The sequence below is a fragment of the Lactuca sativa genome, chromosome 3 (genome assembly GCF_002870075.4).
Source record: "Lactuca sativa cultivar Salinas chromosome 3, Lsat_Salinas_v11, whole genome shotgun sequence".
NCBI lineage: Eukaryota > Viridiplantae > Streptophyta > Magnoliopsida > Asterales > Asteraceae > Lactuca > Lactuca sativa.
In genome coordinates this window covers 112,063,790-112,135,878 of record NC_056625.2, presented here as the reverse complement: position 1 = coordinate 112,135,878, position 72,089 = coordinate 112,063,790, and the positions used below count along the sequence as shown (strand labels likewise).

General features: G+C 38.7%; 4 protein-coding genes across 7 annotated transcripts; 3 read left to right on the top strand and 1 right to left on the bottom strand.

Moving 5' to 3' along the window:
* Positions 1–27,672: 27,672 nt before the first annotated feature.
* On the bottom strand, positions 27,673–28,748 carry LOC111885828 (protein RADIALIS-like 3). The gene is made up of 2 exons (XM_023882062.3): positions 28,348–28,748; positions 27,673–28,003 (listed from the first exon to the last, which is right to left on the bottom strand). The coding sequence occupies exon 1, from the start codon at positions 28,609–28,611 to the stop codon at positions 28,372–28,374; it is 240 nt and encodes a 79-aa protein (XP_023737830.1). The 5' UTR covers positions 28,612–28,748; the 3' UTR covers positions 27,673–28,003; positions 28,348–28,371.
* A 2,953-nt stretch (positions 28,749–31,701) lies between these two features.
* Positions 31,702–32,589, top strand: LOC111885813 (uncharacterized mitochondrial protein AtMg00810-like). The gene has a single exon (XM_023882050.1). It carries the CDS (start codon positions 31,702–31,704, stop codon positions 32,587–32,589), a length of 888 nt encoding a protein of 295 aa, XP_023737818.1.
* A 248-nt stretch (positions 32,590–32,837) lies between these two features.
* On the top strand, positions 32,838–43,988 carry LOC122197145 (kinesin-like protein KIN-12F). Of its 3 annotated transcripts, XM_052769383.1 has the most exons (4): positions 42,256–42,539; positions 42,721–43,566; positions 43,651–43,695; positions 43,856–43,988. In XM_052769383.1, the coding sequence occupies exons 2-4, from the start codon at positions 43,375–43,377 to the stop codon at positions 43,868–43,870; spliced, it is 252 nt and encodes an 83-aa protein (XP_052625343.1). In that variant the 5' UTR covers positions 42,256–42,539; positions 42,721–43,374; the 3' UTR covers positions 43,871–43,988. The 3 variants fall into 3 exon arrangements, with proteins under 3 accessions (XP_052625342.1, XP_052625343.1, XP_052625341.1); XM_052769382.1 differs by lacking the exon at positions 42,256–42,539 and adding an exon at positions 32,838–33,115 and having other exon boundaries at positions 43,651–43,978; XM_052769381.1 differs by having other exon boundaries at positions 43,651–43,978.
* Positions 43,989–44,076: 88 nt separating this feature from the next.
* LOC111885808 (uncharacterized) lies at positions 44,077–46,314 on the top strand. 2 transcript variants are annotated; one of them, XM_023882046.3, is made up of 9 exons: positions 44,077–44,350; positions 44,424–44,537; positions 44,622–44,713; positions 44,792–44,949; positions 45,294–45,377; positions 45,626–45,715; positions 45,822–45,867; positions 45,966–46,048; positions 46,137–46,314. In XM_023882046.3, exons 3-8 carry the CDS (start codon positions 44,656–44,658, stop codon positions 46,013–46,015), a joined length of 486 nt encoding a protein of 161 aa, XP_023737814.2. In that variant the 5' UTR covers positions 44,077–44,350; positions 44,424–44,537; positions 44,622–44,655; the 3' UTR covers positions 46,016–46,048; positions 46,137–46,314. The 2 variants fall into 2 exon arrangements, with proteins under 2 accessions (XP_023737814.2, XP_023737812.2); XM_023882044.3 differs by having other exon boundaries at positions 44,424–44,713.
* Positions 46,315–72,089: the final 25,775 nt, after the last annotated feature.

Below are 72,089 nucleotides of genomic sequence, written 5' to 3'. Positions count from 1 at the left end.
TGTCTCAACTAATCAACTTAATACGTGAATTAAAACAATAGCTATCCCATGCTCCAAGCATCCACACTATGTTTACCTATGGTCCTTACTTTGTGAAATAGACTAATTGAAAACATTTCAATGATTCTCATTTCACAATTCCAAAATAGTGTGAGAATACCTAATTCATGACTTTATAAGAGTGTGTTAGATTCTAAACTAGCATGCAATGATTCCTTTTGTAATGTCATGGTACAACAGTCAAAAAGACTTTGCCAATGATATTACAATGTATTCCTTTAGAGATTGTCACAAGAACAATTCCATATAAGTGAAGTCTAAAATTCAAAGTACATTCGTTTGAACATCCTTCTTGCATAAAAGTTTTCTAGCCTACACATAAATTCTTAATATCCAACTCACATTATGTAAATATTTCCATATTTTCTATATGACAACTCGTTATTAATAGAATCATGTCTATTCATAATATTGTCAATACAGTCCATCCATTACTATACGTCCAACTACTAGCGATCAATCATTAGTGAACCTTAGATCGTCCTTGACGGTTGTTTAATAATTTTAGTCATATCTAGTTCTAATCCTTTTCCCATTTAATGCACTAGGTATTTGAAAAAAAACAGAACATGTGAACGTTACAGCATATGCAATCGATCCTGTACCCGAAGCATATGGGATACGATTCATAATGTATTACATAACAACATGATACTTGACAAGTATTTTTCTATAATATTTCCATATATAGAATTTCTAATGTTGAACCACTTCAACATGGTATCCGTATATGCTCATGACTAATCTGAAGTAATACTTCAATCAAAACTTTTAGATTCAAAATAAGTATAAGAATCGTCTCCCTTATTATAGCGAAACAATTTTCAAAATTCAGCAACTTTGCAAAATTCGTTGTTTCCTATAACCAATATTGCTCACTTGCAACACTTCACATAATAATCATGCTCCCACTATCATGATAATTATGTTCTTACCATCATAACACTTATGATCCCACTAGCTTGGACATGTACCCAAAAATCAGATGGACTTCTAGAAATCAATACATATTGACTTTCTTACCAAAGTTCAGATTTCTGATACGAGATGATTCTATAAGCCTTTATCTAAGCTCACACACCATTTATAAGAAAGCATATTTGTGTGTCTAAACTTTTTCAGAACCTACAACAATAAGTTCTGAATGTTCAAACTATTTGCCATTTCTCACAATTCGAACTATGAAGAGGGAAGTCGTAATCATAATCGAATTTGAGAATACAATTAACACAACTGCTATCTCCTCAAAATCTTCATAGTGAAAGTGTTTCATCACAATCATTTTCATGAACTGGAGAGAAAACTTATTCCACTTAAATTTTATGTTGTATGTGTTCCTATCCATTTGAATCTGTCATTATCATAAGATAGGGTCTATGACAAAATCAAACTCATATGGGTTGAACCTATTCAATCTTAATTTCTTGCCACTTGGAAGCACAAGGGCCTACCATGTCCTCCAAGTTGTTGAGCAGCTCACGCATGCTGGTCAATGAACTTTCACTGATCCAGGTGCTTTGCCTTATGCAAACCTCAAGTCGTGTGCTAGTCATAAACGATAAGTTTATTCTTAATTAGTTATTGAAGCTTTTCAAGGTCTTTAAGACTCCCACTGACCTCTTGAGATATAATATTCTCTTCTCAAGAAAACGTTTCTTGACAAACAGATATTCAAGAGTTAGTGCGGATCTTTATCAAGAATAAAACTTCATATAATTGGTCTTAGTTGGTCTTTGTCTTATCTAATACATCACAACTACCAATTTCAAATGATGAGATTAATAAAACAATAACTTTTAATCTATAAAGATCGATTAGATCGTGAACAGGTATATGAATATGAAACTGCAAGAACACAATATAAATAACAAGGTAGAACGCAATAAAAAGAACAAACAGCTTGAATCAAACAGGTTGAATGATTAAACAAAATCCTTAGAAGAGCTCGATTAAGAACATCAACTGTAAAGGATTGGAAGATTACAAGAGAACAAAATCGTTAACTCTGAAACGCTCAAACAGCAATCTTGAATCTTAAATCTTAACCTAATATGCATGCAAGCGATAACTTATATACAATACATAAAAGGCTCTCGGTTGGACAGGCCCACACCGGAGAATACTAGGCTAATCAACGAGCCCAAAAGACGCAATACAAAACAGAACTTCAGCCCAACAATCTCCCCCTTTGCGTCAATTTGGAGCGAGACCATTACTTCGTACTTGGGCCGGCAGCTGAAGCTGGTACCTTCTTCTTCACGGTACTAAACAGACACTTGGTTATGGAAAGGATGGTCTGTCTAAACCGGATGTACCAGTTGATCATATCTTCAAAATATTTGATGTCATCAGCCGAATTGTCCTTACACCGCTTGACGATAGATAGAACGTGTTCCAAGCAGGGAGTGGTGTAGAGGTGCTTGTCAGCTAACGCAAACAGACATTTCTGTCCTTCGGCTCTGGTGAACATCACAGAGTTTCGCCTCGAATCAATCTTGCCCATTTTCATCGTGTTTAGATCACTGGCCGATCCCACAGGCTTGACTTTCGGTTTCTTCTTAAACACTGCGGCAACCTCCTGATCCATTAGGACCACCTCCATGACATAGCATGCCAGCATCCTTTTGACATGGTCTATGATGGGACCATATTCGGCTTCGTTTGTCAGCAAGATGTTGTACAAGACTATCCAATCATGAGGGTTCAGATTGGGCAGATCCGCCAGAGAGATCATGTGAGCAGTTCTTGCAGATCCTCGGATAAGCTTGAACTTGACGTTTGTGAATCTCCCCATAGCAAACGGCTTCATCACCCGAACACTGACAATCTTCTGAGCGCTCCATGTAAGGTATTGAGGGCGAGCGGCCTCCAGATAAAAGTCAATGAGCTCCCTGTCAAGCTCATCGTTCGGATGCGGGACTTCGAAAATGTTGGAGAAGGCGTGGAAGATGAACGCCTTTCGAGTCAGCGGCATATCAAATTGCGAATCGACCGAGTTGATGCAGTCGAACGATATCACCGGCTCGAGCCATAGTATGCTTGGAGTCTCTATGGCCTCCTTTATCAGTCGATCCCTGGTCCAGGCAGGGAAGAGCAGCTTTCGGCTCTCAAGGAGATCGTTGGCTTCTTTTTGTTTACGTTCGGCTTCTTCAGCTTCACGTGCCACACGACTGACATCGTCATCAGTATTGCGACTGTTTTTCCTCTTTAACATGTCCGCAATAGTCTCCTTGTCTTCATCTTCATATTCATCTTCATCTCCTCCCTCTGCAATGTTTTTGCCCTTGTCCTTCACACCCGAACCCGAGGCATGACCAGTTGGGGTTGGTTCGGTTGTGTGAGTTGCTTTTGAGGTAGGAGGTGGTTTCGATCCTTTCTTCTCATCTCCCCCTTGTTTCGGAATGGACACGAAACTGGGTAGGCCTTCAATTTTACTCAAGAGAGCCATGGCCGGAGAGAGTTTCTCAGCGAGGGTACGCCTCACCGAGTGGTTCAGAATGGGGTCGTGTGCTTCCAGGATGTTTGACAGAGCAACGTGGACATCCGAAACACACGTCTTGATTATTTCCCTTTCGGATCGAAGAGCCTCCAATTGTTGTTCGGAGTTGGAAAGTTGGGTGCTCTTGACCTTGAGGGCAGTAGTCTTACTCGCCAGGACGTCCATCAGTTTATTTTCAGCCGCAAGATCGTCTTGTAGCTTTGCCAAGCGGGCTTCAATGGAGGCACGGAGTGCCGAGTTGTCGTCGCTAAGGTTTTGTCTGAGGGTAGCGAACGAGGATAACTCCGTCTTCACAAACTGGGCCAATTGATTAACAAGTGGTTCCAGTGTTGTTTTGGTGGCGTTGGCGCTTTCCTGCATAGACTGCAGCAGGATTGTAGCGTCATGGAATAGTTTATCGACTTTTTCGGTCGCTGCCTCACAAGCTCGGGTGGAAGCGTCTATTGCAGCAGTAGCAGAGGCCACGGAGTCATGTTGAGCCCTAGAGAAGGCATCAACGATCCTCTGAAGGGCAGCTTCAGATAAGGATGACTGCTGATTGGAAGAGGAGGCGAGAAGTTGATCAACCTTCTCGTTCAGCTCGCGGAGATGCTTTTTGGTTACAGGAGCATCATCCTCCTCGTCACTTTGAACTTGAAACGGACTGTAGTAGACCGAATCAAAGTTCAGGTGGTCACCACCAAGATATTGATCACCGCCATCGGAGGCGTCTTCTGGAGATTGAGGTGGTGGTGAAGATGGGGGTGTTATAGGTTTGGTTGGTTCAGGTTGAGTAGGTGGGGGGTTAGTTTCGGGTGGTGGTTGTGTATGGGTTTCGGTTTGTGGAGGTTCGGTTACTGGAGGGGTTTCGGTTACAGGTGGTGTTTCGGTTGAGGTGGTGAATATGGGTGGAGGTATAGGGAATGAGGTTGGTGGGATGGTAGGGGTTATGGTGGGAATGGAAATAGGAATTGTGGGTGGAGGGGAAGGAACTGGAGATTGGTGAAGTTCCATCTCCGGGGTTGGGGACCGAGGGGGTGTGTTGCCTCTTTGTGGAGATTCGTCTCCTTGTGACCCCTCAGAGTCCGAACTCCTACCTTCGGATTCACTGGAGGATAACGAAAGGACGAGTGTCCGTTTCGGTTGGGTCTTCCTCCTTTTCGGTTTTGGAGAGGAAGCAGCCTTCGGTTGTTTGCGTTTCTTGGGAGTGGGTTTTGGGGCTTTTGATGGTTTCTTCCCCTTGTCTGCCTTCTTACCCCTTGCGACCGGTTTGTCAGCATCATGAATTGATCGCAGCATGTCCGGTGTCAGTTCCCTCGGACCAGATGGCCCTAACTCCTTGATTGTCTTGATGAAACTGCTCTCTGATGGCACACTACCATACATCGACTCCGGGATAGAGCCAATGAAGGAGAATTTCGATGCAGCAGATACGATGATCTTGGTGGTGTGGAACGTACCAACCGAAGACATCGGTGCACCGTCAGCAGTTTGGACGTCAAACCTGTCCATGGCCCATCTTGTGATCAAGATCCAGAACCGGGCCAGCGACACTTCAGAGTGTCGAGAAGTGGAAGAAAGGCTCTGAATCAGCTGCTGCCAGAGGACAAACCCGTAGTCCAGATTGAGCCCGTTGTAGACCCCATACATGATTGATAGGAAAAGACGACTGGCCCCGTCTGATCCTGAGCTTCGTTCTGACAGTCCCTTGAAGAGAACTGTGAATAACCCATTCCATTGGGGCGGTAGGCATGACTTCTTGAATCTGGCAACGGAGGTGAGAACTTCCGTGTAGCCCATGTTGTAGAACATGCTGTAGAGCATACCAACCGGAATTGTCTCCGGGTGAACACGTGATGGGTCAGCAGCAAACCCAAGCATAGAGCAGAAGCGGGAACGAGAAATCGACGTCTTGTGTTCCGCCACTTCGAAAAAGATCCTGTCGACGCCCTTGTCGTAGTAGGCCGTCGCATAGACCTGAGAAAGAGCCACCATTGGCACCGTTTCAATCTTGGACAATGCCGGAGCAAGTTGGGAGTACTTGAGGCATTCAATAATCGGCGACATGTAAGGATCATAGGCTAGTGGGTTCAGATCAATGACAAGGCATTGTTGAGGTCTGATAGGGAGAATCTGAGAAGTAGCATGGACGGAAGAGGATTCAGCCATTGTTCCAGGTGTGGAGAAGAAGATGACCGGGAGAGAGTTTGGAAGATTTTTGCTTTGGAAATTATGGGGGCAGTAAAGAGGTAAAAGGTGGTGTCGATGGGTTTTTATAGTAGGTGATAAGAGAGAGAAAAATCGTTTCAAATCTCTTATGGGAATATGGAAGGATATTTGAGTGACTGATTGGTGACAGTTGGGACGTGCGATGATCACGTAGGAGAGAGAGTGTCAGATTCCTAGGATCACGCCGCCCAATAAGCGTCGGTTTTGAGAGATGAACGGTTTCCATTTCCACACGCGCCATTAATGCCTGATGTATGACGCTTCAGAATTGTACAGGCGTCCAATAGTGTCAGAAAAAGCGCGGCCTCTTCAAATTCACGCGCCCGCCTTTTTTACCGTCGTTTGAATTTCTATCCTTTGAACTTCCGTCGCGTCAGCATCTTTTGTCTCTTCCTCTTTTTATCCTGCTGTCTTTTGAATAAAACGCACACGTGGATTATTGGTAACCACAACTTCATTTTGAACCATCCATTAATTATCCAGCCTGTAAAATAATTAGTAACGGAATTTTTGAAAATCTAGGATTTTCGTGCAAAGAGTGTAAAAGATAAGGAAATAAAGCAACTCTTTTTGGAATAATCTGTGATGTCAATTATGACACGAAACTGATGATCCCGGGCACAAATCTCTTCCTTCAAGATCAAGAGAGACCTTAAAGTTTTAGTGTGGAATCCCGTTGAATTACGATCAAACATTTATTAATAAATGTTGAAAGGCTTCTTTTAATAAGATAAAAATAAGGGTGTTTTCGCTTTGATTCGTCAATTCAATTCTTGATATAAGAACGAATGTGAACAAAGTACTTGTGAGACCAGTGTAGTCTGTTGAACAAGTAGGTTGGAGTTGATTTTTAAGTGACTTGGATAAGTATAAAATCTCAGATAAAAAATTAAAATTGGATCCCTTGGGAAGAAATGTTATGGTGTGTAACAATTTCATTGGAACCACGCAAAAAGAAAAGAAACTGAGATTTCATGAAGGTACATTCGTCAATTCATTGGTAAAAACTTGATCAAATAAATTTGTCACCGTCAATTCTCTGGTGTTGAATTTTGGGTTTCACTCAGCTCGTAGTGGCACGAAACTAAGATCATAAACACAGATGTTGCGTAACCATAAACCTCAGTGGTAGTGTCTGAGAGTCTCTAGGGTTACAGTGATGAACTGAATGTTATGGAGAAGTGTAATGGGGATGGTGAAAGAAGACATAGTACCTCTGCTATGAAAGAAAGGACCAAGCCGGAGACTCTTAACTCATGTGAGAAGAGTGTGAGGTAGCTCACGATTAGAATAAATAAGTTAGCCTTATTGGGAAGACAAGGTTTGTGTATACCAAGTCATGAAGGCAATTATTCAAAATCTTATGAGGCTTGGGACACATACAGCAGCATGCTTCTAGGGACACTTAAGTAATTCAGCAAATATATCCCCATAAGTATACGAACATACAAAAAAAAAAATAAAAACATATTTTTGGAGTGTTTGAAATTTATATAAAAAAAATGAAAATAAAATTAAAAAATTAAAAAAAATAAATAAAAAAAAAAGAAAAGATAAAAAAAATAGGACAAAAAAAAAAACTTTTGATTCAAAAAAAATGGAAAACCGAACCCGAACGTTCGGTTGATTTCGGTTGGAAAAAGATGAAAAACCGAACCCGAACCTTCGGTTGGTTTCGGTTCAGGAAATTTTTGAAAAACCGAACCCGAACCTTCGGTTGGTTTCGGTTCAGGAAAATTTTGAAAAACCGAACCCGAACCTTCGGTTGGTTTCGGTTCTTGAAAATTTTGAAAAACCGAACCCAAACCTTCGGTTGGTTTCGGTTCTTGAAAATTTTGAAAAACCGAACCCGAACCTTCGGTTGGTTTCGGTTCTTGAAAATTTTAAGAAACCAAGGAGTTTAGATATGCAATAAAAAAAACTTTTTACATAAAGAAAAACAGATTTTGCACAAGAAATATACAACCTAGAAAAACTACCTTTGAAGTAATGAGCGAGTGAAATGGTTGAACCGAACCCGAACGTTCGGTTGGTTTCGCTTCTTACGTTTGAGATTGAGAGGTAGTGTGAGGTACTGACTCTGATTCCATCATACCTAGGCCTTGCAAAATTTTATTGAATGAGGCTTCTGGAAGAGCTTTGGTGAAGACGTCAGCCAGTTGATCTGTGGTTCTCACGAAGTGAACTTCGACATTTCCATCTTCCACATGATCTTTGATGAAGTGATACCTCAGTGCTATGTGTTTGGTTTTAGAGTGTTGCACCGGATTATGACAGATCCTAATTGCACTTTCAGAGTCGCAATATAGAGGGATCTTCTTCATATTGAGTCCATAGTCTCGAAGTTGACTCTGGATCCAAATCACTTGTGATGTGCAGGATGCAGCGGCAATGTATTCCGCTTCAGCAGTAGACAGCGACACACATGTTTGTTTCTTGGATTGCCAGCTGACCAACTTCCCATCAAGAAATTGACAGCCACCAGTTGTGCTTTTGCGGTCGAGTCCACATCCTCCAAGGTCTGCATCAGAATAGGCTTGAACGAAGAAGCCAGATTTGGATGGATACCATAGACCCAAGGAGGCGGTTCGCTTGAGATAGCGTAGGATGTTCTTCACTGCCAGCATGTGAGGTTCGCGTGGATTAGCCTGAAATCGAGCACAATAACATACTGAAAACATGATATCAGGCCTGCTAGCAGTTAGATACATCAGTGAGCCTATCATTTGACGATAGAGCGTGATGTCGACAGCCGGTTTATCCAGTGAAGGGGTAAGTTTGGTGCCGAATGCCATAGGGACTTTGACTTTTGAGTCTCCCATCATGCCAAACTTTGCTAGGAGAGTCTTCGTGTAAGCTTCCTGATTGATAAAGATGCCTTCGGGTCCCTGTCTTATATTTAAACCAAGGAAAAAATTAATAGGACCCATTGAGCTCATTTCAAACTTAGTCTCCATCAACTTTCTGAATTCAGCTGTTAAGCTGGGATTCGTAGAGCCAAAGATGATGTCATCGACATAAATTTGAACTATCATAAGGTGGTTACCTTCCTTTTTGCGAAAGAAGGTTGGGTCAACCGAACCTTGTTTGAATTTGGACATCTTTAAAAATTTTGTAAGCGTTTCATACCAGGCTCTCGGAGCTTGTTTGAGGCCGTACACAGCTTTATCCAGAATGTAGCAATGATTTGGATATTTTTCATTCACGAACCCAGGAGGTTGCTCCACATACACCGTTTCTTCAAGTTCTCCATTGAGAAATGCGCACTTGACGTCCATTTGGAAGACCTCAAAGTTTTTGTGAGCAGCATAGGCCAGAAATATTCTAACCGATTCTAGCCTAGCTACTGGAGCGAACGTCTCTTCGTAATCTATCCCTTCCTCCTGACAGTATCCCTTGACAACCAGACGAGCCTTGTTCCTTATGACATTACCTTCCTTGTCCATTTTGTTTCTGAAGACCCATTTAAGACCAACAACCGAAGCATCTGGAGGAGTTGGAATGAGGCGCCAGACTTTGTTCCTTTCAAACTCATTCAGTTCGTCTTGCATAGCTTGAACCCAATCAGAGTGATCGAGGGCAGTGTTCACTGTCTTCGGTTCGACTTTTGATACAAATGAGTTAAACATACAAAACTCAACTTTTGAGAATAAGGATGTCTGTTTTGCCTTCAGTTGAGATCGGGTCAGAACCTTTTCCGATACATCACCAACTACTTGAGAGATAGGATGATCTCTGGTCCATTTTGTAAGAGGAGGGTAATTCGGATCAAATGATGGATCTAGTTCAGCGTTGATCATCTCTTCAGGTTCAGATTGGCTATCAAAATTAAGCGTCATATCATCATGCTCCCCCTCAATTGATGAATCTTGACAAACATGAGGTTCAGGGGTTTCTTGTGGTGCTGGATTTTCAGCCATTGAAGCACCTTCGATTGGAGGGGCATCTTCAGTTGGAGAGTTACCTTCACTTGATGAAGGACCTTCGGTTGAAGTAGTAGAGCTTGGCTCCCCCTGGATTTGTGAGCTAGGCTCCCCCTCGACGAGAGAACATGGCTCCCCCTCGACTGAAGCATTGTTGGTTGGAGATTCATCAGTAGGCGATTCTCCTTCATGCATTCTTCTTGCAGCATCTTCGACAATCTGCTTCATATGATCTATTTTGTTGTCGGCTGCCCCTGCTTCTGAGAGGGAAGCTTTTTCCGGTTCATCAAAGAGATCCAGAAAAGTCTCGTACATATTGGCGATTGAGATTGTGACTTGACCAGTTTTAGGGAAGATTTCCCTGGCAGTGTCATCTATGGCCTGTAGCTTCTTGACATAGTTATCGTCGAAGGTCACATAGTATGTTTCTTCAATCCTTCTTGATCGTTTGTTTAGGACCCTGTACGCCTTTGAAGTAAGTGAGTATCCCAGAAAGATTCCCTCGTCGGCTTTGACATCAAACTTGTTGCGGTGTTCTTTAGAGTTAAAGATGAAACACCTTGAGCCAAAAACGTGGAAAAATTTCACATTGGGCTTCCTGTTGTTTAGTATCTCATATGGTGTGAGCGTGAATCGCTTGTTGAGATAGGACCTGTTTTGAGTATAACAAGCAGCAGAAATAGCATCAGCCCAAAAATATAGAGGTAAGGAAGCGAAACTTAACATAGTTCGGGCAGCTTCACACAGAGATCGGTTTCGTCTTTCGACTATTCCATTCTGCTGTGGTGTGTAGGGAGCTGAGAAATTATGGCTAATTCCCTTTTCTGCAAGAAACGCTTCAAACTCTTTGTTCTTGAATTCGAGACCATTGTCGCTCCTGATGTTGCGAACGACCTTCTTGAGCTGGACTTCTATTTGCTTGATAAATACTTTCAGCTTTTGAGTCGCTTCAGATTTGAGCTTTAGAAAGAACACCCATGTAAATCTAGAGAAGTCATCAACGACAACAAGAATGTACTTGCTACCACCGATGCTTTCAATAGATGAAGGACCACATAAATCGATATGAAGCAATTCGAGTGGTTCAACAACTTTTGTGTTAACAATGGATGGGTGACTTTGACGACTCTGCTTTCCCATTTCACATGCAGCACATAAATGCTCTCTGTCAAACTTGAGCAATGGAAGACCCCTAACATGACCTCCAGTGACAAGTCGGTTGATATCTTTGAAATTGAGATGAGAGAGTCTTCTGTGCCACAACCAGCTTTCGTCGGATTGAGCCTTAGATAGCAGACAAATAGCTGGGTTTCCTTTGATGGGTTTCATGTTCAACGGAAACATTTCACCCTTTCGCTTTGACTTCAGAATCACTTTCTTTGTTGTTTTCTCTATGATTTCAGAACCTTCATCATCGAATGAAACTTTGAGACCTGTACCTCCAACAAGCTGAGATACACTGATGAGATTGTGTTGAAGTCCTTCCACATAAGCCACCTTTCTTATGGTAAAATCACCATTCGTTATCATCCCGTATCCCTTTATGGTGCCGAAAGAGTTATTTCCAAACTTAACGTTGCCACCATTTGCAAGAGATCTGTATTCCCTGAGTTCCTCCTTCCTCCCTGTCATGTGACGCGAGCAGCCACTGTCGATGTACCATTCTTCGTCAAACTGCTCGTCACTTATAACCTGCAAAGATTAAGCAGATTTAGGAACCCAAAGTTTCTTGGGTCCATGTGAGGTTTTCATGGGAACAGGAATAGTTAGAGAGATATCAACAAGATATGTTCTTTTAATTAAAGTTGTTTCATCTTTCTTTTTAATGGTGAAAACTTTTATTTTGTTGGGATTGGTTGTGTTCGCTTTAGACTCAGGTTTGATTTCACCGACTTTCTGCTTGTCCTTCTTTTCAGCATATGGACGTGGTTTTTGAGAACCCATGGAATTATAGTTAGAGCAAGAAGGAGATGAACAAGAAGAAGTAGGAAGAGAGGATTTGGATTTGGATGGAGGTGTCTTCCTTGCTGATGACTCTAGGTGACCCTTTTGCTTTTGATCGTTGGTGGGTTCAACTTTTGAGTCTTGTTCTCTTCTGACTTCAGAACCGAACCTCTGAGTTCGGTTGGAGTTGTTCTTGGAACCGAACCTTTGGTTTCGGTTGAAATCCTTTTCAGAACCGAACCTTTGCTTTCGGTTAGAATTTTCTTGCGAACCGAACCTTGGCTTTCGGTTGGTATCATCTTGCGAACCGAACCTTGGCTTTCGGTTGTTGGATTTATCATTATTTTCATACCTCAGATTCTTCTCCTTGTGTGAATAGTATGCATTTTGGGAGTGCCAGAATTGTTTCCTTTCAGAAAGGTTTTTCCTGTATCTTAGGTTCCTTTCTATCTTTTTATCCCTCATCTGTTTAGGTTGATGATGAACGTTCGCTTTTGCTTTTGATGTATCCTTTGCTGATTCCTTTTGAACTTTAGGAGTTTTGCTTTGAAGCGAGGGAGCAGAGGGAATATCTGAAGAAGATTCAGTTTGTCCTGAGGAAGTGGAAGGAGTATCTGATGAAGTTTCACTTCGAGCTGTTGGCGTTGAAGGAATGTCTTCTTTTACTGAATGATCAACCTCTTGCGGAGTGTCTTTTGTACCACTGGTGCTTGGTTCACTGAAATTATCAGGCTTGTTCAAGGGTTCAGGTATGTATCTCCCTTTCTTCATCCAAGAGGTTCTTTCAGATAGGCCAACGGTTTCGTTTCCATTGTCAATAGGAGCTTCCCAGAAGAACTCATCACAGCCATCAGCATTGTCTTCGTTAACAATAGCCGTGAGTTCAGCTGTCTGATGTTCGGTTACTCCTGTCACTTTGTATACCTGATTCGGAGTGGTTCTGACCTTTTGATAGACAACAGCCTTTTCAACTAATTTCGGGGACTTTTGTTGGGACAATCTAGCGAATTCCACAGAATTTTCAGAAATAAGATTTTTGTGGTTTTCAGTTTCGCTTTTCACAAATTCTGAGCAGTCAACCGTATCCTCTACAGAAATTTCACTCATGTTTTCGTCCTCGTTAAGCTCAGATGCATTTTCAACATCAATTTTATTTTCTAAGCTTACTTTGGCATTTAGAGAGTCAAATTTTTGTATGGTTTCGGTTCTCAGTTTAAGTCTATCATTTTCGTCCAACAGATTTTTGAGCATGTCCTTATGATCTTTGGATTTAATGAAGGACTCAATTTTGTCCAGTCCGATTTGATAAGTTGGGTTGACATCATCAGACGAAATCACACTCTCACAATTGTAAGCTTCGGCATCGATTTCATCCTCCTTAAATTCTAGGAATGGTAAAATCATACGGTGAATCTTTTTGCCTATCTCACAGTCCAAATGCAGTTGAGTAATATTGGAATATAAACGTTTAGCTATTAAACAAAAAACATTTCGTTGTTTTAACAATTTCAAATTGTCTCTCTGCAAATAAATGTTTTCGTCTTTGACTTTAATTAATTCCGACTCTTTTAACTCAATCCACATACGCCGCTCCTCACTCTTCGACGCCACCCTGCTTAATTGATCAGTCAGGTTAGAATTGGTGACTCTAGTTTGAGTTAAGCTACTGTCTAAATGAGAAATTCTTATGTTAACGTTTTTTAGTTCTTTCTCATATGAGGATGATGGTACTTTAGATGAAATAAAAACAGATTGTACCTTCTTTATCAGTTCATCAAGCTCATTGAACTGTTGGCTGAGTGGTTTGGCTGTGAAGCACATATCTTCTTGCGCTTTCGGTCCATTGCTTCCTCCATCGGTATTGTATCCCCTCATTTGAGATGCGCTTGACACCATGAAGCATTTTCCACCACTGCTTTCCTCCTTAGCCACATAAGCCTTTCCATGAGTAGGCTTCCTCACTTCTTCGTCTTCTGAGTCAGTAGACCAAACTTCGGTGCTACCGAACTCATCGTTATTAACCGAACCCTGCACAATAAGAGCATTAATAGAAGGGTTAGCGGTAGACTTTTTCTTCCTCAACTCATCCAATCTCTTCTGCAGCACAGCTTCCTCATCCTTTCCATCGTCCTTTTCAGCCATCTTCTTAAGAACACAGTCCTTAGCATAGTGGTTCTTGCCACCACAGTAGAAGCAGCTTACTCCGGAATCGCCATCTGCCTTCGGTTCCTTCTTGGACTCATCAGCCTTCGGTTCACTGTTTACCTTTTCAGAGCTATAACTCCCCTGCCAGTTTCGGTTTTTGTTGCTGGGGAATCTCTTCTTTATGAACCTCTTAGGATTGGACACCATCATGGCATAATCCTCAGTTGTGAGGTCATATTCTTCCAAGTTGATCTCTTCATCCTCCATCACGGCTTTACTTTTAGATAGGAGGGCCAACAAACCAAGACTGGACACCACGTTCTTCTCTTGAACAACAATCTTCTCTTGGGACTTTAGAATACCCACCAGTTTCGCCAAAGAGTATGATTTAAACTGTTCATGGGCTTTGACTGTAGACACTACTGCTCTCCATTCCGATCTCAGTCCGTTCAAGAAAGTAACCTTTTGTTCGATAAGCTTCCTTTCAATGTCGTGTTTGATCATCTTGCTGAGAAGATGATTGAAGCGATCAAACGTCTGGGTCACGGTTTCTTCGGCCCCTTGCCTGAATTCTCCAAACTCATATAGAAGCAAGGTTTGGATGGAGTGTTCAAGATCTTCGTCTGTTGAATACAGTTCGCGAAGTCTATCCCACACTTCCTTCGCCGTAGTGCATGAGCTGACTAGTCTGAATGTGTCGGACTGAAGGGCGAATCGGATCAACCTTAGTGCCTTAATATTGCACTGGAATTTATCTTTCTCATCCTGCGCAATATTCGTCACGTCCTTGAGCAAATCGTTGTAATCTTTTTGCGTCTTAATAACTCTGGATGTCGCGGAATGAGAAAACGGTCCATTGATAATGGCTTCCCATATGAGAAAACCATTGTCCTCCGATCCAATCACGTAATCTTCAAAATGATGTGCCCACACTTCATAGTCATGGGTGTATAAGATTGGAATCTTTGTCGTCGAACCAATGCTGTTGGAAATGTTAATAGGGTTTGATTGCGTTGCGTCCATAATGATCGAAATAACCTGTTCAAAGATCAGACTTGTAATAAAGCAGATTAGGGCAAAACAATAAATACTAAGATACGTCAATTAAGATGACGGCTCAATAAATATCGATGATTGCGGAAAACCCTAATGATAATCTTTTTCACAGAAAAGAAGTGTATAGATTACACAGCCTCCTGCTCTGATACCAATTGATGAGATTAATAAAACAATAACTTTTAATCTATAAAGATCGATTAGATCGTGAACAGGTATATGAATATGAAACTGCAAGAACACAATATAAATAACAAGGTAGAACGCAATAAAAAGAACAAACAGCTTGAATCAAACAGGTTGAATGATTAAACAAAATCCTTAGAAGAGCTCGATTAAGAACATCAACTGTAAAGGATTGGAAGATTACAAGAGAACAAAATCGTTAACTCTGAAACGCTCAAACAGCAATCTTGAATCTTAAATCTTAACCTAATATGCATGCAAGCGATAACTTATATACAATACATAAAAGGCTCTCGGTTGGACAGGCCCAAACCGGAGAATACTAGGCTAATCAACGAGCCCAAAAGACGCAATACAAAACAGAACTTCAGCCCAACATCAAATGTACATGAGCATGAACCATTTCTTACTCCACATTTCATGATGTGTTCTAAATTTACTTACGATATGTCACTCAAAGCAGAATTTTGGAGTATGACTCTAAGACTCGATTTTGGAATGAAGTATGATTCACCTTTTTGATATAATCATTTCAACAATTCACCATTCCTCTTCTTAGCCATACCTATGCACTAAGGTGTCCTTAGAGGATCAATTGTAATATGGTTTCATAATCATTAGGATGATCATAAAACACAATATTAAAGTATTCACCTTTCCGTTTATATTGGAGAAACTTTTATCTTTCTGCCTATTTAATTCATTTTATTCGTCCAGCTATACATTGAAACTTTTTCAATGATTCAGATTTACACTTAATCTTGTAAGCATAACCATGTTTACTAAACTCTTAGTAAATCATGACGAATAGTCTTATTGTTCTTTGTGATGGACCTGGACAGTGCACAACAATGTGTACTAGATCCCCTAGTCCTTCACTTGACTCACATCTATATGTGAACAAGGAATTAGTCTTAATTTCCCAAAATTGAAAGTTCTCATTCATCTCACAATACAAGTTGCATGATTCCAAGTTTCTATCCAATTGAAACTTGGGTGATGAGAATCTTTCCTTATTTGGTAAATTTTGACACTACCACAAACGAAAGAATCAAATCCATATTGCTAAAAATAGAAACATACAAACATCAATTTTCACAAATGACATTGCAAGGAAATATAAAGTAGGATAAAATCAAATTTTTCTTTATGTATATGAACGCATAAAACTTTTTCCTTACAATGCAAGTACATATGAAAACTATGTTTCTAAATATTCCTAAGCAATCTATCTTAACTCCTAAGTAGCAGCTCAAAAATCCGATCATCGAACCATGCGATCGAAATCCATCTCTTCGCGATCAGACTAAGCTTACTCTTCTTTTATGCTTCCTTTCTTTTCATCGATCCTACAAAACATCAAATTGTAATCTTATCACATCATGCATTAAGAATCTATAAATAGGAACTTAATAGAGTTAGATGGTGGACTTACCTGAAGAATAGTCAAACATTTTGACTTTACAATCCTTGTGGTCTTTCAGGTAAATATGGCAGCTTCACATCCAATGCCCCTTCTCTTGGCAGTAGAAACAAACAGACTCTCCTGGAATGGTACACAGGACCATCACAAAGTTAGCCTTTCTCTTTACTAGTTGGTCAAACGGTTTGACCTTGGCCAATCCCTTTCTATTGGGAAGAGAAAGCTTTTCTAGAATTTCAATGTTGCCATTGTCAATGTACATGGAAATTTGCGAAGTATATCTTCCAATCAAGTTTGCTTTACCAACACGCCAAATCATTGCTGATTCAGCAGCAAAAAGCATATAGGTAAGATTAATAAGGGTCACGTGGTGATCTGTCATATATTAATCTTTAACAAACTCACTATATGAATTAGGAAGTGAATGAAGAACCAAGTCAATGGCCAACTTCCATGGGAACACGACTCCCAATATTCCCAGCCTGTCAATATGTAACTTTATGTCCAAGATGTAAGCACATACAGACTTTTCATGTTCATGTTTGCTTTCCAATAGGGCTTGAGTGATCTTGAACTTTTCAAGTCAATGATCATGTGGGTCAGGGAGTAATTGGAGCAGGTGAAGTATGATTTCTAGTTCCATCAATGCAAGACAAAGAGATTGATCTTTGACATTGATTGCCATGTGGAACATCATCTTCATGAGGAAAGCTTTTTCCAAAAGATTCAGGAAGACCATAGTTGTCAATACTAGACATCTAGAAGGGAGAAATACAAATTAGTTTATTTAAGTCCTTAATATAACACCCAAATTAAATACTAAGGCTAGGACCCAACACAATATTTTGCAATTGGGAGGAGGGATGTCGTAATCCAATTGAAAAATATTTGAACGTAAGTAAATGACGATTTACCAATTTCCACCATGAAAAGCGAAAATGAATATTAGGTTTTAAATGAATTGAAATTTCTAGATTCTTTTGAGATTCATTGAACTTTTCAATGGCATGTTTAATCTCGATTATGCCATTCACGTTTGTGACTGGGATACCGAGGATCACAAACAAGGTGTGAATAACCATGCAAATTAGCTTGGTACTCTCAATGTCATTAATCACCTAATCAATGTGTCGGTTAACCACACACGCTCCATTGATCAATGATAATTTACGAGAAACCCGTTTCCATCCTTCATTAGTCCTTATTAGTGTGCCGGTTAACCACACACGCTCCATTAACGACCAATAAGGTGCAACATGCAATTTCATGGGTTAGCATCAAATTCACATTTTTCCTAGGTAACTAAGATTGGGAATTGATAAGGGTTTAGTTAGTTTATAATACATTATACTTTTAATGAGGGTTTAGTGTCCTATCCTACCCGTTCGGCTAACGACCCTCCACTAGTCAAGAATGCGGTGGGTAAGAGTGGATACCCATTCAATCGTCATTTATAGGCAATTTCCTTAAACATCCCTTATAGACTAGCTTCGTGAATAAGACCTACTAACGGTAAGACTGACTTTTACTTATACATATATATAATATATTAAACTTTAATTTTATATAGTTTAAGGATGTATTTTACACATTTAAAATACTTGGGGTTTAATCTATTAATAAATTACACTCTTAGTTTAATTAAACTTAAATCATATCATTATGGATTTATTAATTCTCTTTTACTTAAACACTTTAATTAATTTAATAAAGTCCATAAGGTGTAATTTGAACAATTCAGAAAACATTAAGGTTCTAAAAATTCAAAATTAAAACAATTTAATTAATTTTTAAGTTATGAATCCAAGAGTTGCACATTTTGAAACCTTTCAATTACTAGAGTTAATGTTTCATAAAAGATCCTTTTTAAGTTCCAAAACTTGAGGACAAGTTTTATAACTCTTGAAAAACTTTTGGATTCCAAACTTGATGACAAGTTTTGTAACTCCTTGAAATAACTTTTGGGTTGCAAAATTTGATGGCAAGTTTTGTAACTCTCTTTAGTCATAAAAGGAGATTTTCTAAGTTCCATAACTTGAGGGCAAGTTATGAAGCTCTTCAATGTCATTTAGTACAAATTTTAAACTAACAAAATAATCATATAATTTTTTCTATTACTAATTTGACCTAATAGCAAGATGATTCAAATTCTACAAATAATTAGAGTTTTAAAAAAATAAGTAATTATCTTAAAATTTGACAATCATCATGTTATTGGATGGGGATGATCATTACCATATAAGTAAAATCGAATTTTATGAACCAAAACAGTTTGTGGTAATGATCCTAATCCAAAACAGGCCAAAAACTCGAAAAATTTGCCATCTAATGATCCAACTCGTCGAGCCAGGCTATGGAATCATCAAATTCATGGTCATATGAGTCAACTCGTCGAGTCCACTCATGGGACTCGTCGAGTCCAGCAGTCAGACAACAAAAAACATAAATTTTCAACTTTGAAGACAATACAATTGCATCTACAAAACAAAAACATTGATGGCTCTGATACCACTGTTGGGTAATGAGAGAAAGGCCAGGAGCACCTCAAGTGTGATGCCTCAAACAAGTGACAAACACCATGAACAAGTGGAGGATAATGAGAGAGAGGCCAGGAGCACCAAAAACAGCTAGGTTTACACCTTGGAGTACTAGTGGCCAATTTTGCAATCTTAAGGGTTTATACATGGTCATATGAGTCAACTCGTCGAGTCCACTCATGGGACTCGTCGAGTCCAGCAGTCAGACAGAAAAAACATAAATTTTCAACTTTGAAGAAAATACAATTGCATCTATATAACAAAAAACACCCATGGATTTGATACCACTGTTGGGTAATGAGAGAGAGGCCAGGAGCACCTCAAGTGTGATGCCTCAAACAAGTAACAAACACCATGAACAAGTGGAGGATAATGAGAGAGAGGTCAGGAGCACCAAAAACGGCTAGGTTTACACATTGGAGTACAAGTGGCCGATTTTGCATGCTTAGGGGCTCAATTTATAGTTTGGAATTCCTAGGGATTTAACTTGTAAACCCTAATTCACTGGGGATTTTAATCCAATAACTCATTAGCCTTTTGGATTAACTCTTCATGGACTCTCGCAATGATTTATTCTAATCCTATTCAACATGGATCATTAGCCCAAACTATAAATATCATTGATTTACCTAATGAGACCCTGTAAATTTAATTAGTGTCTTTTGATCACTAAATTAATTCTTGACCAATACTAATTAAATAATCTGATTTCTCAATTAATATATTATTCTTATAATATATTAATAAATCACAAATAACCTCTTTCTCAAATATCCATCCTGTTAAATTGCTTTGATGAAGGTAACCCGAAATGGACCATGCTACTCTCGGGTCAAGTACATACCAATTATAGTTATGGGCTTAAACACCTTATCCAACACATATGTCACATCATTTCTTATTTCAAGGCCATGGGTCGAAAGTCGATTATGTAAAGGCTTTGGGCCTTAAGAAGGCAATTTTTATACCTTCTGGAGGGAGGCAATGATGGTTATGAGATCTAAACCTTTGAATTGTGTTTTGGGCTGAAGGGTAGAATGGGAAAAGTCATAGGCCGGTTCTTGAACGAAATATGGATTTTTATTCAAGATGTTTTTTTCCAAGATATTAAGACAATATTGTAGAGCTCTTTAATACCTTTACTTGGATATAAAGAACATCGAAAATGGAGTTGAAATGAAGAAGTTACGACCGTTTCAAGTTAGGATGACTTTTGGGCCAACCATGTACATTGGGCGAACTAGGGCATCCCTAGTACGTTGGACATAAATTGAGTACGTTGGGCGTACGCAGTTAGTGCCTAAACCCTATTTTCATGGTTTGAGACCTATCTAAGCTTCTTAACTTCCCCAAACCCACTCCATTCTTAGCTTCTACCTCTCCAACACCATCTCTTCAAACCTTAACCCTAGTTCGAGCCTTGTGAGCAAAAAAAATATGTGTTTTTATGTGTTTCGAGTGTTCTTGAAGCACCTTGGAGTAGAAGGAACTCATTGAAGAAGTGCTCATTGCATTTGAGCTTGTAGATCCAGACCTTGTGTACCTTGATATTTTTTTTGGAGGTATAAAGTTTCCATTAAAACATCATATTGATTCAGATCTGAAGGTTGCAGACTTGGAGTTAATGGATTAAGTTGAAAAAGATGCACTTTTAGTCCTTTTATGACTTAAAGACTAGATCTTGTTTGTTGGAACCATTCTAATGGATAAAGTTGAAAACTTTATCCATTATCGAGCTATTAGGAACCATAAAAATGTAATATTGGTCCTTCTATCCCCTCCACGCAAGAGTTGTGATGTCTTAATGTATTAATATGTTAGGGTTTTAGCTTTTGGACCTTCCCTAGCCATTGAAAGTCGTAAAGGTGGAAACTTTTTGACTTAAGACAATGTTTTGAGGCTAGATCTAAGTTTGGGTGAAACATCCATAAGGGATTAATTGCTTAATGCAAAGGATGGAACCAAGTCGAGTATGTTGGGCATAATTTTCTTACGATGGGCATACTAAGCCATCCCATGTACATAAGGCGTAAGTTCAGTATGTAGGGCGTACTCAATCTGCCTTGGACATTGACGTTTATTGACTCTGTTGACCATTGTTTTTTTACCAAGTTTGAATTTTGGTCAAACTTGAGGGTTTTGACTGGTGTTTAAGATTTTATATGGTTTTGATGTTAGTGGATATGTGGAGAAAGTAGTGTAGTAGGGAACGTATCATGGTGTTCTCAGGTTTATTCAGTTCAGGTGAGTTTCAACTCATTATATCGTGGATCAAAGGTAGCAATGTCAGCCCAGTAGTTGTGGTTATCTATTAGTAGAGGCATGATTTAGGGATTGTTTCTGGTCATGTAGGATAGACTGGGGACTCTTGGTCTAGACTCTTTTACCTGTTCCTCGATTAATTGTGGTTCTAGAGTAGGATCGCCTGTCCAGGTGGCTATCTCACCTATGAGTATATACGGTTATGCATTATTGGTATGTCGATATTTAGTATGTTGATATTTAGTATGTTGCTATGTTGTAGTGATCTGTTAGATTTATATATCAGTGTATCGAGTATGTTACTGTGTCGTAGTGGTCTCTTAGATCTGTATCCTTATTTATAGAATGTTGTGATGAGGTACTGATCTGTAGAATTATATGTCTACTTGTACTTGTTGGTTATCATCTCGTCGAGTGCCCTAGGGACCGTATGTAGTCATGTAGGATAGTCTGAGAAATCTTAATCTAGGATTTATTGCCCTTTCATCGTTTGGGTTGTGGCTCTAAAGTAGGATCATTTGTTCGGGTGGCTATCTCACCTTTGGTTAGTTATCGTTACGCATTTCATGGAGGTTAACTGGTAGCGGAAATGTATGTTGTGAAAGGACTAATAGGCGGTAGTGAGGTGTATGATTGCTGTTTGTCTGTATTATGTGCCTGCCTGATCCTTGTTTGTTTATATGTTGACATATGGTAGTAGTGGGTTGAGGCGGTCCTGGTGTGTGATGTTGGCCAAGATACACAATGTGGGCCGGCTGTAAACCGCAAGCATTGAGGGTCTGGAAGAGCGTTTAGGTTGACGGGTAGGCCAACAAACCCTAGGTATTCCAGCCTGATGGCTGAGTGTCGAATGTCGAATGTCACCATTTACTATGTCACTATCTTATATGCAAGTAATTTACTACTTTTTATGCAATTGACCTATAAGAGCTTCTATTTCCTATTGGCGACTATCGGGTTCGCCTTGATAGGAAAGCATTATGCTTGGTCAGCGGCTTGCAGATCGGTGAATATTTCCCTCCCAGTTCTTGCTTTCACGTTGGGTTAGTATGGCTGACCTTATGCATGTGTTCAATAACTTACTTCATCAATTAAGTAATGAATATGTGGTGAGACTCTCCCTATTGTATATGGTAGAGCAAGGATTTATGAGGACATACCCTCGACGGCTAGTTACTAATGAACGTATGACACTTGTCTCTGACTTAGACGAGTTTAGAAGGTATACAATTTTTTACACACAATATATCAAAATGATACATATACTTATTAAGTGTAATTTTTTAACATAAGTATCCATCGGGTAAAGTGATAAGGGATTTCATTAACAAACAAATGTGTATTGTGTTGATAACATTGAGTACCATTTGAACCCTAATGTGCCAAGAGTCAAAAGTACACACATATACTCTACCAGTGATTTTTCTATGCATTTAAGGTATGTACACTATGTTTAATAAGAAATTTTAAGCAACAAGTATTGTAACTTTGTTAAGTTTGTAAGTTTTTTGACACCTTAATTTTATAGATTTGGATCATAGAGACATTTCCTAACAGTAGTAAATTTGGTTCCCCAATACCAGGTGTTATCCCTCAGGCAGTTGCATACCTCTGATGAGGTGTTTACATGCACCTGATTGTCAACATATTCACGATGTTACTAATGTATGTAGTTTAGTCCACCTTTTAATTTATAAGTTCCTATGACATAAATAACTTAAGATTCACCTTTATATATTGTTTTTATGCGGCGTCCCTCTAACAAATTGTTGCAACCCACTGCGCAGGAACGTGCTACTTAGTGGTGGATTGAGAGTGTCCAGTGGATATATGTTGTAGATTAAGCTAATGTTTGAGTCGTTGTTTTCTTTGACTATGTTTTAAAACACTTTCCTTATGAAGATGTAGAAAAAACATGTTTATCCTCCCGAACAATATTTTGTAGAGTATTATGATTTCGTTCAAACATCACTACGTGTTTTTTAGATCAACCGTATCATACAGTTGGCTACTTCTTTAACTACTATTAACTTTAGATCTAGTCTTAGACTTAACATTACTTTTGGAACATGACTTTGTCCTACTTGAAGATTCATATTTTGTTGAATCTGCGGCAAATGGAGCGTCACAGTTTCTGCTTGTGTAACTGATCCTTCAGCAACGACTACATTTTTTCTGAATCAGAGCTTTACCTTGGGATGGGATACGGTTATGGTTTTTAGGCCATCCGACTTGTCATTTTTCCATTAATGGTGGCAATACAACCATGACTTCATCTGGTTCTTCGTATTCAGCTAGAATTCGCATAGTAACGACAACCTCTATATATGTTCATCGATATGTTTCCATTGTAAAGTACGATGGCATTCATGTATTGCAATGTTGATATCTCAATTCCATGAATACCTCCATAGCATGACTACAAGGTATACCCAACAATGTCTATTTCCCACACTTGTAGCAACAACTTTCCAAATTTACTATACCATTTTTAATTTAGTCAATCACCTCATCTGCTTTGATCAATCTGATATACCTAAAAAGTAAATGATTTGTTGATCCTCTTATTAATGACCTTCTCAGCATATTCAGTAACATATTTTTTACTTTCAACTATAAAAAACAATTACCTATATGTTGTCATGCACATTAAATTACACTAAAATTATCATGGAAGTATTACAATATAAGCACTTACATCCAGTATTGCATCGCTGACATAAACATGGTTGCATAATTGCCCGAATGAAATCAATCAACATTGTTATTGGTAGTTTTTGTGTGTCTCTTGATAATGTATTGACGGACTAGGCATTGTTTGATGTCATAATATTGTACTAAACTACAGGGAAACACGACCTTGCCAGTCTCACTTTACCGATTCTATCTAGCCATGTATGAAAATCATCTTTTAGTACACGATGTCGTATACCCGAGATTTCTTTGAAATCAGACTATTAGTAAGCTTTTGCAGCCTCCCAAAACAAAATCTTTGTTCTCTCTTGCTTGTTGATATTTTCTCTCATATTCATCAGCAAATGTTGACAGCAAAGTCCATGATATACATTCGGGAACACGACTTGAATGGTTGTTTCAATTGAATTGGCTCTGTTAGATATGATAGCCAAATAGGTACATTCTTTGAGTCTTGATAAAAACCATATCCATGACTCTCTACTTTCAATTTTCCCAACACCAAATGCAATAGAGAGGATTTGGTTATTACCATCTATGCCTACTTCAAGGAACATGGTGCACAAGTATTTCCCTTTAAGGTGTGCTCTGTCAATGATAATAATAGTAGGGATGTTATTTGGGTTGGAACCAGACTGAACCAACCCAAACCCGAATAACATGAAAACGGAATAAAGGTAATTGCATGAACCGAAAACCGAATCGATCAACCAATACACCGAATCGATCAACCAATACGGGTTGGGTTCGGTTCGGTTCAAGTATAAATCGGTTTGATTTAGTTATTACCTGAGTAACATGAATAACACGTACAAAATGATTAAGGACTTAATATGATCGAAAAAACCGAATAGACTGTATTAGGATTCTATAAACCGAATAACCTGAATTATAGAATAACAATATACTTTTATACATCAATATAAAGCATTCAAAGACTAACATAACACAATAACACATTTAACGAATAGTATTTATATAGTAGATTAACATAATGAGAATTAATATACTGGATTTTCTTGAGTTGGAGCCCAATCTTCCATGAGTAGACATAGCATGAATTTGTGAATCCTTAGAGAAGATAGGAAGGCTCGATTTATGAAAGTCTAAAACAAGAGGAAGGACCGACAGAAGTGATTTCGACTTTAGAAATAGATGAGAAGATTGCTCGATTGTGAAACGACAAGAACAAGCATAGGGTTTATTATGTTATGAATGACGAGGAAATAAGTGTGAATCGTGATTTTCAATTCTTTCGATTAAAAAAAGGGGATGAGGAATGCTTATTTAGGTCAGGCATTTAGAACTGCATAAGCTCTTATTTGAGTAATTCAGACCGAATAACCCTAGAACCGAATAAGCATAATATAGATACCCAAAACCATAATTGAATTGCTTATTCCGACCTAATTTGGTTCGGTTTGGTTTTGGTTTCGTTTCGGTTCGGTTCGGGATTCAAGGCCAGATTCTCTTCCTTAAATAATAGGGCACAAATGTATTTGAAACGCTTAAACCTAAAAAGTAATTAATATTCTAATTAAAGTGAACGCACATGTATGGACATTAAATATAAAAAATTCAGTATAAAAAAATATTATCACGCAACCGATAGTCATGAAAAAGTATTCAAATGTGTTGTCATCACTCGTCTTTATATGTGTAACTGTCATTGGATTCTTCTTCTCCAAGTTGTAACAATATAAATGTAGTCTTTGAAAGCTTTCTTCGGGGGTTCCTCTCAATAAATTTACATCATACATTTTAGCATTCTATGCTTACCAGTATGAAATATGTACATAAATACGGTCATTTAAACTTTGTTGTATATGTTTCCCCCGTAACATATTACTCGTACTATCAGCTAATATGCCCTTCAAGAAGTGACCCAATACTTTTTTGTTGATTTGTTGGTGATGATGACATAATTGTGTGTTTGAGCAAGTGTGTTTCTCCGATAGTTTAACCAATTGAAATTGTTACCTATAACTACCAGTCACAATTATCCATAAAGAAAACAGCTGCAAATCTGTCTTTTGTAGATTTTTTCACTTTATATTGGAACCCTTCACTAACGCTTTTGAATCCTAAATTAAGCTTAAGTGATTTTTTTCTTTTGAAGAGTTTGTATAACTTCAAATGGGAAGTATAGTTGTGCGATGTGGCCCTTTTACCTTTTTGTTGAGCTAATTCGAACAATGGTAAAGGTTTAGGCATACCCTAATGGATGGTTTGTGTTTCTTCGGAATTGGAAAAATAAAAAAGGAAACTTTTCATCTTGTGCTTTTCGGGGTTGTAAGGGATCATTTTCCTCCTCTCCACCTTCAGGATTATCCCCATCAAATTCAATGTAACTCTAAGAATGTTCAACTAGCTCTCCATGTGGAATTATATTATCATTATCAACCAACATTAGTAGTTTTTCCTCATCATTTGCAGATTCATCAACATCAACAGTAGGGTTACCTTTTGACCTATAATCCCCCTAGCTATAGGGTCATTATAAGATGGAACAAGGTTGGCTGTTATAGGTAATAAATTACAAATTTGGTTACTTCTAGCATTGGAAGACCCAGTTCCACCAAAACGATTTTCCCAGGAAAACCGATTAGTATCACTTCCAATAACATTATTAACAACAAACAAGTGTATTATGTTAGGAGGTACACTGCTACGAAAATAAAAACATATTGGACCTGACTATCATCAAGAATCTGCATACATATATTTGATCTAGGACATTGAAATGATAGATGAATTTGATTAGTGTGTAACTTGGACTTAGAAGCAACCAACATAACTAACCCTACGAAGTTGATATCATTGTTTATATCTACACCAAAGCATATGTAGTCTAGAGAAAGATATTGCATTCATCCGTCGATATGTTGTCATTGCCCTCCACTAGAAACTGACACTCGAAAAAATCACATATACACACTAATTCTGCAACCTATATGGAAAGTATCAAACACACAAATATATTGCATATATGGAACAAAACCATACAAACACCCTAATTCTACATCTCCGGAATGTACGGTCATTTCAGAATGTAGTCCGGAATAAAGGTTTATAGTCCGGAATGTACGGGGTTTCAGATTTCGAACCCAAATTCCCACCAACGACCACCAACTCCGAAACATCATAAATACTCCAGAATATCGTATTCTGTATCCCAAGTCCGAAACGAAATTATGCGCTCCGGAATATGATATTCCGGAGAATGTGGTCATTTCTAAAAGAAATTAGAGTGGTTACTTTTATTAACAAGCACATTTATAAGCATTAGATTACTCAATTTTCGAATGTCAAAAGCCCCTTAATTTTACAAATAAATAAATAAATAAATAAATAAATAAAAATCTAAAATACGGAATATTACAATTATACTACGATACCACTCAATCCTCAAGTATTGTTTGAAAAAAAGAGGACAATCGACTACTTATACATGTCCTTCAACTTTTTCAAATAAGATTTTCTTTTTCATTTTGTATCGAAAGCTAAGCTCTTGGCCCTTTGGGGCTTTAACTCTTTCTGTTATGAGTCCTTCCAGTACTACACACCTCGCTTAGATTATAATTAAGGGTGTTGAACATGTTCGTATGATTTAAGCTTGAATTTTATGAAATTGTGCTTCTTTCATGGGGGAGGACCATGTTAGTATAATTCTCTCTTTGAATTCATTCTCTTGATTTTTTGACAAATGTCTTGGTGTATAAAGAGCATAGGTAGTAACAAAATGTGGGAATATATTTGATTTCTCCAAACATCAATATGAACAAAATACATGCAAATCTGATGTTACATTTTTTTGGCGACATAGTTAACTACACAGTACATGTTCCCACAAACACACACACACACACACACACACACACAGAGAGAGAGAGAGAGAGAGAGAGAGAGAGAGAGAGAGAGAGAGAGAGAGAGAGAGAGAGCCAATAGATTCCTGTTTTTTACTTGACGTTTTTTTCTGTAGGTTTTTGTTGACTAGTAAAACCTCCATGTCTCCTACTTCAGTCGACCTTTATGTGTACTTCATGAGCCAGCCTGTGAGATAATGCTGTAGAGGAAACAAAAGATAAGACCTTTCAGGGTATTTGCATATATAAGTGGTGGGATTTCAACCCCTTTCACTTCAAAAAACAAGGAAGAAGATGCTTTTGTTTTTTACTTATAGCCTTTACTATTCACATTCATGGATGCTGCCAATAGTCTATTGTTTGATACACTTGGAATTCACTACTGCAATAAGGACCCTTCAAGTAATGCTAGAATATGGTTTCAAATAGACGAAAAATGAAATAAATGCTAGAATATACGTAGCAATTACTTTGGAAGTAATCTCAGTTCGTCAATAAAGCGGCAATACGAAGTTCGACTATATTAAATGATCATATTAGTTACCTGATGTTTGACATGCAATTTAGACTAATGTCTGTAGTTGGGGATAGGAAATTTTCCAGACTCAATGTGCTTAACATCTTCAATAAGCACTTCATAATGCCTTTTCACTTCTTCAGCAGATTTACCACCTACAGCCCTCGCAATTTTCTGCCAACGATCAGGGGTATCGGTGTCATACACCGCAAGAGCTTTTTCAAATAATTTGTTCTGCTTAGGCGTCCAAGAGGAGCTGTAGCTACTAGATGAGAAGGAATTTGACGCCATTGTTGCACTCAAGGACTTTTGTTGGTTATTGTTATTGGTCTATACCTTCGAAAATGTTTAGAGAAACGGGAAGGATGGAGTTATCTAGTCAAAGGAAGATGGAAAGTTCTTAAGGGATGATCTTGAAGATGTTATCAAGAGACACTTCTTATAAATAGGAAGCAAATTAGGGCGCGGGGTTTGTCCAACATGGCGAATATTATTTGCAAGATGACCAAAGTGAGCATCGACTTCTTTTACAAACAATAGACCGGGTATAAAAAGCCTATATAATTGGAGAATCAGTATCAAATGAAATGCATCACATCACCGGCCACTATATAAAAAGTTTATTTTTAAATGAAATAGTCTGTAACTGGATCACCTTGAGGAGACATTTATTAGTGAGCATGTGCATGGTTAAAAGGCATAATGATTTGCAAGAACTTTACCCTCGTTTCCTTCACATATTGGCTCTTGTTTTCGTTGTCCGCAACATCAAAAGATATATAAATGCTTATTAAATTTACATAGGTATATTGAAATTTAGAAGTGATTATAAAACTTTGGACAAATTGGGTACGTAGGGCTTGATTGTTCCTATATGACAATGTGGGAAGTGAATAATTAAGAGACTCGCAAAAATAAAGGTTTGAGGTTCATGTGCTAATGTGTCATGAGATCTTAGTGCAATGACTACTAATAGTAATTCTTAGCGAGATATATTCTCTATATGTATTTATGGTCTATATCCTTTCCTTAGTATTATAAATCCTTTTGTATTTATACGTATCATTGTTTAATGAGAAGGCAATCATTGAAATTATAATTGTCTTTATGGTAACAGAGCCTCTTTTGGCCTAACCCTAAGCCGTCGCACCCTCCACAGCAGTCGACCTCTGTTCTTTTTCCCTCCCCCTCCATATCTCCTTCTCATCTCATCGACATGCCAGGCGACGCACAAACCACCCAATCCACCTTCCACCCTGTGTTCACAGTGAACAACATCAAGAATGTCATACCTCTCATTCTCAACAGATCTGAAGATCACTATCCTTCATGGGTGGAATTCTTCAAGATTCACGTATGTGCTTACAACGTGAAAGATCACATCGATGACAAAACCCCCAAACCCACCAATGTTGATAAAGACACATGGGATCGACTTGATGCCCTTGTCAAATCCTGGATCTACAGCACCATAACACCGGATCTCGCTCACACCATCACCTACCAACGAGCACCCACCTGTCGCTTTTTATACGGAGTCTCCAAATATGTGGCACAACCGTCTTGGTCATCCTGGAGTTTCTAATTTACAATATTTAAATTCGTGTCTTGCGTTTTCTAGCTCTAAAAATACTTTGTTTTCATGTAATGCTTGCTCGTTGGGAAAACATTGTTGATTACCCTTTGATGATTTTGTTTCTGTTACATATTTACCCTTTGATATTATTCATGTTGATATATGGACATCACCTGTTAAAAGTAAACTCAACCACAACTACTACCTTGTGTTACTTGATGATTTTTCACATTATATTTGGACGTTTCCCATTAAAGTCAAATCCGAAACTTTTTTGCTCCTCACGCAATTCTACAAATATGTCCAAACTCAATTTTCCACCAACATTAAATCCTTTTAGTGCAAAAATGAACGTGAATTTCATAACACAGCCTTCACACGGTTTTGCAACACCAATGGTGTTCAACTTCGCTTCACATGCCCATACACCTCCCCTCAGAATGGCAAGGCAGAACGCATAATTCGAACCCTCAATAACCTGGTACGAACATCTTTAATTCATGCGTCACTACCACCCTCATTTTGGAACTAGGCAATCCATACAGCCACATATCTTACCAACATCCTACCATCACATGTCATTGGTAACAAAACACCAACTCAAATCCTTTACCTTTGTACCCCCACGTATAAACATTTATGAACATTTGGGTGTCTATGTTACCCCAACACCACATCCACCGTCCCCCACAAACTAGCCCCACGATCCATCCCTTATGTCTTCCTTGGGTATCCAGACAATCATCATGGTTATATATGCCTACCACTTGATAACTCCAAACCAATCATCTCTCGCCATGTCATTCTACATGAACACATTTTCCTTATTCTAATATTGCAAAGTATCGAGCTGAATCCTTTGAGTTTCTAGATACAAACGACCCATCACCATACTTAATGAACCCTCAACTTATCCCAATGAATACAGCACCACCCTCCCCACCACCTTCACCCCCACCCTTACCTCAAAATTCACCACAACACTCACCTCCACCCTCCCCACCTCACCACCACCTTCACCCATCACCACCACCGCCTATCATCCCTAACCCTCCACCATCCTCTCACATGAATACACGATCTAAAAGTGGTATTGTCAAACCAAATCTCAAATACACACTCCACACTCAACAAATATCCCCAATCCCATCCAACCCACGGGTTGCTTTACAAGATCAAAACTGGCTCGATGTTATGACTACTGAATATAATGCTTTATTGAAACAGGGAACATGGGATCTTGTGCCTAGACCATCAAATCACAATGTTATTCGATGTCACTGGTTATTTCAGCACAAGTTTAAGGCAGATGGCACTTTGGAACGCTACAAGGCACGACTTGTAGTGAATGGAAAAACACAAGAGGTTGGTATTGATTGCGATGAAACATTCAGCCTGGTTGTCAAACTGGTCACCATTCGAACTGTTCTTAGCCTCGTCGTGGCTCAAAATTGGGATGTTCATCAATTGGATGTGAAAAACGCTTTTTTACATGGTAATTTGAAGAAAACCGTATATATGCACCAACCACCTGGTTTTTTTAACACTAGTTATCCGGACCATGTTTGCAAATTAAAGAAATCCTTGTATGGGTTAAAACAGGCACCGCGTGCATGGTATCAATGATTTGCATCTTATTTACTAACTATTGGATTTGTGTGCAGCAAGAGTGACAATTCCTTATTTATCTACCAAAAACACCATGAGATAGCTTATCTACTTCTATATGTCGATGACATAGTGCAACTACCTCATCTACAACACTCAAAACTTGGCTCCTCGGTGCTCTAAAACGGGAATTCGACATGACTGATCTCGGCCCGCTATCTTACTTCCTTGGGATTGCTGTCACACACACCAAGAGCACCATGTTCTTATTTCAACGCAAATACGTTGAAGAAATCCTCAAACGTGCCAACATGGAAGCATGCAAACTGGTCACCACTCCCGTTGACACTAATTCCAAACTCAGTCTTCATGACGGTGATCTTGTGGCTGATCCATCTCTATATCGGAGTCTTGCAGGAGCTCTCCAATACCTTACATTCACAAGTCCAGACATAGCATACGCCGTGCAACAGATCTGCCTCTTTATGCACGCTCCAAAAATCAGTCACTTTAATGCTTTAAAACGGATTATACGGTACATCAAAGGCACCCTAGATCATGGTCTTACGTTATTATCCTCACCATCCACTCAGCTAGTGTCCTATACTAATGTTGATTGGGGTGGTTGCCCGGACACCCACCGCTCTACATCCAGATATTGCGTTTTTCTAGGTGACAATCTCATCACATGGTCTGCCAAGTGTCAAGCCACTCTTTCAAGGTCCAGTGTTGAAGCCGAATACTGTGGTGTTGCAAATGTAGTTGCTGAAGCCTGTTGGCTTCGCAACCTTCTTCTCAAGTTACATGCACCCACGAAATGTGCCACGATCGTCTATTGTGACAATGTCTCTGCTGTCTATTTATCCAGTAATTATGTGCAACACCAACGTACCAAACACATTGAAATGGATATACACTTTATCTGTGAAAAGGTCGCTATTGGTCAAATACGAGTTCGTAATATTCCATCTACTTATCAATATGCTGACATATTCATTAAAGGCCTTCCGCGACAGCTATTTCTTGATTTTAGAGACAGTCTCAGCATACGTCTTCCTCCCGCTAAGACTGAGGGGGGCTCTTAGCGAGATATATTTTGTATATGCATTTATGGTGTATATCATTTCCTTAGTATTATGAATCCTTTTGTATTTATACGTATCATTGTTTAATGAGAAGGCAAGCATTGAAATTATAATTGTCTTTAGTAATCACAATATGAGAAGTAAATAAAGATTTCCATGAGCTAAAAGTTATTGAACTAAAGCCTCTCTTATTTCTTCTCATCCATTATATTTGGTTTTTTTTTCTTTTTGTTTCCTTTTATGTACGGACAATGCTGCAAATATGCAATGCTTTCTACTTTTGGTCTAGATGTGTAGTATCAGATTCTTCCATTTTTCATGTGGATTGCATTTGTTGATGAAAAGTAGGATATTATGATATCAAGAATCTGAGTTATTTCACTCAATTTGACGTAATATTTTGGCACTACATATCATATTGGATGCAAGTTGTGGGAAGCACCATCTTTGCACTAGTGGAAGCCACACTTTCTCTTCTTCTCATTGCTAGCTTCTCAAAGAGCTTTTGTACAAAGTGGAGAAGAAGGTAAGCTACTGACTTTCCATCTTAGATGCCCTTAATTTATAAGCACACTCTTTAAATGTCTGCACTTCACCATAAACTTGCATGGTATAGTATATTTTTTCTAGTTTTATGTAGTAATGTGCTTCCGAGAATCGGAGTATATAGCATTGGTTTAGAGATGTGAAATAAGAGTTTCTTTGTAAACAAAACTATCATTAGAAAGCAAGGATGATTCTTTTTAGGTGGTGCTCCTTTAGATGCATCAAATCTTTCAAATATTTGGAATATTTTTCATATCCAAATTAATTTATCATGGAAAAGTAATGCTCCTTGATTACTTTTTGTTAAACTTGTTTGATATAGTCTTATGATGTAATGATTCTTGCTTTTGGTAAGTTGATTTAGATTCCTGATGCCTAGTACATTTATTGGTACGTGATATTGCTTACATATCTTGAGAACCTCTTTTTAAAGAATCTAGAAAAAGAAAGACGAATACTAAGCAAAGGAAGCATATGGTTTGTTTAAGAGCGACTTGGATTATAAAAGAAACAGGGCGTATTGCTAAGAAATATGTGGCTGGAAAAAAATACTTAATTATATAGATTAAGTGTAAATGAAAAAATACTTAATTAATAATATATTAAGTGTAAATGAATAATGGTTAATTTGGATTACTCGCCTTCTTGTGAAGTTTTTTGAGAATTTTGTTTTTGTATTTTTTAGTTTATTGCTTCATATATATGGATGGCTATAATATCTTGTTATAAGTAGAAACAATGCTTTAGGAGGGGGACAATAGAAGATGTAAGTTGCTTTTTTTAACCACTTTTTCATTGTTATTCACATAGTCTTTTAAAGGTAACTTCGATTGATTATAATTTGGTATTTGATTAATTGCTTTCATTTTTCCTTTCTTCCCGGTCTCAAAACGCATTTATGATTCTCTGCTGTGACTTTTATGAGGTAACTTTATTCATTTAACAAAAGTTACCCATTATAAAAGGATTTCAAAAGGTTTGAGTAGCCATGTTCCACACCGACTACTACCTTTCTCTAAGCTTGTTTAAAAATTGCCATATAGTTATATTTACGTGTAGCCCTACTGATAGAAATATTTAGAATTCTTTGATGGTCCACCTGCAACCACATATAGACTAACGTAAGTAATTGGCAAATGCAATAACATGAACACAAAAGAATATGAGAATAACTCTTGTCATAAAGAAAATAATTCAAAACTTTGTTACAACCGTTCCAAGTTGCTAATCTCTAAACATGGTATTAACCGGCTATTTATGATGCATGCAATCTACATAAACCCTAAACTACAATACCGCATTGTATATATGGATCGACCCCAGCCTTTGACACCTCAACGTGATGGACTAAATCGAAAATTAACAATATTTTCCCTTCAATTTCTGAATGGAAATTGTGAGGTCCTCCATACCAAGAAGCTTATGCGTTTCATTGAACTTTACTTTAGCAAGTACCTTCATTAGGATGTCAGCTCATTGTTCCTTTCGACTAATATGTTCTACCATAATTTCTTTCTCCTCAATTCGTTCTCGAATGTAATGGTCTAGGGACTTTATGTGCTTGCTTCATCCATGAAACACTGGGCTTTTAACTATCGTGATTGAAGATGTGTTGTCAATCTTGAGTACCAGTTTTTGTACACGAGACCCGGTTATTTCTCCAAGTAGAACATGAAGCCAAATTGCTTGACAACTCGTTGCACTTGCAGTAGTGTATTATGCTTCACACGAAGATAGTGAAACTGTTTTGTGTTTTGCGAACAAGTAACAACAGTTGACTGACCTAGGTATAAAATGTGAACAGTTGTGCTCCTTCTATCATCTTGATCTATATTGTGACTGCTATCACTATACCCCACCAAGTTTACAAGTCCACCTCAAGTATACCGAATTCCATAGCCTACAGTTCCTTTCACATACCGCGGGATTTGTTTTATCGCCACCATGTGGATTTTTACAGGGTCTGCATATACCACCGACTTGTAATGTCAACCGCATATGGGAGATCAGGTCTTCTTTGGAGAAATTGTCTCAATCTTCCTACTAAGTTGCGATATTTTGCGACATTGATATCTTCTTCACCATCTCCCTTTGAGAAAATCACATTTCAATCCATAGGAACTAAGGTGTAGTTGCAATCATATATACATCCATCTGTGAGCACTTTCTTTATATAACCTTCTTGTGTAATTATAATGTATTTCTTTCTTCAATACACCTCAATACCAAGGTAATATGTAAGTATGCCCAAATTGTTCATATCAAACTCTGTAGCCATGGCTTGCTTAAATTTTGATACGATATTTGTGCTAGTTTTGGTAACAACGAGATCATCAACGTATATTCTAACAATGATCAATTCATCTTCTATAGTTCTTTAATACACAACTTGCTCTTCACACATCTCTGAAATTTCATATTCTTCAAAATCGTGTCATGTTTCATATTCAATGTGCAAGGCACTTATCTTAGGTCGTATAACGCCTTCACAAGCTTGTATATCGAGTCTTCGATCCCTTTTTTCACAAAAACTTTCAGTTGGTGAATAGATACCTCCTCTTGTAGCTCATCATGTAAAACATGGATTATACATCAAGATGTTTCAACTCCTACCATTTTAGGGTTGCATGAGTTGTAAGTATTCAAATCATTTTGATACGTGCTACTAGAGTGAATCCTATTTAAAATCAATACTCAGTTGTTGAAGGTGGCCTTTTGCCATGATCCTTGTCTTGTACTCCCTCCGTCCCAAAATTATAGTCTATCTTTCCTTTTTGGTTTGTCCCAAAATAATAGTCCACTTCTAAAAATAAATAACATTTTTTTTACCAAAATACCTCTTCATTATTACTTAACCAACTAAGCATTTAATGAAACATTAAATGCAAAATAAGGACAAAACTGTCATTTTATTGTATAAAGTTAATGGTAATTAATGTTTCCTTAATCTATGTGTTTTTTGTCTGTGGACAATAATTTGGGGATGGATGGAGTATTTGGTTGTGGAGTTGTTTTCATATCTTTTGACCTTGAACACCCATTTTAATCCAATGATGGTTATATTAATTGGCATCGAGACTAGTTCCCACGTGTTATCTTTTCAATCGAGTTAATTTCTTCTTTCATAGCTTTCATCCTCATTGGATTACTCTTGTCTTTTTGGTAGTTTGATAGTCCATCCTCATTAATATAGTTTGTGTGATGCACAACTTCGCCTTGAAGGTAATTAGGAACTTGCTTTGGCTTCAACATGCTTCATGTCATCTCAAGAAGGGTGTGTTTTCATCTTTCCACCATGTTGTTTGTTCTGGAGTGTATGGATCCATGGTATGTCTTATCATCCCATGATCATCGCAAAGTTTATCAAACTCTCTCGAAGTGAATTCACTGCATCTATGTATTCAGAGTACCTGCATAGTATTTTCTATTTTGTTTACAACCTTCATTTTTATAATTCTTGAAATAGTTTATTGCATCACTCTTTTCCTTCACGAGATAACACCTACAAATGAGTAGTCATCAGTTAGATGGAAAATATTACTATTCCCGGCAATTATATATGGTGATATTGGTCCAAAAATGTCTCCATGAATGAGCTCTAGAGACTTCTTAGCTCGATATAGTGAAGTTTTGGGAAAGGTTCTTTATGTATGTTTTCCAACCAAGCAAGATCTGTATAGTTTATTGCTTCATGAGATAAGTGGTAAAACCGTGACTAACTCATTCTTATTCATCATCATGATCGTGTCGAAGTTAGCATGCCTGAGCCTAGAATGCCACAACTACCTTGGCTCATTATTTCAATTGTGTAAACATATTGTTTTTCCCTCCGAAATTTTGGTCTTGTAAAGTATATTCAACGATCTCTTCACCTATGATAGAAGAAAATTTTTGCTATCAAACAAGAATAACAATCACCTATCATAGAAAATTCACACCCACTTTCGATTGCTTTTCCCAAACTAATTATATTGGCTTTAATATTTAGGATATTGTAAACATCATTTAGTAGTTTTTTCTCACCTCTTTCCCCTTCAAAAGTATGAAGCCTTTACCTCAGTTCTCAATAAACGATTCATTACCGAATTTCACTATCCCTCTTATTTGTTTGTTGATTTTAGAAAAAAAAAACATTGTAGATTACCTATCATATGGTTTCTCTCTCCATTCTCTAAATACCATATGTCGCCTTCATACATACCCGATATCACACTTTCTTCATTTAGACGTACAACATCATAGAGAGCCTTGAGCATGAACAATTATGGGTCATGATCATCGACTTCGGCTACATGCACCTTAACTTGTTTAGCCTTCTGATCAAGGCATTCAAGTGAAAAGTGGCCAAACTTATCACATTTATAACATTGTACTTAAGATCAATCCTTACCTTTTGATGCAATTCCTGATAGTTGGCTTGTGAATTTGTTAACACTACCTCTCTCTCTCTCTCTCTCTCTATATATATATATATATATATATATATATATATATATATATATATATATATATATATATATATATATATATATATATGATTCATCTTTATATTTTCAAACTCAGTAATTAGAGTTTGAAAACATGCCTCCCTTACTTTATCTGCGTCGAGGTGTTGAGTTGTTCTGTAATGCCCTATTTTTACCAAAAAAAATCAATTTTATTTTACATAAAATATCATTTGTTACAAAACCCAAGTCGATAAAAACCATAAGTATCAAATACAATCACCCAGAATAAGAGTATCATAATTATGTTGAATCATAAAAATTGTGGGTGGGTATGTACAATCATGCTTTTACCATCCCGTTATCATCTAAAGTACCTAAAACACGTTTAACCCAAGTCAATGGTCAATGGCCAGCCACCACATTGTGGCCAACCACTAACCATGCCATTGAAGCCATGCTACGAAACAGTTACGGTAAAACTCGCCACCACGCCGTGGCAAGCAACATGCCACACTGTGGGAACTAGGGTCACAACAACTTACCAGGTTAAGCACTTAACCCTTAAGCCCAATCCTCCAACTTTTCAGATCAGGTGCCTAATAGCTTCATAACGGATAAAGTTTCCAACTTTATCCATTAGGAAGATCCAAACAACAAAAAATCTAAACTTTAAGTCTCAAAGGGACAAAGAATGCATCTTTCTCAAATTAATCCATTAAGTCTAGGTCTCCAACCCTCGAATCTGAATCAATATGATGTCTAGATGGATAAAGTTTCCAACTTTATCCATAATGATGCCATAAACTTTCAAGATATAAACTTTAACATACCAAAATAACCTAAAGGACCAAGATAACTTGCAGGGCTTAAACTGAAGGCAAAAGATCATAACTTTCCTAGTCTATGAGGTCCAAGAAGCATTCCAAACTGATCAAAAGATGTTGAAGTCCACTCAACTCCAAAATCACCCATAAAATGGACCAATAGTGTCAAAAAAAACCACAAATGACAGGATCTAAATAACTAAAGAGCAAAATATGAACTTGATACTCACAATAGTCCAAAATATAGTGACCTTGATGGATCCATACTTGAAAAAACCTTCCTTGCAACCAAAAGAACTACCTTGATCTTCAATCTTCATCAAATCACCACCAAAAGCACCCAAAAGAGGTTCAAGGTGAGAGGAGGAGCTCAAATCATGAATAGGGAGGATATGCTTGCTCTTAAGGAGTTCTAGATGTGATGGAGGTTATGAAAATGCCCTAAAACATGAATCATTACCTTTAAATATGTTGAAAACCTTAAAAAAATCATGGGCTTGGGCCTGCCTAACATCTGCTCGGTAGAAAAGAAGTTCCCCGCTTTGTGGTGATTACTACACCGTGGAAAACAATTCTTTTCTTTGTGGCGATTACCAAACTGTGGAAAACAATTCTCCACTCTATGGTGACGGTTTTCACCCAAATCCATTCCATCACAATGATACATACCGTACAAAAAGGTCATCGGGCCCTGCCCAGTAAGCATACAAGTACATAACACTTGCAAGAGTCACAAAAACAACTAGCATACTAACATAGCATAACCACGGGTCAGCATTGGTTCCTTCGACCCACTAAACTTAGTGAGGAAACTCACCTCAAACTGCTAAACACACTAAAAGATCTTTGGCTACTAGTCTGAAAAATCCTCGAGCTATCAATACCAAATAATATCAAATTCATAATTCCATTATATTAACTTTACCATGAACGGCCATGTTAAATGTAACGAAAAGCATAAACGAGACGGTATCTCGTCAGGACCTTGGCCAAGGCCCGGTCTTGACCAAGGCAGTCTAGCACCCGAGTGGCAGTTTGTTACCCTCCACGAGGGACGAATATCCCTCATAATCTTCTCATTCACTCATGACCAGTCAGGACGTGACAAGAAGCTTAGGTGACACCCAGAACTGACGTCACCAGGCAGTTAGTTAACATGGGCGTGATCCTCCCAGTCAGAGGAGGCCACGTCTCACACTTATCGAATGAGGTCCCCACAATCCTTTAGAAACAGGTATAAAAGGATCTCTTCCGCCTCAAGGAAAGGATACATCTTCTCTCTCAGAAACATTACCCTAAAATTACCTCACCCAGAAAACTAACTTGATAGTCGGAGCGACATCCCAGGAGAACACCCAAACGTCCTTTAACGATTATTTTTTGTTTGTGTTCTCAGGAAAGCCTCCCGGACAGATCCATCATCCAGCATCCAAACCCCTGTGGAACATGTCACATCAAGTTTCAACCCATAACTATCAGTCCATAATTAGGGTAAAAATACCATTTTACCCCTTACCTAGTTTGGTCCAAGACTAAGGCCCAGACTTACAATCCAAAGGTCAAATCCTAATTAGCCACTCAAGGCCCAAATCGAGGCCCAGTTTTCCAAATTGGTCCCAACCCTTCCATGGGCCTGAATCCAAGGTCCAGCATATTACCAGCCCAAAAACATGAGAATTTAGATGGCCCAACAAGCCCTAAACTTCTAAATCCAAGAGAATGGCCCAAACCAAAGATCCAATTTGTGAAGCCCAACTAGCTAACTACGCGGGGCGTACTAAGCTTGTACGTGGCATGTACGAGTTTATACGCCGAGCGTACTCACCCATTCATACAAAATGCATTTCTGGCTCTTAATCCATGAAGAATTTACTCCAAAACCTAGATCTGACTTCCTTGAGCAGATTTATCATGTAAAGTTGCTAACTTTACGTGCACGCATGGCTTAATGAAGCTCTTAAAGCTAAGAAGGACTTAATAGGTGACTTAGTGCATGTATGTGACCATAAACCCCATAATGCTTGCACTTTTATTCTTAATAACCTCATAACATGCTCAAATCTAAAAGGACAAGCCCCACAATGTCTCATCAACCAACCCAAAAAGGGACCAAAATCATGAAAATCAAGACATAAAGTGATCTAAGCATTCAAAATCCAAGGTATGAACTTGATACCTCAAAAGGATTGCAAAATGAGTGATGATTCTGGATCTCTAAGTTTTCCACTAAGCTTTAAACCATTAATATTTTCAACGTGAGCAAAATAAGCACCAAGTTCTTCTTAAAAGCTCAAAAGCACAACAATGGAGGCTAAAGGTCGAATTTAGGGTTTTAGGGTAATGGAGGTTGGTAAAGAGGCTAGCCCTGGGTACTTAAGGTCTTTATATAGGGTGCAACACCCTTAAATTAGGGTTTGAATATCCTCCGAGTACGCTAAGCGTAAACCTCATACACCCAGTATACGAGGCCTCCCATCCGCGAACAACATCACCTTACACTACTAGAAAAATAGCCTTTTACGACGCGCAAATTACGACACTCATTAATATATGTTACGCAAACGAGAGTGGCATTAAAAAAGTGTCATCTCTTTAGAAAATTTAAGGATTTAGGTCACGCATTATTGCGTGCCTTTAAATTAGTGTCAAAAGAAAAAAAAATTAAAAACACAGAGGGCGCTGTACCTTAAATGCGTGCCCTCTATATGTGTCGCTTTATAATTTTAATGAACGCGCGTTCCTTAGTTACAAGCGGGAAAAGAAAAGCCAAAAAATTAGAAAAGCCCGCTACCCTCCCTGCCCTAAGCATTTTCACGCATCTTTCATTCTCCTCATACTGTTGTGCAACTTCTCAATCAAAGATCGAAGGTTACGATTTCATCTCCATCTCTCGACTTCATCATCTCAATCAAGAAAAAGGGCTTCTGATTTCCATTCATCTACTTCATCATTGCTATAATTTCACCTTCTTCATCTCTCTGCTGTTATTGAGAATACTCGCCAATAGTTTTCTTATTCCCCACTTGATGTTGAAATTTTCAGAAAAAAGCCCTAATTAAGTATTATACTCTCAAGTCTAAATATTAGAATCCAAATATTGATTCTCGTTTGTTTCTTATTCCCCACAGATAAATCGAAAAAGGGGAATTAGAATGATGAAGGTAGCGGGAGTTTTGGTCTGTTGGTCGTGGTTCATCTATCGAGAAAGGAAGATGGGAACGCAAGCAGCCATGGTGGCTCAATGATGGAAATCAATCAAGAAAGGGGAAGCACCTCTGGTGCCGGATCGATTTGACAAAAGGAGAAGGGAGAAGCAGCGACGCTTCTCTTGTCTGCCACAGCTTGGGGAGGGAGGTGCTCCGGCGGTCTCCTTGGCTGTTCTTCCTTGTCGCCAGCAGATTACATGTAGGGAGGGGACTCAACTAGTCCGATGGAGTAGGGCAAGTAACGACTGGTAGATCAGGATGATCGATCTATTCATGAGGAGGAGGAGGAAATTATTGGTTCCCGGTGAGCCTTCCTTGGCTTCTTAGACTCCGTCATCGGTAGAAATCGGAGGACCTTTGGGGTTTGGAGAGATCGAAGGAAGAAGAATGAAGAAGTGGTGGTCTTTGGTGTTTAAAGGTAAACGGATGGGGTTTTCTTGAACTTCACAGGTCGTATTCATTTCATGTTTCTATTTCCTACTCGTGTGCCCATTGAAATCACGGTATGTTTGATTTTAGACATGGCTGAACTTGAATCTCCACTAGGTAATTTCTTGTCCTTCCCAACTCCCAAGTCTTAGTTATGAACATGCTTATGGATGTTTGTTTGGACAAACATAACTTGGTCATTGATCCAATGTTCAAGCGTCCATATAACTAATATTTCTGATGTTTAGTTGCTATATATTAACTCAGCTTCAATGACTCAGGTTTATGCTCTTACAAGAGAAAGGGATACACTACATAGAGAGCAAAATAAAAGAAGTGATGCCACTGCGCTTCTAAAGGAAAAGGATGACATAATCACTCAAGTTATGGAAGAGGGTAATGAAATAGCTAACTGCTAGAAAAGAGGTTTCCCAAGTTCTAAATGAAGCTTTCAAAGACCACATTTTGCTACATAGCTTTGTGAAATTTATTCCTCTGTAAGGTTTATGTAGGACTTAAAATTTTTTCATGACATTTTCTAAGTTTTTAAAGTAAAATTAGGCATAATAGATGAATAAAGGAACGAGTAATGTCAAAATTACTTTTTATTCTACACATGGTTGCTCCAGTTGATTTTAAATTTGTCTCTTCTATAACAACATGGATCTTTTTTTGTAGGACATATGTGAAAGATGGCATTCACGCAATATCAAGTAGAAACCATATCTGGATAATTCATACCTGCATTAGATTTTGATCAGACCTGTATTATATTTGGATAAGTAGTTTTTACCTCTGCATCATAAAAGCTTCAAGATATTTTATGGGTTTTTGCTCCAGCTTGGTTTTATTGTAATAAAAAAGGAAAAAGGAGAAAAAAATGGATTTTTAATAGGTCCAAAGATATTTCGATTAAAGAATCTGCAGCAAGAGCATTCTCGTCTTTTTTATTATTCATGTGCTGAGTGTTTGTTGGATCGTTGGCGATCGGATTATAGAAGATTGTCCAACTAATTTCCTCAAAAGACTTCAAGGGCATTTATGGAATTTCGAAAATATAAAAGGAATTGTAGGGATTAGTAATTTTCTTGTATTTGTACTCAAGATCAGAAAGATGAAATTGAAGAATTAGAAGCGTCTCTGGAGGCTTTAGCGGAAGAGCTTGATAAAAACATTGTAAAAGGTCAAGTTCTTGAAAGTCAAGTGAATGAGAAAGTTTTGATAATCAATTCACTTGAAGCAGATGTTTCAAGAGAGCGTAAGTTGGTAAAATCACTATTTTCTGAAATCCAAACACTAAAAGATGCCTTAAAAGCATATGAGACGACCGGAATGGAATTGGCAAAGGTCCAGGAGGCTAATAAGAGAATGGAAATGGAACTGGTTCAATTGGAAACTAATCTTATTGAAATGGAAACATTAGTTGAATCAAGAACTTGTGAGCTTCTTGAAGTTAGAAAGGAGTTAGAGATGTCACAAGCTCCTGCTGAAGAAAATGAGGCAATTGCTACCGAATCCAAACAGGTAGTTGAATGCTATTGTTTTGTATTTACCTAATGAAATCTATTTTCTACAACATTGTTAATTCTTTTTTTTTTTCAATATAAGTTGCTGAAACAAGTAGATTGTATGGTGACTGTCCTTGAAAACCAGGTTAGTTTGTTTTTTAATTGGAAGTTAGCATTATATTGTAAAACTTTATATAAATATTGGCAACCTAATGAAGTTGCTGGACTAGAGAGTACAAACAAATGGTAAACAATAATTAGATTTTTATCATAGTATTATATGGTGTTTTTAATTTGATATACAGGAAGATAAATATTAGCAACCTGATGAAGTTGCTGGACTAGTAGAATTTTGGTCTCTCAACCAACACATTTGTAATTAAGGCATCATACTTTTTGACTTACCTGTGTATTATTGCATACTATTTTCATTTCTTTTTGTTACAACTTCCTTCATTTTATGACAAAAATAGCATGCTACTTTCATTTATAAAACATTAAAACAAAAATAACATGTTACTTTCACTTTTATGACAAAAATAGCATGTTCTATTCATTTTAATGACAAATAGCTTGCTACTTTCAATGTTTAACCTCTAGGAGGAAATCAGTTGAGATGATTATGTAACCAAATGGATTTCATGAAATGCTTCACTGAATAGGACTCTACTGCTCTCTCTGTATCAAAAGTTATTTAATAATTTTAAAATTGGGCTCATAAGGTGCCAGCATTTGAAGAACAGATTCATAGCAATGTGGTTGTGGCTTATGCAATGGATCTATTGGATCTTGTACAAAAAGTAAGATGGGATTTGACCAAGTATTTAATTGTCTACAAACTTTTCATCAAGTATTTGCCTACATGTGATGTAGGTGTTAAATGCATGTGTTCGTCAAAAAAATCTAGAAGGGGCATTTTGGGTATTGCAGCAGCTAAAGGAACAGGGACAACAACCTAATACCATAACATATGGACTCATAATGGAGGTATTCACATTGTTATCGTCTTGTTTTCTTTTCTTTAACTTATATTTATATTTATATTACCTTGTTTTTTATATGGTGCTAAAGGTAATGCTTCCATGTGAAAAGTATAATCTTGTTCATGAGTTTTTCAAAAAAAATGCAGAAATCATTTATTCCAAATTCATTAACTTACAAAGGTAAGTTAACTTCATCAGAGTTATTCAATGTTGTATGATTCTGTTTCCATAGTTTTTGATTCCATTCCGATTCCATAGTTGTTGTGAATACACTCTGGAAAGAAGGGAGAATTGATGAGGCGTTTGCAGCCATTGAAGATATGGAAAGATGTGGAATAGTTGGTTCAGCAGCAGTTTATTATGACCTTGCTATATGCTTATGTAGTGCAGGAGGATGCAATGAGGCTCTTATACAAGTAAAGAAAAAACTTTATATATATGCAATGAGGCTCTTACCATACAAACAATGTTTTTTTTTGTGTGTGTGGGGGGGGAGGGGACCACATTGACTAGGTTGTATTGTTCCTTCTAAAGTTCCTCTTGGTGAGTCTTTTAATGTCTATATTGTCCTTGGTAAAAGATACTCCTTTAGACAACTCATTCACCAACAAAGGGTTTTAGGGAGGAAGGTAAGTATAAGTTATCACTTTACCTTTAAATGTTTTTTTGTTTATTTCAGCAATGCCTTGTTATGTATTGTGGACGATTGGACTAATTGTGGGAAGCTATTCTTATTTGATTTTTATTGATATTTTTTCAGCTGGGGTTAGTAATTGATCTTACAAATACGTCTCGTTATTATTCTATGAATGATTGGAAGAAAGAAGGCATCAAGTATGTTATGGTTAGTTTCTAAATACTTTCTACTCATCAATTTCTGGAATATGGATAAATTATATTTAAAGGTTATTTGAAAAAATGAAAGAACAAACAAACGAGGGTAAATTTGTAAAGGTTAGTTTTGTATTAAACTCAATTTTTTTTAATAAAATTTTTTATTTATTCATGATCTTCAACTATCTTCTGCTTGGTTATTTTATACAATACTTGTATAAAATAAAAAGACATTAACCAAAAGGGCTCAAATGTCAGGAAGTTGAAGTTATTTATGGTAGTGATCTTGATACTTCTGTTTATGGTAGTGGGTTTCCACGTGCATCTGATGAAAGACCATCACCATTGGTATGTATAGCTTGAGTACATCTATTGCTTAATCATAATAATAGTTTACAAACTGTAGAATGTGTTCAGTAGTGAATCTCATAGGGACAAAATGGTAAATCTGCAGGTGGTTCAATCAATGTCATTTAGTAATATTTGGAAATACAGCCTCTGTAAGTTTGACTAAAACCTTCTGATTTTGTTTACTTTTTAACTTTGTTTTTGGTTTCATTTAGTAATAAAGTATCAAATATCAACAATTATGTGGTAGTAATCCTTCTGAGGGGGTGTTTGTTGGGCTGCTTCTTTCAATGTCATTAAGGGCTGCTTCTTTCAATGTCATTAACAACAGTGGTAAGTAAAATCTTACTATTATGAAAATCTTTTGTTTAAATCTACCTTATTGACTTGTAGCTGATTAAACATTAATTTAATTATGCAGGTTTTGAAGTTTTTGATCGAAAAGAATAGTGTTAATGCTCTTCATAGAAAAGTATATTGGTAGTTTAGGAAATTTGGCGAATAATTTAGTTAATTATATAAAAAATATTGAAATGTTACATTTGTCTATTATTGGAATGATTATTTGTATGACATTAAATTTTGTGCAATATATTGTATTTTTTGTATTGTGAGACATGAAATGCAAATTTAATTTGAAAATCAGTAAATCTATAAATAATTTTTTTTTAAAAAAAAAATTAAAATTACGATACGCAAAAATGTGTGTCGTCTTCATTTATGACATGGCCTTTCTTGACAGGGCCTTTCTTGATACGCATTGCGTGTCATTAACACGCGTGTCGTAAGGTTATGACACACGAATACGTGTCCTCTTCCTTTATGACAGGGCCTTCCTTGATACGCATTGCGTGTCGTAAACGCGCGTCGTAATTGCGCATCGTAAATGCGCGTCGTCTCTCTTTATGACATGGCCTTCCTTGACGCGCATTTGCGCGTCGTCTGAGCCTTTTACGACGCGCAATGAGCGTCGTAAAAGGCTGTTTTTCTAGTAGTGTTAGTATGTTAAGCGTACCATCTGGTACACCTCGCGTACTAGCTTTTCAGCTAGTACGCTAAGTGTAGCATGTGGAACGCCATGCGTACTACTCCAAGGACCAATATTGCAACAAATTAAACATAAAAGGAAAATAAGGAACACACCAAGATCCAAGTGTTACATTATTGAAGATTAGTTTTAACATCATCAGATTGGGGGAGATTGTAAGGTCACACCTTATGATCTTATGAGTCAAACACCCTAGACGCTAACTGTAAATGTCAGCGCCAGCGTTACCATCAGTGTCAGTGCCTCAAGCTTTATCAGCGTCAGTGAGTAGATAGTCATATTGTGTAATTGTAACACTCGATTCAAAGTACTTTTCATTTTAGACCCTTGTTGTGTTAGATTTTGGCTCTTTGGTCCAAAGTTCAGGCATTCTGCATAGAACGCTAGGTGTTTGGCATAGAACACTAGGTGTTCTATGATGGACACCAGACGTTTGCACACTGAGACCAAACCCTAAGTTTTTTAAAGGTTTACACCCTATTTAAATAACATTATGGCCTCAAAACCCCTCTCCACTCCAGCCTCCATCCTCATATCGAAAACTCTAAGTGTGTAAGAGAGTTTGAAGCCTTGGTTCATCTTTTTGGTATCACTCCGTGTTCTTGATAAGAAAAGGAAGATCTTTGTATTATTGTGGTTGCTCTCTAGATTGTGGATCTGGACGCTTGACATCTTGGAGCATCATTTTGTGGTATAAAGTTCTGAACTTGATCATCATATTTCCAGATCTTGTTTATGTTATAATTCTATGCTTATTATCCTTATTTTCTTGGTCTTTTGGGTAGGAGATACCTAAGACCAAAATAGTTGTCCTTTTGGACGTTTTACGGTAGATCAAGTGATAAAGATGTGATCTTGGACCTTCTTTTCAATCCATGCAAGTTTTGAGGTGTTTTAATGGGTTAAGGAGTTAGAGTTTTAGCTTTTGGGCTCATTATAACCATGTATGGCCATAAAGTTTGCAACTTTATGGATTTAGACGTTCTATTAGCAATGGATTTGAAGTTTGGACTTGATATCTTAATCCATTAAGTTATTGGTTTGGAAGTTAGTGAAGAGCGAGCAAACGTCAGGCGTTTGCATGTGAATGCTCATCGTTCGGATGCCAGACGTCGTAGGGAGGAACACTAGGCATTTTGTGCAGAAGCCCAATGGGTCTATTTTGGGCCTTGGCTATTAGGGGTCTTGGGCTAAGTCTAGTTGGGCTTATTCTAGTTGGGCTTATTCTAGGTGGGCTTGTATAAAAAGGGCAAAATGGTCTCTTACGCTTATGTTGATAAGCAATGAACTAGACCATGGGTTTGGGATAAACCCTATTTATTGATTGGGTTTGTTTTTGGTTTTGGTTTAGCGTGAGGAGAAGTGTTCGTCGTGGATCGAGTGTTGTTTCAGTTAGCATCAGCGGAAGTAAGTCTCCTCACTGTACTCATGGGTCGAAGTCACCAATGTCGGCCCACTAGGTTCTGTTATGTTAGATGTATTTGTGACTCTTGCATGGTATTTTAGGCTAGGCCCATTTGTATGTTGGGCAAGGCCCATTATATGATAGGATAGACCCATTTATATGTTGGGCTAGACCTATGGATTAGGAAGGGCTAGGCCCATTGTATGTTATGTAGGTGCTAACTATCTTTTTGACTTTTACATTTGTATCATCGGGCTATACCCATTGGTTTGGTAGGGCTAAGCCCATTATGGTGGGTTGGGCTAAATATACGGGTTAGGCCCAATGGTATGTATGGTATGTGGTATCTTGGGGAACTTACTAAGCTTTGTGCTTACATTTTTTATGGTTATGGTTTCAAGTACTTCCGGTTCGAAAGGGAATGGCCTGGCGTGATCGCGGCGCTTCTACCCATGTTTCTGCATTATGATGATTTTGGGATTGTACTCTGATAATTGTTTTCTTTTAAAGTACCTTTGAATATTTAGAAATAGGATAATGAATGTTTGACTTAAAGTTATTTAATGTTTGTTTGAATTAAAAATGAAATTTTTACCTCATAATTTTTGGGACGTTACAAGTTGGTATCAGAGCCTTAATATGGGGGATTCAGGCACACTCTCGGGTATGTCTAAACTCAAACTAAGGAATTGATAATCTTTTGAAAGAAAATGAGTTTCTAAAAAGATTTTGAAAAAAGGAATAAATTTCTAAATGGCTTTTGGAAAGACAAAGGGGGTGTGATGCGTGCAATTGGCCGAGCTCAAGTAAGTGATTCCTAGAATACCCATACATGTTTTTATATGAATATGTGTTATGAAAATTGCACGCTAGGATAAGGCTAAGGATACTTTCAGGAATTGAATGATAGATTGGCCTGATATCTAATGTCTTGTAGCCTAGGGAGCATTGGATGATATGCTAGATTGGGAATATGTATTGGTATCAGTAATCGCTAAGTTTATGCTTTAAAAATTGTATACAGTTAGGATCATGTAGCCCTAGAATAATTGATTTCTCCTTATTTCCTATTCCTTGTTTGGTTGTGGTCCTAGGGTAGAGTCTTTTATTCTACAGTCTATTTCATCATGTACTGTGTATAATTTGTATGCATAAGAAAACCGGCAGTGAGAGTGGAAGTTCCTAGCATGAGTTGTAGTATGTGAGTTTGAATGTTCTTTGGTTATTCTATGGATTGGATTGCTACTGGACTAATGTTGCTTGCTTTTTGCTTTGCGGAACTCTTAAGTGATGTAAGTTACCTATCAAGTGAATATATTAAGTCACATATGACAAAGGTTGAATAATCTTATAGTGATGGATTTGACCTTATTGCGCAGCCCTCGTTTGAGTCTAACCATTGTAGGGATAAGCTTATTACTCAAAGGATTATCTAAGCTTCGTTGCATGTGATTGTATTCATGAAATGGTTAACTGAAATTATGGGAGTTCTTCAATAGCTGGTGGTAGGGTGAGGTCAGAAACCTAGGAAAGCCTAGGAAGTGCTTCAGTGGGCTTAGTTGCGCTGCTTAGCGAGTACATGGTGCATCAGTTTGAAAAGGTGACTTAGAGGATTTGGGATGATTCTTGAGGAGAGTTATGGATACATGTGAAAGGTAGTATTGGGCTCGTACTACTGAAAGCACAGGATCCATACTCAAATCGGGTAGAGTGTCGTAGAATCTAGGAAGCCTGTGGGATGAGGATTCTTAGGTATGTTCAGATCATTTGCATATTGTTTTTTAGTATGGTGATGAGCACTTAGGAAGGAGGTTCGGGTTCAGGCTCAGGTGCAGGTACTGAGCCAATTGATGAGTGGATGCAAGAGGGGATTTTAGATGAGCGTATGGGCGCATTCCGTACTAAGGTTATAGCTATTGTTGGAGCTCGCACTCTTTCTTTCCATGAGTTCCGTGCATGTGGAGATCCTAAGTTCTTTGGGGAGAAGGACCCCATTGCTAGTAGGAGATGGTTAGCGGATATGGCTAACACTTTTAGGATGAGTTTCTGCCCCGAGGAGTCGAAGGTCAGATTTTCCTCCTATCTTCTAAAGGATAGAGCCCGAGAATCGTAGGAGGAGGTAGACATCTTTTTGGGAGGTGAAGCCTTGGAGACAATGACATGGGATGAGTTTGTGACCTGGTTTATGGCCGAGTTTGCACCAGCTATTGAGGTGCAGCAGTTGGCGAGGGAGTTTCAGGACCTTCTCCAGACGACTGAGACTATGGCATAGATCACGGCCAAGTTCCGGGATGCGGATGGGAGATGAACAAGGTGAGGTATCATGACATGCTGAGGGATGACATCAGGGAGTTTGTGATTTTATTAGTGTGCGAGACCCTAAATGATATGATTGTTAGAGCCCGAGAGCATGAGATTTATTTAGGCACCTTGGTAAGAGGAAGCCATAGCAGATTCAGATTTCGTGGGCCCGGTGAAGAGACCCAGGACTCAGGATTCATGTTTGGGAGGCCGTCAAGGTCAGGGCCTTTATGCCAACTACAGGAGGACCCATGAGGGAGGATGTTGGGAGACGGGTTGAGGATGTTTCAGTTGTGGTCAGATGGGTCATATTAGTAGGGAATACTCCTGTGGGTCGTCTAAGATGTGTTTTCACTGCAACCATGTGGGCCAAAAAGAAGGTCGATTATCCGATGTTGAGGGGTGGAGCAGTGAGTGTACCTGCTCTAGTTACTTTAAGGATCACTGAAGGTCGTGAGGATATGATAGGAGCCCCAGAAGCGAGGAGCCAAGCATTATAGTGTCAGTCAAGGGAGGCCAGGGTTTCATAGATGCTATTGTGGGTATGTTATCTTTTGCTTTCTTCTTGATTATTATCAGTATTTATATTGCCTTGGAATCTTGTTTTGGTATGGATAAGTATTATGTTTGGCTTAGTTCTCTATTATTGCATGGGTTATATCATCAAGAATTTTTATATGCCATTTTGTATGCTAAGAGTCATTGGTGGGTCATATCTTGTTGAGCGGGATTTAGTTTGTTTAGTTATTATTCTGGATCTTTGTTGGGGTCAATTTAGGGGCATCATTTGGAAGGTCTATGGTTAGATTAGCTTGTTAGTTCTCCAATGAAGTAGTATTTTAGTCATGTTAGCTTTTGTTTCGGTAGGATCGGCAACCTTCTATGGAAGGACCTTTGGGTCCAATCACTACCATTTCTAAGGAACGAGCGGTAGGAAGAAGATGGTGATGGTTGTCGCATGAGTTTTTTGGTCTTTTGAAGTGTCAAGGGGATTTTATAAGCACAAGTGTTGAAGATGGTTAGAATTCAAAGATCCTTCTGAGGATGGGAAGTTGGAGTGAAGATTCGCCAGCTCAGAGCAAGTGTTATAGTCTTTGTCACCAGCATAAAGGACTTAAGGATTTGGTTATATATCATCGGAAGCGATACGGGTTATCGGACTTGCTGAGATTTTGGGTAGTATTCATCTGGATTTCAAGAGTTGCGCGATCATCAAGATTGGCTAGTAATGAAATGCTAGGATTAGTAAGATCATGTCATCGACAGTTCGAGTTATAAGAAGGTAAGATGTATCGGGAATTCATCAAAAAAATTTGGTTGGGAGAGCTTCGATGAATCCAAGCGGGGGAGAATCATTCAGAATTTCAGGAGCTGAATCAGGTGTGAAACTAGGGTGAGTTTCACATCCCAATCAGGACGGAAGATGACTCAAGTGGTCGTACGGATTGAAGTTGTGTAAGTTAGGAGTTTAGAAAACTTCCAATGGTCGGTTGGTGTCTTCTTTGTGATGTATACCAGGCATGTGGATGGATCCAGGTTGAGGGTTGTTTTAGAGCATCGCTTCCAGTCTTGTTTGATGAAGGCTTTAGGGTTCGAAGCATGACCCGAACACCTGGTTGGGGTATAGTTGGATGGGGTTTGACTTAATTCGATTTTGCTCAGTATGGTAGAGGTGTGGTAAGACCATGGGTGGTGACCATGGTGGAATAGACATGTCGTAGGAATGCGGGGTGGCAGTAGCATTCACTGGGTTGGCAGATAGTATGGAAGTGTTGTAAGAATGTGGGGTGGTCATAGCATTCACAAGGATATCAGGCAGTTGTAGGAATTGTTGTAAGTATACGATGGGATCGTAGTATTCACCAGATTCTGATAGACCTTCGTTGAGGTGGTCGTTGGTATAAAGGAGGATCAGTTCATGCCTTGGGCAAGGCAGACAGTATTGCCGGAGATCATTTCTATGTAATAAGAGGAGGACCATTGGGGTCCGAGGTGAGGTTAGGTCTATATAGCTCTCAATGGGTGAGACCCGTGGGCGTGGCCCGTTTGTTGGTATAGACTAGGTGAGACCCGTGGGCGAGGCCCATAAGATTATGCCAGTGCGGGTGAGACCTAGTAGAGACTGGCTGGATCAAAGTATTGGATCTTGGTTTTAGTGGGATGATTATGTAGTCAGTGAGTGGCATAGAGTGATGCATAGGCTAGGTTAGCCTTATTAGTTGGACTATCAGGAACCTGGTGGATGGACCAGGTGTGAGACTGACAGTTTTAGCGGTGGTTTGGGGATTTTTATATCCCGATTTAGTGAATGATTGTCGTGAATCAGAAGATTTTGGGTAAAATGCAAGTGCAATCCTTTGATCTCAGGTTATGATTTATGTACCGAGTTGGATTTTGGTTTAAACTTGTGTTGGGAATCGTTAGTGTATACGTGCAGGATCTTTATTTCAGCAAGATATGAATTAAGGAACCTGTGTGTCAAGGGCATCAGCTGAAGGGTTCAGGGTAAAAAGGGATGTTTTTAGTTTTGATGGTAGAAAAGGCCCTTGTGATTGTGCTTTGGATTGGTTCTACCTGTGTATAGGTCTGGCAAGTTATGGGGTTACAGAAGTATAGCAATAGCGTATTGGTTCGGCAATTAAGGAATCAGTGACTTGTTCAGCGCTAGAAGGTTTAACTCCCAGATTGCCTCTTCTTGCTCATTATGCTCATGGATTTGTTAACTTCAGGATTAGTCTTTTACTCGAAGGATTATCTAATCCCTTTTATCAAGTGAAAAGTTTCCGGCAGTAGCAAATGGTCGGTGATTATGTTTTCTAGTGAAAACAACAAGGTAATCAGAATTTGGATGATTAGTTTGGAATACAAAATGGAGTTGAATTAGGAGAGGTTTGGTTTGGGCTGTCTATCGGGAAATCAGACAAGTTTTAAGATTTCAAATTTCGGGAAGAGTAGAAATGGTTATTCTTCAAGAGTTAATTTAAGTTGAGTAAGGATTCGTTCATCGTCAAGATTTGGGGGCGGTGCTAAGGCTAGGCCGGTTGCATTTTTGGAAGATTATTTTATGCTCGAGGCTACTTACTCTATCTGAATCGGGGTTGTGGTTGGTTTGTTTAAGCTGTCTGGCATACCTGGGAGGGTAAGGAAAGATTTCGGGGATGAAATCTAATTTAAGTGGGGGAGAGTTGTAACACCCAAATCAAAGTACTTTACAGTTTAAACCGTTGTTTTGTTAATTTTTGGCTCTTTGGTCCAAACGCGAGGTGTTTGGCATAGAACGCTAGGCATTCAAACGCCAAGCGTTCTATGATGGATGTTGGGCGTTTGCACGTAGACACCAAACCCTAATTTTTTTTGGGTTTGCACTCTATTTAAAGAACATTATAGCCTCAAAACCCTTCACCACTCTAGCTTCCATCCTCATTTGGAAAACTCTGAGTATGTAAGAGATTTTGAAGCCTTGGTTCATCGTTTTTGTATCATTTAGTGTTCTTGATAAGAGAAGGAATATCTTTACAGTATTGTGGTAGCTCTCTAGCTTGTGGATCTGGACTCTTGACATCTTGGAGCATCATTTTGTGGTATAAAGTTCTGAACTTGATCATCATATCTCTAGATTTTGCTTATGTTAGAAGTTTATGCTTATTAGCCCCCAATTTCTTAGTCTTTTGGGTAGGATCTACCTTAGACCAAAGGAGTTGTCCTTTTGGACGTTTTAGGGTAGATCAAGTGATAAAAGTATGATCTGGGACCTTCTTCTCACTCCATGCAAGCTTTAAGGTGTCATAATGGGTTAAGGAGTTGGAGTTTATGATTTCGGGCTCATTTTAAACATGCATGGACATAAAGTTTGCAACTTTATGGCTTTAGACGTTCTATTAGCTTTGGATCTGAAGTTTGGACTTGATATCTTAAGTCAATAAGTCTTTGGTTTGTAAGTTGGTGAATAACGAGCAAACATCAGGCGTTTGCATGTGAACGCTCAGTGTTCGGTTGCCATGTGTTGTAAGGAGGAACGCCAGGCGTTCTATGCAGAAGCACAATGGGTCGATTTTGGGCCTTGGGCCATTAGGTGTTTTGGGATTAGTCTAGTTGGGCTTGTGTAAAAAGGGCAAATGATCTTTTGCCATTATTTTTATAAGGAATGGACTAAACCATGGGTTTGGTTTAACCCCTGTTTATTGATTGGGTTTGTTTCTGGTTTTAGTTTAGCGTGAGGAGCAGTGTTCGATGTGGATTGAGAGTTATTTCAGTTATCATCAGTAGAGGTGAGCCTCCTTACTCTACTCATGGGTCGAAGGCACCAATGTTGTCCCACTAGGTTATGTTATGTTAGATGTCATTGTGACTCTTTCATGGTATGTTGGATTCATTTTGAAAAGCTTTCCTTAGTTTGAGACTGGATTTACACAAGTGTTCCTCCAATTCACTCAAACCAAGGCTTCGATACCAACTTGTAACATTCGGAAATTTCTTGAAAATTTTAAACCTTTGAAATAACCACAAACCATCATTTATTACAATTTGTTTTCAAAATAAGTTTCATATCATAGTTTTCCCAAAGATCATAACACAAAACACGAGGAGGTGCACAATCAAGCATTTGCCTTCCCGCGATCATCTGAGGTACCTGAAACATAATCAAAAACTGTAAGCTCAGAGCTTAGTGAGTCTTCCCAATACATAATCATAACTATCACATGACAGCACGCATACATAACCTTCATCATATTTGGACCGTCACACTGGGCCTACAGCCTGTCAGGACCGTTCTTCGGGCCTTTCGCCTGACTGGTCTGCCTGGTAGGCCTTTAGTTTATCCGGGTCGCCCTAGGTCTTTTGGCCTTCACTAAAAAGCAGGACCGCCTCAAACCAACCACACACCCACATTTCAACATATACATAACTCATAACCACATAATCAATCAACAGGCAAGCACAGATCATACAGATCAATAAGCATATCATCATCCTATCTACCAGGATTTAGATCTAACCGATTACTATAGTACTCAATCATAAGATAACCATGATAACAATCCAAAGGGCCACCCATGGTGCCTTCGACCCGTAAGTATAATGAGGGAAACTTACCTCACAAGTAGTGCAGAATGGGTAAGGTCTGACTCCAAATCTCAGCTCCCGAATAAATGGCTACAACCATCATGACTCGACCCATCAAAATCCCTAAATAACCAAAATGCCCTCAAAAGTCCAACTTGGTCAACCATGGTCAAATTCAAAGTCAAAGGTCAAGGTCAACAGTCCATGTTGGCCCAACTCGTCGAGTGCACATCTTAAAATCGTCAAGTTCTACAGTACTCAGAAAGTCGAGGAAAACCCTAGCCAACTTGACGAGTTTTCCCCAGCTTAACACATACAGCTGATTCTTCGAATCCAAGGACTTTAAGGCTCAGATACATACTCCAAATGTGCCTAAAAGGATAAAGTTTCCAACATTATCCTTTGGGACTACTCCAAAAGCTCAAAAACCCTTTCACAAAGCTTGAAAACTCAAAGGCTTAACCATTAAGCACAAAATCCTTGAGATTTAGAACCCAACTTTTCCAGAAGAGGTTCTAGACTCAAACACATCCCAATGGTGGGTGCTTTATAGACAGGCATGTCCAATGCATGTCTTGAACCAAAAATGGGTCAAAAAGGGGAAATATGACCTAAACTCCATGCATGGCATCAAAGCTTCACCAAAGACCATATCTAACCCACTCTAAGGTCATCTTGACATGGAGATTCATAAAGTTGAAAACTTTATGAGTTCCATCCATTGCAACATCCAAGAATAAGTAGAAAAAGGGACAAAATCAAGATCTAGCTACATAGGAAGATAAAAATCGGATTTTAAATACTTACAATGGTCCAAAAGAGTGCCAAAATGAAGATGAGGGCTTAGCTTGATAGATCCTTGCCTCCTTCTCTCAAACTTCTCCTTCTTTTGCTCCAAAATGCCACATTAACTCACAATATAAATGGAATAAGGATTAGGGTTCTCAAAGCCGATACTAAGGTTTGGCGGTTGATAAAAGATCAGCCTCAAGGACTTAAGGAGGTTATATAGGGTTCAAACCCTAAAATTTAGGGTTTCTCAACCAGCCGCCAACTCGTCGAGTTTTCCTCACCAACTCTTTGAGTTGGTCCAAAAAGATGCGTGGCCCAAATGCCTTCAACACGTCGAGTTGAGGCCATCAACTTGACGAGTTCCAAGGAAAACTTGCCTTTTAAGGAATAAATCTCATACCTAGAAATTGGGATGTTACAAAATGGCATATGAAAATTCTTTGAATGACGAATTAGTCAATCATAGAGGATCCCTGAAACTTAGGCGGGGTTATTGGAAGCTTCCCAATGTTACAACTTCAAACCTAGCAATAGTGATCCATACCCTCTGAAATATGAAGCGCCCATGACTAAACTCCATCTTGAAGAAATTGTAGAAATTCCAATATGGTTCTAATAATTCTAGCATACAAAAGAATTTCGGTCCAACGATACAACATTGGACAAGAACATACTTATTCTATATATAATATCATTATAGATCTAGGGCTCAACGTACATACTAGTGATTTCTTGCGGCTCGATGTTGACCTCTTATGGGATGATGGGTGTTGGGGCCTGCAACCCCTCTGCTAACCATGCAAGACAACTGGACTTTAAATGACCAGGCTGGTGGCAATGAAAACATATATAATTCTTCTTGCAATCTCAGTGCACATATCCTTTTTCTCCACATTTGAAATACCTGAACTTGTGACAAACAAACCCGTGAGTTCCCCCACACTTTCCATATATCTCATAGTTCCCCTGACTTCTAATACCCCGGTTAGTTGCATCGAACCCTCCACCTTCCTTCAATTGTTTTCAATCGTCTGTACGCCTTCTCTTTCAACTCCATGCCTCCACACCAAGATGGCCTTCTCTAGTAGCCTCGACAATTTCTCTTGTAATGTGTAATTCTGTGGTTTGCTCCTCGAATTTGACAATCAACCTGTTAGTGATCCGATCAATGATATCGAGCAACTCCTCGAGTAAAATTTGTGAAACCTTCATGGCAATCCAATCATGAAATGTGGTGTTATCCGTAACCATCTCAGAAGACTCTGCCTCCCATCCAAACATTGACAACATATACAATAAGCGTCACACCCCAAAACCGGAACAGCGAAAACGTTCTGGGGTGGATGACGTCATGTCAAGTATCACAGCATATGCAGTATAGTAATCAAAGTACAACAACCATTGCATTAATAGTAATAGTTTTACATAAGATACATTTTATAGATACATCAAAGTAATACACAAACTAGTATAGATGCAGCTCGGTTCTAGGCTGGCTTCACAAAAGCTCCCGGGTGTACCTGTCTATTGCTGACCTGAGAATACAAGTTATTTTGAAAGCGAGTATCAGCATTTTTATAAATTTTGGTGAGTTCATAAGTATTTAGTGTTATTTGTGTAAGTAAGCGTTTTATTCAAAATAACTTTATAAAAGTAGTAGTTTAGAATCTACGGTGTATTAGCGTCCTTTCCAGAAAATCCTATATTTTCTAATTTAAAAGCAGTCTTCTACCAAGACTCGACAGTGTTATGTTTTAAAGAGAAATTTTCCCTGAAATACTATCATTACCAAAATACGGTATTTGACTTTAAAGAAAGTAGGAGAATATCACTAGTAAAAATACTAGGGGAAAATAATATATGCCTCAGCAGAAAATACTGTTGACTAAGGCAAAAGAAATCATAGACTCCAGGAGAGTATCGAACGAATGATACGCCTGGCTCAGTCTAACAAAATGAAAAACAGACCCCAGACGGTATCAAATGTACGATACGGCTAGCAAGGTCTAAAACAAAGGAACACAGACCCCAGACAGTATCAAATGAACGATACAGTTAGCAAGGTCTAAAACAAGGAAACACAAACCCCATATAGTATCAAATGAACGATACAGCTAGCAAGGTCTTAAACAAAGAAACACAGACCCCAGACAGTATCAAATGAACGATATAGCTAGCAAGGTCTAAAACAAAGGGTAATCCTAAGAGTGTTGTTTCAAGAATACAGTGTTAATTCTCGTTACCTTAAGGCCATGAATTATAAGGTAAACATGGAGATACTCGTAACCATACTGATTGACACTTGAGTGCTTGACGCCCTGCAAGCGTCGGAATAAATGTGACATTTTTCACCCCTTGGCTTGGTAGGCCATGGACTGTAGCTAGCAGTCAGGGTGTGGGAGTGTCAGTCCCGTATAGATCTATACACACAATGCCCGCTCTCCCTCCAGGAGACTCTGGTTACCAACTTGACAGCGGGGAAATCCGTGTCCTGAAGATGCATCTCGTATTTCTGATTTCTTTAGAGTCGCTGGAGAATGATATAGACTCACGAATGAACTGACTCCTTTGGAATTCTCGTACTAGAAAGAGTAAATAGAACCTCCTAACTATTCCTATAATAGTTACTAGTGTCTCTGATCTATGAATGATGAATGGAAGGATGCCCTTGCTACCCAAGGGAAATGAACTGGTAGATGTAAACCTTTATGTCTATACGTGTATACATGATATATAACTAATGTTTAAATGACCTTCGGACGGATATCTAATACCCACCAGACCACATCCAAATGAGGATAAGGAAATAGAGCGAACTAGCCTTTCTAAGTCTTTTAAACACTATTTATATAACTATACAAGTACAGGCATGCATTTAACGCAGTAGAACCCTAGAAGTATAGAATAAAACTTTCATAAAACCTTTGGAAAACCTTTAAAAATAAGAATTTACGACTTGATATCGTTATGTAAAACAGTCTTTTAAAACCGTTCATGAACACGTTTTGAATATAATTTGATAACACAATAAGTAAAGAAAACCTTTGTTTAAAACACTGCTGTAACTAGTTTATAAGTAAAACATACATCACGAGAGATAATTTGAGAAAAGATTTAAACAATTAAAGACGTTTTGGAAAAACCATCAATAGTATTATACTTGGTAAAACAGCTGAAAGTGTGATAAATCCTTGTGCATGCGGATTATTAATCACATATGATTGATATGATAACTAGCATGTTTTAACTTGTATTCCCCTCCCCCCCCCCCCCCATAAAAGCATGTAAAAACATTTAAAAGGTTAATTGAGGGGTATGAACTCACCTGCTGTAAGTGGATCGGATGGAGGTGCCGGTTGGGTGCTCGGTGTCAAGTAAAGACTTGAACACACTTAGTGACCTATTAACATATGATGACATATGTTTACATATAATTAGTAATTATAATACTAATTAAACACGTATACGCATCCTAATGTGCGGAAAACACTTTGGTCAAGTGCTAGGAGGCTATTGGGTTGCAAATAAGAGAGTGTATGACTTGTATATGGAGTTTGCTCTCCAAGAGTAAACTCCTTATGGAGTTTTCAGCCTAAATGACCAACTCCCCACGAGTTTACAACCGTAAACTCATGGTGGGGGTGTTCTAGGATGCTTAATGGTCTTAAACTCTTGAGGGGTGATGCTAACGTAGTTTTAAGGCATTGGAATGGCATTTGAACAACATAAGGACCATTTGAGGAGTTTACGGTAGTAAAATAGGATTTTACGGCCGTAAACTCTTACATGCCCTTTCCTTATGTGTATTAAGATCTTAAATGGAATGGTATAAAGTTCTATGCATTTTTCCAAGCCATATAGGGAAGTTAGGGCATCATTTGGCCTCCTTTTGGGAGTTTACGGCCCATGGAACAATCCTAGGGGGTTTACGGCTGTAAACCCCCCTAATTCCTTGGCTTAATTGATGTTTAAAGCCCTTACTTCAATTGTGGTTGATTCTAGACATTTACCCAAGCCATAGGAGGTGTTCGAGGGAAATTCTAACACCTTAAAAGGTGTTCACAACCGTTGAAGAGGGCTTTACGGTCCAAGAGTGTTCTTGGGCCGTAAACTCAAGTTTACTATCTAAAATGCAAGGTTTTAGTGTTCTAAGCTCGAAGGTGTAAGTCCACAAGTATTATCTAAGCCCTAGGAGTGATTTGGAAGGGTTTTGGGGCTTCAAAATCCCACTTATGGGTGTTTACGGTCCAAGAGTTTTCTTGGGCCGTAAACACATGATTTGGACCCTATTTGATGTCTTAAACACGAATTTGCATGTTAAATGGGCTAAACAACAAGTTAGGGTATATTACTTACTAGTTTGAGGCTCGAAATGGGCGGTTTTTGGATCGAAAGCAACATGTAGAGAGAGAGAGAGTGTGTGTAGAGAGAGAGTGAAAAGTCTCAAATGGAGTCCACTCAACCTTATATAGGGTTTGAGTTTGTGGCTCGGTGGAAATCTACCCGATACTGACGTTAAACGGGGCTTTTGGTCGCACCCGATTAAATGGTCGTATTTTGACTTGGTTGTAACTAAAACTTTTCAAGGGATATTGAGGGTGTTTCTAATTTGTTCCAACCCTTACGAAGTCATTATAAAAGTCCCAAATTAATTTAACCAATCCAAAAAGGTTAACGGACAATTTAAATAAAGCGAGTTGTATTAACGGAAGAAGAGGTTAAAATGACGGGATAAATTTCGGGTTGTCACATCATCCCCCCATTAGAGGGAATTTCGTCCCAAAATTTGGGTTTAGGCAAGGAAGTGGAATGGACAATCAGGTAGAGAGATGAGGGTACTTCCTATTCGGTTGGTCTTCGCACTCCCAAGTGAACTATGGCCTTTGCTTGGTGTTCTAACAAACCTTCACTTACGGGATGCGGATTCCGTTTTGTTCAAGTAGCGATTCCTGCTGGTTCGTCTACGAAGTTAGGGTTTCCAAAGATTTCTTTCAAGATGAGTGGGATATAAAGAGTGACATCGGGAAAACACTTTTTAGGTCTAGGAAGTGGACTGATTTGGGGTGATACTTATGGAATTTCCGAAGGTAGTCATGGTCTGACAAGGGTTGGACCAATTTTTGTAAAGAATCTCGGATGGTCCTAAGCTCTCGGAAGGGTAGAGCTTTTCAGTACTTAGAACATAGTGTACTCCTATGGCGAGATCATCACTGGCGTGATCGCCATTCTGAAGTTCCAAACGTTCTCTCATACTGGGAGTGTAGTCCTTCAGGTTGGTTCTTAGAAAGCTCGGGTTATCCTTGGATTTGTGTTTCTTGTCGATTGGATTTTAGAGGTTTTTTGGATCATCGGATGAATTGGATGTCTACGGTATCTTTTTGCTGCAGGCGTCCATCTCAACCTATTGCGAAATGAACCTGCACTTCTGGTTCTTGAAATGTTTCTAACGAAAACTCTCGTAGTCCGTGAGATAGGGTTTTACCAGACGATTATCTAGAAAGTTTTGAAACTTTTCATCATCGTCTAGTTGACGCTTTCACAATATGCTTCCTAACGGGAAGGAATCATGCTCTTACTTGCTTTGTTATTTCATGAATAGCAAGCTCTGCTCAGGGCTAACTCAATCCTTAGAGATTTTCTGAAGTGTTGAACTATCTCGGGAGGTGGTTCTACTATTTCTATGTGAGATAGTATTCTTGGAACACCTAGTAGTCCCCTAAGTCTCTAAGACATGCCCCAATCTCTAAGGTGTCGGTTTATTTTAGTTGTGGAAAGTGCATGCTCTTGTATAACCCATTGACTAACACCTAGACTGGCGTCAAGTCTATAATCTCTTCGGGATCTGGGTTATAAGGCTTAACGCAACCTACTTTTGTACTTTATTCAAGTATTCTTGGTTGCGGAGGTTATCCTGTGGTTCTTAGCATTCTAGTATTCACTTCAGAGAATGCAGTCTATCGTTTATAGGGCGACGGTGACTTCTTCCACGTAAGGAGGCGGAGTATCCTAGGCACTACTCGTCGGTAACGGGGTGGATGAAGTGTCTGAGTAGTGCAAGCATCTTCTGCATCTACTCTTCCGGGGGTTCTGAGTTTTCTTGATTTAGGTTAAGTCTAGAGGTAAAGGGTTCCGTCACTCGGAACGTCTAATCTCCTCATCCACTCTTCTCAAGGTTTAACTTATCGCAGCTTCCAGATTTCCGGGATATCCGCTGAGATACTTATTTCGGGGGATTAAGCGTGAATGGATGGTCGTAGTCAATGTCCTTGACTCTTACGACTCAGATTTCTTTACCAACTGAGGGTGTTAGCTACTATGTTGGCTTAACCGAGATGACAACAAATTTCAGATTTGTGGTCATTATAGTAGCTCAACCCGCAGTGGTTCTCTTGACTCTAGTTCCCATTCCATGAGATAGGATGAAGAGTTTTACTATGAGGTTCGCGGTAGAGCTCATACTTGGCTTAACCACTAATACTTGGTGTATGCAAGCCGTATATAATTGAGGTCGGCAGGATGTTCAGTTGTCTGACTCCACCCCAGACCCACAACCCAACGAGGAACATGGAGTAGGGAGGAAGCACACATCTTATATCTTTTTGATCTCAATTATATACCACCCTTATGCATATACTCAGTTATGGTGGTCAGTCCCATGAGTTCTATCCTCTTGATTCACGAACCCAATTGTGAGGTGCGAAGAGTCCTTCTGGGGTTCTACAGAGTGGGTTTCGAGTGGTTATCATCTTCTGGAATGCCTGTAGTGTCTTTCGCTTTAATTTCTATTTGTCTAAGAAGGGGTTGGTTAACAGCGCGTGGTACCCTTCTCCTGGGTACTTCGGAAGGTTTGAAATAAGAGGAACGACTGACGGATCGCATTAGTTAATTTTTACGTTCGGAAGAACCTTTATTTGCCAAAATGGCTACGGTGAAAGTTCTTTTTACACATCACTAGGGATTTACACATGGTTGCACTAAGTCGAACCATGATTGATAGGGGTGTCGAAGTTGGCATACATCGACATGATATAGAATGAGGGCCGATATGGCCATGTTCTGAATGGGCACACAAGTTCTAGGTGTCTCAGGTTTCGTCCCGTGTATCACTGTCGTGGATACTGGGACCGATAGAGTCGACGCAGAACTATAGAGGGTCCTGAGTGTTTCCGAATAGTGCACCTTTCATGAATGGATTCTCACGAGGCCTCTCTATAATCGCCTAGTATACACTAGTCATGTATAGTTAAGGTGGGAAGGACTGTTGACTGAGTGACTCCGCCCTAAATCCACAACCAAATGAGGAACAGGAAATGAGGCAGCATCACTCACTCGAGGTCTATGCCTCTTAATTATACATGGCCCTAACGTATATACCGAGCCATTATAGCTTTACCTGATGAAACCTTGAATTCTTACGACAGTGCTGCGACTTTCGTCTTATCGGGAGAGTAATTACATTTAGAATTAGCCTTTTAATGTTTTTGGTTAGTTATCTAGGATTGAGAGACGTACCAAAATTCTATCGGGTTTCTTGATGCTTCTTCCTAGGCATTAGAGTTAGACTCCTCTTGAGCCCTTGTCGTTTCTTTCAGTTGGGCAATCTCCCTTTAGGTGCCCAATCTCACCACATAGATGGCATACTGGATTGGTCGTCACATTGGTGGTTGATGTAATAAACTCAACCGGGGTTCTGCAGACACGAGCGATATGCCCCTTCATGTTGCACCTAGCACAAAAGAGTTCTCGACAGATACTATGATGATGGTAGCTACACTTGCTGCAGTGGGGAAGGTTTCCTAGGTATGGTCTTCTTGAAGTCGGGATGGAAGGATTGGCAGGGGTATTGACTGTCTCAGCTCGTTGCCCCTCGGAAGGTCCTTGAGCCAAGGTACTTCCCTCCTCGTTCTTGAACTTTCTCTTCAGTGGATTTGGTTGAGGTTCTTGGGTGGCTGGGTACACAGAGGTTGGTTGTTGTTGTCCATTACTTGGATTGGAATTCCCGATAGGGCTCTTGCTAACATTGGCGTTGTTAGCATTCAGTTGAGCCATGACAGCTGCTACGACTGCCGAGACCGCAGCCTGGAACGTGGCTTCATCGAATAGGAGAGTCAGTTTCTTGCCAGTGTATTGGTTACGCTTCTTCAGAGGCATGGTTTTCCTACACGGAAGGAACACCAGCTGATGAGGGACGATGGTTAACCCTTAGACGTATCTATCCTTACTATATTAGGCATAAATTTTTCCCGCGCCTCGGATATTGGTTGTCTGAGTGTAGACCTACATCCCTATGATATAGTTCGGGTATTCAAGGTAGGAGTAAGGATATCGGAAAAGCCATAAGATGGGAGTTGTTCCTACTAAGTTACCTTTATACTGGGAAAGGTTCACTCTCCGGCTTGGAAAGATTTGAGGGAAGTTCAGAACGAGCATCACAGAAGAAAAGGCTCATGAAGACTTATGGCTAAACATTCTCAATCAAGGTTTTGAGATTCGATCTGGTCGTATTACTTGCGACGGGAAAAGGCGATTTACCTAACACATAGTGTGAGTAGTGTAATCACTACCTCAATAAATTGTATTATTTTATGGGTGTATTAGCGCAACAATAATGAGGAAAAGACACTTCTCGGGTTCCATGCACTGGCTCCCTATGTCTACCTCTTATCCTAGACTAGGACCGGAGTTGGTTTTCTTTGGATAGATACCTAGGGTTCTCTTCTTGTGTAGACATACTGAATCTCTACTCCACCTTACTTCTGATCCTGACTCTGAGTGTCATTGCTTCATGATGGATGACTGGAAATCTCGGAAGTTCAGGCGAATCTCCCACCAATGTCCCCAAAAGGTATAGGCACTTGGTGATTTCAATAGTCTCGACCTAGTTCATTCATTTCCGAACTGGAAATCTTCTCAATGAACCTCTTCTGTCGAATACTGAAGTGGCTAGGGTTTTCTACAGGGTTTGTGCGAGAATGGAAATGTCTAAAGAATCCTAAGAGATTATTAACATTTCACTGGGTGATCCATATCGAGTCCTGCTACAATTACATAGGGTACACAAATCATATATAGCTTAGATCCGATAGGCCTTCGAATACGTGATACTACTCTATATCCACATCCCAACGAGGAAAAGGAAGTAGAGAGAAACCACACATTCTTAGTCTATGGGATCCTTATTATATATAACCTTGGGAGTATACCCTCTGTAATTGTAGGTATATCAATAAGAATCTATTTAGTTTTTCACACAAGGTTATCTATGGATCCTAAAATACCCCTATAGTATTTTAATTTCTTGTTTGTTTCTTAACTTCTGAATATGATTGTGGGATTAATGTGAGTCATTTAGTATTCCAAAATACTCTCATAGTATTTTTAAACTTTATGTTTGGCTCTAGCATTCCTAGTTGGTAAGTTTCAGACTCGTTGCAACACCACTATCACTCCCAAGCACACGTTCATCGCATCTCGAATAAATGTAGTTGATCAGGTTACATTTATTCCAGCTTACGATTACATAATTGCCCAAGTTTGACGGTAATTCTCAACATCCGAAGACTTTTATTCTTGTTCTTCTTGTGATACTTTGTTCGAGTGTTTAGATTCTAGATGTTCTTATACTTTGGTAAAATATGGTTATATTTTAAAGTATAATTCTTGGTCAGAGTGTTTTATCCCTATGTATTTATAGGATTTATATCTTTTATGAATTGATATACTTAGCTCACTATAAACAATGCTCTGATACCAATCTGTCACACCCCAAAACCGGAACGGCGGAAACGTTCTGGGGTGGATGACGTCATGTCAAGTATCACAACATATGCAGTATAGTAATCAAAGTACAACAATCATTGCATTAATAGTAATAGTTTTACATAAGTTACATTTTATAGAGACATCAAAGTAATACAGAAACTAGTATAGATGCAGCTCGGTTCTAGGCTGGCTTCACAAAAGCTCCCGGGTGTACCTGTCTATTGCTGACCTGAGAATACAAGTTATTTTGAAAGCGAGTATCAGCATTTTTATAAATGCTGGTGAGTTCATAAGTATTTAGTGTCATTTGTGTAAGTAAGCATTTTATTCAAAATAACTTTATAAAAGTAGTAGTTTAGAATCTACGGTGTATTAGCGTCCTTTCCAGAAAATCCTATATTTTCTAATTTAAAAGCAGTCTTCTACTAAGACTCGACAGTGTTATGTTTTAAAGAGAAATTTCCCCTGAAATACTATCATTACCAAAATACGGTATTTGACTTTAAAGAAAGTAGGAGAATATCACTAGTAAAAATACTAGGGGAAAATAACATATGCCTCAGCATAAAATACTGTTGACTAAGGCAAAAGAAATCATAGACTCCAGGAGAGTATCGAACGAATGATACGCCTGGCTCAGTCTAACAAAATGAAAAACAGACCCCAGATAGTATCAAATGTACGATACGGCTAGCAAGGTCTAAAACAAAGGAACACAGACCCCAGACAGTATCATATGAACGATACAGCTAGCAAGGTCTAAAACAAGGAAACACAAACCCCAGACAGTATCAAATGAACGATACAGCTAGCAAGGTCTAAAACAAAGAAACACAGACCCCAGACAGTATCAAATGAACGATATAGCTAGCAAGGTCTAAAACAAAGGGTAATCCTAAGAGTGTTGTTTCAAGAATACAGTGTTAATTCTCGTTACCTTAAGGCCATGAATTATAAGGTAAACATGGAGATACTCGTAACCATACTGATTGACACTAGAGTACTTGACGCCCTGCAGGCGTCGGAATAAATGTGACATTTGTCATTCCTTGGCTTGGTAGGCCGTGGACTATAGCTAGCAGTCAGGGTGTGGGAGTGTCAGTCCCGTATAGATCTATATACACAATGCCCGCTCTCCCACCAGGAGACTCTGGTTACCAACTTGACAGCGGGGAAATCCGTGTCCTAAAGATGCATATCGTATTTCTGATTTCTATAGAGGTGCTGGAGAATGATATAGACTCGCGAATGAACTGACTCCTTTGGAATTCTCGTACTAGAAAGAGTAAATAGAACCCCCTAATTATTCCTATAATAGTTACTAGTGTCTCTGATCTGTGAATGATGAATGGAAGGATGCCCTTGCTACCCAAGGGAAATGAACTGGTAGATGTAAACCTTTATGTCTATACGTGTATACATGATATATAACTAATGTTTAAACGACCTTCGGACGGATATCTGATACCCACCAGACCACATCCAAACGAGGAAAAGGAAATAGAGCGAACTAGCCTTCCTAAGTCTTTTAAACATTATTTCTATAACTATACAAGTACAGGCATGCATTTAACGCAGTAGAACCCTAGAAGTATAGAATAAAACTTTCATAAAACCTTTGGAAAACCTTTAAAAATAAGAATTTACGACTTGATATCGTTATGTAAAACAGGCTTTGAAAATCGTTCATAAACACGTTTTGAATATAATTTGATAACACAATAAGTAAAGAAAACCTTTGTTTAAAACACTGTTGTAACTGGTTTAGAAGTAAAACATACATCACGAGAGATAATTTGAGAAAAGATTTAAACAAGTAATGACGTTTTGGAAAAACCATCTATAGTATTATACTTGGTAAAACAGTTGAAAGTGTGATAAATCCTTGTGCATGCAGGTTATTAATCACATACGATTGATATGATAACTAGCATGTTTTAACTTGTATTCCCCCCCACCCCATAAAAGCATGTAAAAACATTTAAAAGGTTAATTCAGCGTAAGAACTCACATGTTGTAAGTGGATCGGATGGAGGTGCCGGTTGGGTGCTCGGTGTCAACTAAAGACTTGAACACACTTAGTGACCTATTAACATCTGTTTACATACAATTAGTAATTATAATACTAATTAAACACGTATACGCATCCTAATGTGCGGAAAACTTTTTGGTCAAGTGCTAGGAGGCTATTGGGTTGCAAATAAGGGAGTGTGTGACTTGTATATGGACTTTGCTCTTCAAGAGTAAACTCCTTATGGAGTTTTCAGCCCAAATGACCAACTCCCCATGAGTTTACGGCCGTAAACTCATGGTGGGGGTGTTCTAGGATGCTTAATGGTCTTAAACTCTTGAAGGGTGATGCAAACATAGTTTTAAGGCATTGGAATGGAATTTGAACAACATAAGGACCATTTGAGGAGTTTACTGTAGTAAACTAGGAGTTTACGGCCGTAAAATCTTACATGCCCTTTCCTTATGTGTATTAAGATCTTAAATGGAAGGGTATAAAGTTCTATGCATTTTTCCAAGCCTTATAGGGAAGTTAGGGCATCATTTGGCCTCCTTTTGGGAGTTTACGGCCCATGGAACAATCCTAGGGGGTTTACGGCCGTAAACCCCCCTAAGTCCTTGGTTTAATTGATGTTTAAAGCCCTTACTTCAATTGTGGTTGATTCTAGACATTTACCCAAGCCATAGGAGGTGTTTGAGGGAAATTCTAACACCTTAAAAGGTGTTCACAACCGTTGAAGAGGGCTTTACGGTCCAAGAGTGTTCTTGGGCCGTAAACTCAAGTTTACTATCTAAAATGCAAGGTTTTAGTGTTCTAAGCTCGAAGGTGTAAGTCCACAAGTCATATCTAAGCCCTAGGAGTGATTTGGAAGGGTTTTGGGGCTTCAAAACCCCACTTATGGGTGTTTACGGTCCAAGAGTGTTCTTGGGCCGTAAACACATGATTTGGACCCTATTTGATGTCTTAAACACGAATTTGCATGTTAAATGGGCTAAACAACAAGTTAGGGTAGATTACTTACTAGTTTGGGGCTCGAAATGGGCGGTTTTTGGATCGAAAGCAACGTGTAGAGAGAGAGAGAGAGAGAGTGTAGAGAGAGAGTGAAAAGTCTCAAATGGAGTCCACTCATCCTTATATAGGGTTTGAGTTTGTGGCTCGGTGGAAATCTACCCGATACTGACGTTAAACGGGGCTTTTGGTCGCACCCGATTAAATAGTCGTATTTTGACTTGGTTGTAACTAAAACTTTTCAAGGGATATTGAGGGTGTTTCTAATTTGTTCCAACCCTTACGAAGTCATTATAAAAGTCCCAAATTAATTTAACCAATCCAAAAAGGTTAACGGACAATTTAAATAAAGCGAGTTTTATTAACGGAAGAAGAGGTTAAAATGACGGGATAAATTTCGGGTTGTCACAATAAGACCAAATTGTCATCTCATAACCAAAATGTTATCATCAATCCATCACACTTTAGTCACTTCTTAAATTTTGTGCACATCACCCCTCTACCAGCTTCTTAGATTTCTCGTGACTCTCCTCGAGTCAAGTATGGATCATGTGCCTTTAGTAGTACGGGCCCAATACTACCTTCCACACCTATCCATACTTTCCTCAAGAATTATCCTAAATACTCCAAGTCACCTTCTCAAATTGATACCCTAAATATCTATTAAACAACATAGCCAACTCATTACGGCATGTCCTAAGCTCTCCCATGCTCCCAACCTCACCCTGCCATCAGCTGCTAAAGAACTCCGAATAATTTCAATTAACTCCTTGATGAAAACAATCATATGCAACAAAGCTTAGATAATCCTTCGAGTAAAAGACTCATCCCTACAATTGTTAGACTCAGACGAGAGTTGCACAGTAGGGTTAAATCCGTCACTCTGAGATTATTTAACCTATGCAACATGTGAGTTAACATATTCGCTTAATAGTTAACTCACATCATCGAGAGTCCCACAAAGCTCAAAGCAAGCAGCATTCATGTAGTAAAACTCCAAAGCCATAGTCAAATAGAGGACATCTCAAGCTCATTCCTTCCAAGAAACATTTCAAATCTAGTATAGCATCCAATTCCACTTATGCTACAAGGAATCATATATCAGGCCTATCCATCTGATCATTCGAAATTCATACTAACATGCAATTCTAAAAGCTCAAACAATCAGGCATATAAAGGCATCTCTCCTAGTCATGAAATCCTTAGCAGATTCTTAGCCCTATTCTAGCATGCAATTCTCGTAACATATAACATAACAAACATGTATGGGTATTCTGGGAATCACTTACTTGAGCTCGGCTGATTTCACGCACCACCCCCTTATCTTTTATTAGAAAATCCTTTAATAAAACTTTTATTTTATAAAAATCTACCAAACCCTCAGTTTGAGTTCAGACACACCCAAGAGTATGCATGAATCCCTCAAACCAAGACTCTGATACCAACTTGTAATGTCCAATAAATTAATAAGTAAGAAATTTATTTTTAGTTCAATCAATAAACAACATTTAACCATTTCAATCATTCGAAAGTATTTCAGAGTAAAATAGTTATCAGAGTATAATTCCCAAAATCGTAAATTCCGGAAACATGGGTGGATGCGCTACAATCAAGCCGAACCCTTCTCTCGCGAACCAGGAGAATTTGAAAAACATTTTAAACATAAATCGTAAGCACGAAGCTTAGTGAGTTTCCTAAAATATCACATACCTTACATATCAAACATGCAATGGGCCATGCCAAACAACCATCGGTCCACGCCCGGCATCGAGCCCTGCTCGGAACAGGTCTGTCAAAAATATGAGATGGGACCCAACTCATCACATTCATCAGGACCTGTATGACATCAGGCCCCGTCCGTTATACATATAAACATATAAACACACACAAAACACAAAGATAAATAGCATACAATATACTCATCAGGCCTCGCCTGGCATCGGACCTTGCCTGGTATACATATCAAATACTACACATGCAAGAGTCACACAGACAACTAGTATCTTAATCATAATAAATCATGGGTCAGCATTGGTGCCTTCAACCTGCCAAACACAGTGAGGAAACTCACCTCAATTGCTGAAACAACCAGATAAATGTTCGGACTGCTGATCCGGAAAATCCCCGTGTTAATCAATCACATAAAATCCTAATTAATAATAGGCTGTAAACAATAACTAGGAATCTCATTCATATGTCCAACTCTCAGGTTAAAAGGCCATTTCACCCTTTCCTCACTTGGCCCAATAACCATGGCCTAACCTAATGGCTTCAAAATCACAATATGACCCAAATTCCAAAATGACACCCAAAGCCTATTAAGAGCCCAAATCCAAGAAGGCCCAAAGCCTAACAATGTCCCAAAGTCAAAACGGCTAGTGGCCCAACAAGGCCTAAAACCCTAGTAGTCCAAATAAGGCCCAATCGCAAAAGTCAAAGCTGTTGAGTACACCCAACATACTCAGACTTACACCCAGCATACTCCGCTTTTGGCCAGTACGCGCAGCATACGAGCTGGCTACGCCCAACGTACTCCAGAGTGGCCCAAAACTTGCCATTAATTGCTTAATCGATTAAGCCACTTTGTCCAATCTCATATCTGATCCTAAAGGATGTCTTAACACATAAAGCTGACAATTTTACTCCCTTGAATGACTTAATGGGACCCAAAACTCAAAGAGAACCATACTAAGGATCCTAAAACATGCATGGACCAATATAACTCATAAAGATTACATATTTATAGGCATGGGACCTCAAATGTGCTAAGATCTACCATCCATGGGTTCTGGAGTAGACCATACTCTCAAATATGGATTAAAGGACCCAAAAATGCACAAATAAAGCCCTAAATTGGATCTAGCATAAGGAACCATCAAGTTGAGAACTTTATACCTCAAATAGCTTGCAAGTTGATGATCATTCTAGATCTACAAGCTCAATCCAAACCAAAGAAACCTCCAAGTGTTCTTCTTCCTTCAAA

Coding starts and splice junctions, on each gene's coding strand:
- LOC111885828 (XM_023882062.3), bottom strand. CDS start 28,611: ATGGCGTCAAATTCCTTCTCATCTAGTAGCTACAGCTCCTCTTGGACG.
- LOC111885813 (XM_023882050.1), top strand. CDS start 31,702: ATGACTGATCTCGGCCCGCTATCTTACTTCCTTGGGATTGCTGTCACA.
- LOC122197145 (XM_052769382.1), top strand. CDS start 43,375: ATGGAATTGGCAAAGGTCCAGGAGGCTAATAAGAGAATGGAAATGGAA. Junction 43,567..43,650: donor TTGCTACCGAATCCAAACAG/GTAGTTGAATGC, acceptor TTTCAATATAAG/TTGCTGAAACAAGTAGATTG.
- LOC111885808 (XM_023882046.3), top strand. CDS start 44,656: ATGAGTTTTTCAAAAAAAATGCAGAAATCATTTATTCCAAATTCATTA. Junction 45,378..45,625: donor AAGGCATCAAGTATGTTATG/GTTAGTTTCTAA, acceptor CTCAAATGTCAG/GAAGTTGAAGTTATTTATGG. Junction 45,716..45,821: donor ATGAAAGACCATCACCATTG/GTATGTATAGCT, acceptor GTAAATCTGCAG/GTGGTTCAATCAATGTCATT.